This window comes from Sorex araneus, chromosome 2, assembly GCF_027595985.1.
Source record: "Sorex araneus isolate mSorAra2 chromosome 2, mSorAra2.pri, whole genome shotgun sequence".
NCBI lineage: Eukaryota > Metazoa > Chordata > Mammalia > Eulipotyphla > Soricidae > Sorex > Sorex araneus.
The window spans coordinates 51,813,855-51,882,408 of NC_073303.1; the positions used below are offsets into that span (position 1 = coordinate 51,813,855).

General features: G+C 63.0%; 2 protein-coding genes across 10 annotated transcripts in view; both read left to right on the forward strand.

Moving 5' to 3' along the window:
• Positions 1-11,592: 11,592 nt before the first annotated feature.
• ZBTB21 (zinc finger and BTB domain containing 21) lies at positions 11,593-24,594 on the forward strand. Of its 7 annotated transcripts, XM_055127172.1 has the most exons (4): positions 11,593-11,718; positions 15,986-16,049; positions 19,421-20,977; positions 21,578-24,594. In XM_055127172.1, exons 3-4 carry the CDS (start codon positions 19,429-19,431, stop codon positions 22,636-22,638), a joined length of 2,610 nt encoding a protein of 869 aa, XP_054983147.1. In that variant the 5' UTR covers positions 11,593-11,718; positions 15,986-16,049; positions 19,421-19,428; the 3' UTR covers positions 22,639-24,594. The 7 variants fall into 7 exon arrangements, with proteins under 7 accessions (XP_054983147.1, XP_054983141.1, XP_054983143.1 ...); XM_055127166.1 differs by having other exon boundaries at positions 19,421-24,594; XM_055127168.1 differs by lacking the exon at positions 11,593-11,718 and adding an exon at positions 12,141-12,451 and having other exon boundaries at positions 19,421-24,594.
• An 18,859-nt stretch (positions 24,595-43,453) lies between these two features.
• C2CD2 (C2 calcium dependent domain containing 2) overlaps positions 43,454-68,554 on the forward strand; it is a 31,186-nt gene continuing 6,085 nt past the window's right edge. For 2 of the 3 annotated variants that reach the window (XM_004602510.2, XM_055128111.1), the window contains exons 1-13: positions 43,454-43,926; positions 51,541-51,639; positions 55,799-55,915; positions 57,954-58,055; positions 61,207-61,329; positions 61,734-61,857; positions 62,921-63,029; positions 63,792-63,856; positions 65,444-65,559; positions 66,020-66,194; positions 66,446-66,559; positions 66,819-66,946; positions 68,096-68,420. In XM_004602510.2, the coding sequence (XP_004602567.2) occupies positions 43,654-43,926; positions 51,541-51,639; positions 55,799-55,915; positions 57,954-58,055; positions 61,207-61,329; positions 61,734-61,857; positions 62,921-63,029; positions 63,792-63,856; positions 65,444-65,559; positions 66,020-66,194; positions 66,446-66,559; positions 66,819-66,946; positions 68,096-68,420 (1,870 nt within the window). In that variant the 5' untranslated portion in view covers positions 43,454-43,653. The remainder of the gene's footprint in view (positions 43,927-51,540; positions 51,640-55,798; positions 55,916-57,953; positions 58,056-61,206; positions 61,330-61,733; positions 61,858-62,920; positions 63,030-63,791; positions 63,857-65,443; positions 65,560-66,019; positions 66,195-66,445; positions 66,560-66,818; positions 66,947-68,095; positions 68,421-68,554) is intronic. The other variant, XM_055128110.1, reaches the window with a different exon arrangement.

Here is a 68,554-nt window from a genome sequence, read left to right on the forward strand (position 1 = left end):
GCTGGAACGGACTGCTCACCGCTGTGGCTGCCCTGGGGGGCCCTGAGACGCTCCCAGGTGGGTTCCCTCCCCGCTAGTGATGCCGCTGCTCCGCCCACAGGCTGACGCGCGGGTCATGGGCTGCAAGAGACAATCGGAAAACCCGAGCACCGCAGGACCCCTCCAGTGCCTGAGTCCTGCCTGCCGAGGCCTCTGCCGCTTGGGGCAGCCCCCAGCCCCAGCGTCTGCGGGGGGCTCGCCTGGTGGCCTGGACCAACACAGGCCGCTCAGCGCCAGAGAGGCCTCCTTGGGGGCAGGGGGACGCTGTCTCTAGTCTGTTTCTGGTTTTTGGTTTGTTCTTGAAGACTAAGACAGTCAATGGCTGGGTAGTGCAGTGGTCAGGCGCTGGGCCGGCCGGGGCTGGAGCCGGGTCAGCAGTGACCCTGAGCGCCTCTGGGCTGGGCCCCAGAACTGAACTACAGGGATACATTTCTGGGGTTTATGGAGCAGAAACGCCTGTTCCGTGGCTCGTCTCCACCCACCCCGCGTGCGGGCTCCGGCCGTTCCGGGGAAACGTTCCCCACGTAGCCGTGACACCAGAGAACCAGCCCCAGAAAGGCCCCACACCCACAAACCCAGCCTGACGAACACTATTGGGCTGGGAGTCACATCAGGCGGTGCTGGGGCTACTCCCAGTTCTGTGCTCCTGACAGTGCTCGGGGGACCTCGTGGGGCTGGGCGCGGGGTGGGGAACCCCAGGCCTCTTGCACAGCCCACTGAGCCGCGTCTCCGTGCCCCACCCCCAGGACAACCGTCACCCCTGGGCAAGCAGCTTCAGCTGGTCATTAGACGGGCAGCAGGGACATCATAGCCCCATGTCCAGGGGGCCCGGGGAAGACGTGGCCCTTTGTCCACTCCATGGTCAGCCGGGTGCCAGCAGAGCCTAAGTCGGCCGGCGGCGGGGTCAAGGGGATGGGGGGGCCCTGGGCAGAGAGCAGGACAGTGGCCTCAGCCCTGCCCCGCGCCCACGTGCCCTGCCCGGCTCTGGGGAAGGGGGAGCGAGGAGCCAGCAGGACCCCAGCCTGGCCCGGGCAGCGCAGGAGGGTGGGGACGCCCCCTGCCCCCGACCCTGACCCACAGCCAGCCCAGCTCTGCCCATTCTCTGCCCCGGCCGGAGGGTCTGGGTCGGCTGTGGCTGTGGGGGGCTCTGAGGAGCAGCATCCTGCTCTGGGCAGGCCCGGCCCAAGAGACGCACACAGCCGGGGGGCGGGCGGGGAATTCGGGCTCGGGCACCGCCCTGGGGAGTCCTGCTTCTGAACACCGGCCCCTGCCAGCCCGCCTGCCCCTGCAGGCGCCCTGCACCGTGGCACGGCCGAGTCGGGGCTCTGTGCAAGGAAGCCTTGGGCTCGTGGTGCTGTGCAGGGGCTCGGTCACACCCCACACGCTGGCTGAGCGGCAGGGCTGGAGCAGTCGGGAGAGCCAGCTGCGGGGGTGGGGGGCGGCCGGTCATCACCCCCCGTACCGACAATGCCTGAACTCAGAGCACAGCGCCCTATTCCCTGCTGGAGGTCCCCACGGTGGCCCCCACATGTGCCCCCTCCAGGCCACAGGGAGCGTCCAGCTCTCGGAAGAGCCCCCAGGGCAGGGCAGAGAGGGGCTGGCCGCTCAGTGCAGTGTGGGGTGCAGTGTGGACGCGGGACTTACCCGATCACCTCGGGTAGGGTCTGGGTGAGCCGTGTGGCCAGTCTGAGGGTCCCAGAGCAGTGCCAAGTCCCACCCCAGCACCAAGCAGGGACCCCGGGGCAGCCCCCGGTGGGGGCACCCCACCTGGGCCGGAAGGGCGGGATCAGCCTTGGGAGACACTCAGGGGGGCCCTGGGGGTGCCTGGGCCTGTGTTCACGCCGCAGAGCAGCCCCTGTGCTGGGGAAGGGCCCTGCTCAGGGTGGCTGGAGCCTCGGGGCGGGGGGCTCCCGATTCTCAGGACAGGGCTGAGGACAGGGGTGAGGTGGCCCCGCCGGGCAGTCCCTGCCACGGCCAGGCGGCCCTGCACAGCTCCAGGCAGGCCGGGCTTGGGTAAGAGTCACCCCCGGCCAGAGTGGGGAAAGCCAGCGGCTGGCTGGGCGTGGGGGAGCCGGGGACGGCAGGCCCGGGCCCGCCTCTGTGGGCCGGCAGCCTGCCCAGGGCCAGCACCCACCATGGCTGAGGCTCACGGCCGGGCCCCCGGGGCCTCGCGTGCGTGAGACCCTCGGCCCAACCCAGGGCCAGCACAGCCCCCACAAGCCCGTCCACTGCAAGCCCCCCTCCCCCCCCGTGCCCTGGGTGGGCCCTCCTGTGGGCCCTCCCGCTTCCCCGGCCTCGTCTCCAGGACCCGCAGCAGACAAGGGAGGCAGGAAGCCCTCCCCGTCTACCGCTGAGCTGACTGTGTGCGACTCACACCCGCCCCTGACCCCGTGCCCCTCCGTCCCCGTGCGCCCTCGGCCAGCCTCTTCTGGACCAACTGTTCTTCCGGCCACAGGGCCGGTTGCACTGTCATTGGGTCACGAGCTAAGGCGAACGCTGGGGTTCCTGTCAGCCGGCCCACAGGGGCCTCAGACGGAAGAGCAGTCTGAGGGGAAACACCCCTTCACAGAGCTGAGTGCCGGCCACGCGACACCAGGCTGTGCCCAGTGGAGCAAAGTGGCTGCTGTTGTGCCGGCCATGACGAGGACATCCCCATTCCAGGAAATGGGGGGAAAGCGGCAGAGGGAGGCGAGACGAAGGTGTGCCCCTGTGAGGGTGACTTCCCAGCACTGCCACCGAGTGTCATGCCGTGAGGGTGACTTCCCAGCACTGCCACCGAGTGTCACGCCGTGAGGGGGCCCCGAGAGCAGGGAGGCGAGAGCGGCTCAGAGCAAGGTCACCCTGACCAGCCCAGTATCAGATATGAGCAGCTGACACAGGCACAGCCCGCGGGCACATCTGTGTGTGCAGACACGTGCAGGTACACATCCTTAAGATTAGTCTCCCTGGGCACGAGCAACAGCACAGCAGAAACTTGCATCGCACACAACCAGCCAGATCAGAGTCCCCAGTTTCCCCGCCAGGAGTCAGTCCTGAGCACAGAGCCGGGAGTGAGCCCTGAGCACAGAGGTAGGTGTGAGCCCTGAGCACAGAGCCAGGAGTGAGCCCTGAGCACAGAGCCGGGAGTGAGCCCTGAGCACAGAGCCAGGAGTGAGCCCTGAGCACAGAGACGGGAGTCAGCCCTGAGCACAGACAGAGACGGGAGTGAGCCCTGAGCATAGAGCTGGGAGTCAGCCCTGAGCACAGAGCTGGGAGTCAGCCCTGAGCACAGAGCCTGGAATGAGCCCTGAGCACAGAGCCGGGAATAAGCCCTGAGCACAAAGCCGGGAATAAACCCTGAGCACCACTGGGGTCTCCCGGGCTGGAAATAGGGCCCAGTGGTTGGTGCCAGCCACTCAGGTCAAGTTCCCGGGTGTGAGCCCAGGAGCCACGAGCAAGGAGGAGCTGGTGGGAGGATGGACTCTAAGTGGACGAACTCTGGGAAAGCGTGTGAATGGATGCATGCACATGTGTGTCCATGTGTGCAGATACGTGCACACAGCCAAGTGTATGCATAAATGCACGAGCGAGTCTGCATGTGGTGCAAGTATGTTCCCGCACACATATGTGCATGTGTATATGTCTGCATGCCTGTATACACACATGTGCACATACTATGTCCCAGCAGAGACTCCATCCATGAGCTGCCGGTCACTGTCACTGGTTGTCACGCTGTGGACACTGGCCTACTCTCCCCAGCCCCTAACCCAGCATGCTGCATGCCAGCATCCCAGGCCCCGTCCTGGCCCCGTGGACCCACTCCCGTCTTGGGGTCACCAACCCTCCTCAGGGTCATGGGCTGAGCTCTCTGGCCGCAGCTTCTGTCTGTGGCAACCTCTGGGCACCCCAGCGTTGAGGGCATCCCGGCCTCCCCCTGCCTCTCCCCCGACAGTAAGGTCTGACCCTGCCATGGTGTCCAGCTAGGAGCCACCACGGGATGAGAAGACCCTGAGGCCTCCCTCACCACAGGACCCCAGGCTGTTCGTGGTGCCACCCTCAGTTCCACAAGACCAGGAGGTGCCAGGGTGATACCGGTGCCCAGGCCAGGCAGCGGCTGCTCGGACAGGATCTCACACCCAAGACCCAGCCCCAGGGCCGCAGCACGGGGCCCTCCTGAGCCTCTGGAGGAGCCCCCAAGCAGGGTGGCGGGCCCCCTTCGCCTGGACAGAGCCCCCCACGTGTTTGTGGGGAGTGGCCTGGCACCCCCTCTCTGAGCAAGACTCCCCAGAGCAGCACCCTGGGAACCGGGAATTGCAGGAGGAGAACGGGGGCGGGGGGCGGCGGAGGAGGAGGGGCGAGTGAAGGGGGTCTAGAGGACCGGTCTGCAGAGCCAGCACGGCGGCCCTGGGGCGAGGGTGGTGGCCGGGTGAGGCCACCCCTGCCCCTGGCCTGGCTGCTCTGGAAACACTGTCCGGGGCCAGACACGCGGTGGCTGGGTTGGGCCTGTGGGTCCACCCTGGCGGCCCTGTGCAGAGAGTGGACAGCTCCTTGTGTCCCGCCCAGCCCGCCGGCGGCCCTGTGCAGAGTGGACAGCTCCTTGTGTCCCGCCCAGCCCGCACACAGGGGCCTCCCGCACACTCTGGGCCCCAGCGCAGGCTCAGGGTGGATGAGGCCCGGGAGTGGCACGTGTGTGGGCACGGGTGCCAGGGCTGAGCCCCGTGGGGGGTGGGTCAGGCCGGGCCCACGCGGAGAGGCCTCTGGCACCCCTGCTGGCACCCTGTGACGGCAGGCGCCCCGGATCCGCTGCCTGGCCACCTACACCCTCCCACACCAGCTCGGGGATGGGGAGAAAGGCTGAGCAGGGCCCTGGGCAGCGCCTCGCGACCTGGCCCAGGACAGCCTGCTCTGGCCCTAGGGAAGATCAGAAGGTGCGGGGACAGGGAGGACAGGTGTGTGGCAGCACAGGCCACGGCCAGGCATCTTACACTCCTGGACCTGGACCCGGTGCTCCTTGGGTCAGCTGTGCCCTCTGGTCAGCCATGGCCTCTGGTCGGTCAGGCCCTCTGGTCAGCTGTGCCCTGACCTCTCAGCTGTGCCTCTGGTCAGCCACGCCCTCTGGTCAACGGTGCCCTGACCCTCCCAGCTGTGTCCTCTGGTCAGCCATGCCCTCTGGTCAATGGTTCCCTGACCCTCCCAGCTGTGTCCTCTGGTCAGCTGTGCCCTGACCTCTTAGCCGTGCCCTCTGGTCAGCCATGGCCTCTGGTCAGCTCTGCCCTCTGGTCAGCTGTGCCCTGACCTCTCAGCTATGCCCTCTGGTCAGCCGTGCCCTCTGGTCAGCTGAGCCCTCAGGTTAGCTGTGTGCTGACCCCTTAGCTGTGCAGTTATTACCCTGGGGCAGATGGGGGAGCAGGTCCAGGTGGGCAGAAGCGAAGCCCCCGGCATGCTGCAGGTCGCCCACCAGCTGCACTCCACACCCTCTCCCTGCTGCCCGCTGCCCACAGCAGGCCCACAACACCCACTTTCCCCACTTGTGTCAGACGTGGCCCCCACAGACGGCCTTCTGAGGAACAACTCCTCTCAAGGTGTGGTGCCCGCAGTGCCCACCGGAGGTCTGACTCTTCACTCTCAACACAGTCCCACCCACGACTGCGCCGGGTTCTCCCAGGGCTGTTCCTGCCTCTGGAAAGACCCCCAGCAGAGCGAGCCCTCCCTGCGGTGCCGGCACACGGCTTTCTAAGAGCCCCTCTCGGGAAAACGGGCGTCCACACTCGGCCCTGAGTAGCTGCCTGCCTGCACGTCCCCCGTGATGCCACGGGACACCTGAGAGTCCTCCGGGAGTCCTCTGTGTGCAGGGCTGACTCCCGCTCTGTGCTCAGGGCTGACTCCCACCTCTGTGCTCAGGGCTGACTCCCACTTCTGTGCTCAGGGCTGACTCCCAGCTCTGTGCTCAGGGATGACTCCCGGCCAGCCTGAGGACCAAGCCCTGGGAGCCCAGCACGGTGACACGCCGGCACCCACATACTGCCGACCGGCTCCCACTCACCGTGTCCTCAGTGGGGGGACCTGGCTCCAGAGGCGGGGTCCTGAGACCGCCACCTCGCCGCTCCCAGGGCCACTCTCAGGACCATCTCTCGGGAATGGCCTATTTTCAAGCGAGCACAGAGTGGGAAGGAGCTCACCGGCCTGTGAGCACTGTTCTCCCTCTTACTCCCCGTCAGCCGTGCGGGCCGGGTCACACGCTGCTCTGGGGCACTGCAGGCCCGGCTGGCTGACAAGGTGCAAATGGCAGAGGCTGGTTCTCGGACCCCAGGTCATGCCATCAAGAAGCTGAAGCCCACAGCCCTGGGACTGCAGGTCCCCACTCAGCATACGGCCCCCCCAGGTGGCGAGAGACCCACCCAATCTGCCTGTGTGTTCCCGAGTCTGGGGGGCTCTGAGCCCGCCCTCCACGCCAGGTGCACTTAGGGGCAGTGATGGCAGCTCCCGGTGGCCTGTGTGTGTGGAGCCGGCGGGTGGCACCTCAGCCCAGCTCTGCCAACGGCTGCGGGACCCCGGCAGCTTTGCCCTGGGTCTCGTCAGGCGGGTCTGGCTGAGGCCTCCTCGGCTGATCAACCCAGTTCCCTGCCGGCTGTGGGGGCCACACTTCCTTACTCGGGCTTGGAGAGGTAGGCGTGGATTCCCAGGACAGAAACCTGCGTTTCAGGGGGCAGTTTGCACGCTGCCACACGGGGCACCTGGTTCTCGGAGCATGTGTGGGGCTGAGCAAGGGGCCGAGTGTGCTTCTGGCCCCTCCCACGGCGGTGGTGCTGGGCTCAGGGGGCTGCTGCGTGTCTTCACAGGCGTGTGAAAGACAGCAACCCCCTTCTCCCTGTGCGGGACCCGGCCCAGGGGGACACGGCGGGCGCAGTGTTGAGGAGCAAGGCTGCGGCGGGCAAGGCCAGAGTCGTGGCGCCCCCCCAAGGGGCCTCTGGGATGAGACGGGCGCATGGCAGGCAGCACTCAGGACCTCCCGTCTCCCGCCCCCCTTCCTGCAGCCCAGGCCAGGCACTCGGGTTCCGTCTGGTCCATCCTGTCACTCCCCTGACAGCTCCCGGGGAGACGTTCAACAGGCCCAGCTGGGGCGCTCGAGATGCACGTGCCCCCACAGGGGAGCCCTCTGGTCCCCTGGGGCCCCAGAGAGGAGTGCCAGGCGCAGGGCGCCATGCCCACCCCTCCCCCATCCCTAAGTGTGAGGCCTGGCGACACGTGCCAGGCTGGGAAGCGAGCGGAGGAATGGGGCCTCTATTTTTAGCAGCAGACACTCCGTGAATGTCACGGAACCAGACAGCGCACCGAATCGATTGAGTCACAATCTGGGGGGTGGGGGCTCCGAGTGGCAAGAACAGATGAAGTCATCTGACCCAGTTCTGGCGGGCGCAGACGCCGCGCTCCCCGAGGTGCCGCCCCTCCCGCTCTCCCGCCTTCTGCCCAGTGGGAGCCGTCCAGGGGGGTGGCTCGGTGGGGGGGGCGCGAGGGCAGAGACAGGCGGCAGAGGAGAGCGGCGAGCACACCCCCAGACGGGACGGGAATGTGCGGCTCCGACTGCTGGTTTCAGTCGGTGACTCACGTCCTGGACCCGCGTCAGCTTCTCCCTCACGAGACGGGCAAGCATGCATTCGGGGAAGGCTCCGGGGCGCAAGCGGAGGGGACGGGAAGGGTGAGGCCAACAGAGACCCCAGCTGGCCCCGGCCGAGGAGGCCTCAGCCAGACCCGCCTGACATAACCAGAGCAAAGCGGCCGGGGTCCCGCAGCCATCGGCAGGGCTGGGCTGAGGTGCCACCCGCCGGCTCCACACACAGAGGCCACCCGGGCTGTAGGGTCAGAAGGCGAGCGCGGGGTAGGGCGCGGGACTGGCACACCGCCCACCCGGCTTCACTCCCTGGCACCCCAGACAGTGCCCTGAACACCACCTGGAGTGATTCCTGAGCAGAGCAGGGCTGGGGGCCGGCCCTGAGTACCGCCGAGGGTCAGAAACAAAACACACTCTCGGGGGTCACCTCCCCACATTCTGGGGCCACGGGTGAAGCCACAGTGCCATGAGAGAGCCCCTGAACCCCAGCTGCTGAGGCCCGAGACCATTTCAGAGCCGGCGCCACCCCCTCCCCCCTCCCGCCCCCTTGTCTGGTTCGAGGAGCTGCTGAGCTCAGCCTGCGAGTCCTGACCTGCCTGGCTGTGCGCCTGGCCCAACAGGGAGCCGGTTCCCGGATGCAGGGACCCTGATTTCTCCCCACAGTGCCCCATGCTGGGCTGTGCTGCTAGCCAGTACTGTGATGCTGATGGGACGGGGGTCAGGAGAGGGGTCGGGGGGGCGTGGGAGTCAGAGGGGTGAGAGAGAGGGGTTCAGAAGGGGTGATGGGGCCGAGGGGGGTCAGAGGGCATGTGGAGGTCAGAGGGGGTGAGAGGCTGCCCTGTGGGGTAGGGATCACCCCTTCACCTCTGACCCCCTCACTCATCAGGCACAGCAGACACCCAGGCCGCTCTGCTTCTCCCCCCTTTCCATTCCCCCCAAACTGCAACCGGAAGCACTGCACACTGTACTTTTGGGGTCCAGGGCTCCCATCACCAGGGCTATACCTGATGCCAGGCCTGAACCCCGCAGGCAGAGGCGCGTGTGGCTGACCCGTGAGGCTGGTAACAGGTGTCGGATGCCCCGGGGTGTGGGCAGCTGAGTACCAGCAGGCTGAGCCTGGCACCTGGGCACTGGGCACTGGCAGCCCGTCCACGGGTGGGAGGGGCCCACAGGCCTTAGCCAGGGGGTCGTGGGGACTGGCAGGCATCAGCAGGAGTAAATGGGGGGCTTGGCCCAGAGGACCCCCAGGCAGGACCCCGCACATTTTTGGGCGGAGGGGAGCTCCGCAGATGCTGGCATGTGGGGTCTGAGCCTACAGGACCTTAGCGCTCCTGGGCCCCAGAGTCAAGGAGGGCCTGACGCCTTCTGCTGTGTGTCTGTTTTTACATCCAGGAGGGAAAGGAAACATTCCATTTACAATGCCTTGTGTGGGACCGGAGAGAGAGGACGGGGGTTAAGGTGCTTGCCTTGCATGCATCTGACCCGGATTCCATCCCTGGCACCACACAGGGTGCCCTGAGCACAAAGTCAGGAGTGGTCCCTGAACACAGCTGGGTGTGGCTAGACCTCTCTCTCTCTCTCTCTCTCTCTCTCTCTCTCTCTCTCTCTCTCTCTCTCTCTCACACACACACACACACACACACACACACAATTATCAGGCGAAAGGGATCATTAGTGGAAAAAGTTTAAGTAGCCCCACTATGGACGGAGAGTGTCATTGCTGGTTCCGCGTGAGGGAAGTCAGGGCTCCAGAGGGTGACCTGACCACCTTTTGCATCTTAAAAGCGTTACCTAGACCAGTGGTGTTCAGTCTTTCTACACCCGTGGGCCAGCACCTGTCTAGCACACGGTCCACAGCAGTAACCAAGGCGGGGGATCTGTAGTTTCAGTTTCAGTCTTTCTACAGCTGTGGGCCAGCACCTGTCCCTGGAGCAGGGGTGGTGCCACCCAGACCAAGCACAGGTGGGCAGAAGGGGCCAGTCTGGAGGCACAGGCGGAAGCAGCAGGCAAAGGCAGCCTGACTTCAGTCAGGGCAGAGGTGCCCATTTCTGGTTCAGACCGCTGGGCGGGGTGGGTCCCAAGAGGCTGAGGTGCCCAGGGTGGACCCAAGGAAGGGGGCGCTGAGAGAGGCCAGATCAAGAGAACGAGGTGGCACCAGCAAGTAGGTGTGAAGATGCTGAGGGGGCGGAACGGGGATGGAAAGTTCCTGCTGACCTGAGCAGGCAGGGCCTTGCAGATGGGAGGACCCCTGTTCCCGCACATCCCGAGGGAGCCACACCCACCAGCAGGAGCTGGAAGAAGGGGTCAGATGGGGGGGTTGCTTTCTCACTCGTGAATGGGGGGGAGCGTGAGCTGCCTTGCTTGGCCTCTTCACAGGCACCCCTCAATGGCTCGGCTTCTTCAAGGCAGGCAGCTCTGCTCCGCGCCACTCAGTTCAAAACAGAGAGATGCCTTCAAAGGCTTTCTATCGCTGCCCTTGACACCGTGTCCCCTGGGTCCACAGTTTTCTAACGGTCAGCCAACACATCTGTTTCACACCGAGTCCTCTCAAAGTTAGGGGAACGAAGAAATGGGTGACAGCGCCGGTAATTCTGGAGAGAGGCTTGCCGGGTTCCTAGACACACACCTCCAACTGTGCAGCCTGCTCTGCCTCTGAAAACTCAGCGTGGGGCCGCAGTTATGGCTCAGTAAGTCGGAAGCCTGCACTGTATGAGGCAGCCCAGGTTCGATCCCCGCGGCCCGCCGGGAACACTCTCTGCGGCAGAGCCAGGAGCAAGCCCTGCGAACCGCGGACGTGCCCCCGCGCCCACGCTCCCTCACGGGAAGAAAGTCTGGAGCCTGGGCGTCCCTGCTAAGCGCTCCCTGGCCCAGGCTTCGGTTCTCTGGTTCGGGAGGAGCCTCCCGTCGTGGTGACGGGCATTTCCCACACGCTCATCCCCTGAGGTGACGGCGCGCCAGGCGGCTTTCCCGCTTGGTGGAAACGCGACACTCGTGCGAGAAACCTGCGCGTGGGTCTCAGGGTGGGACGTGCGGGGCTGTCGAGGCTCCCACAGCCGAGGGCTGGGGGGCGCAGCGACGGGGTGGTAGGGCGTGGGGGGCAGCAGGAGCCAGCAGTGGCATGGGACCCGCGGGCGGTGCACGCGGGGCTGACGGGAAGGGACGGACGTGGGATTGACAGGGCGGCCGCGGGGCTGACCCGGTGGGCGGGCGCAGGGCCGATGGCTGACGGGATGCGGGGCTGACGGGACCCAGGGCTGACGGAACGCGATGCAGGGCTGACGAGGCGTGGGGCTGACGGGCCCCCGGGCACGAGGCTGACAGGGAACGGAGCGGGCGCGGGGCTGACCGGACGCAGGGCGGGCGCGGGGCTGACAGGGTGGGTGCGGGGCGTCGGGGCGCGAGGCAGGTGCGGAGCTGACGGGCTTAGGGGCTGACAGGGCTGACGGGTCGCAGGGTGGACGCATGGCTGACAGGGTGGGCGAGGGGTCGCGGGTGGGGAGCTGACGGGTCGCGGGGCTGTCAGGGCACGGGGAGGGCTGCGGGGCTGACGGGACGCAGGGCGGGCGCGGGACTGACGGCGGGCGCGGGAAGGGGCTGGCGGGACGAGGGCCGGGCTTGGGGCTGACGGGGCTGACAGGACGCGGGGCGGGCGCGGGGCTGACGGGACACGGGGCTGACAGGACGCGGGGCGGGCGCGGGGCTGACGGGTGGGCGGGCGCAGGGCTGACGGGACGCGGGGCGGGCGCGGGGCTGACAGGACGTGGACTGACGGGGCGCCGGGCGGGCGCGGGGCTGACTGGGCGGCAGCGGGCGGCGAGGGCCGGGCGCGGACGCGGGGCGGAAGCGCCCGCCTGGCCCCGCCCCGGCCCCGCCCCCAGCGGCGCGCGCCGCCCTCGGCCCGCCCCCCGGCGCCCGGCGGCCAATCCCCGCGCGGCGCACGTGACGAGCGCTGCCTGCGATGACCTCATCCCTGGTGTGGGATGACGTCAAATTCAAGATGGATGGAATCACAGCGGCAGCGGCGGCTGCGGCGCGCGCGAGCCGAGTGTGAGCCGAGCGGGGCCCGGCGTCCGCCTCGGGGCTGAAGGCCGGTGAGTAACTGTCACGCCCCTCGCCCTCGGGGATCCGCGGGGCACCGGGCCGGGCCGCGGCCGCCCCGCCAAAGGCGGCCTTTCCTGACGTAACTCTGAGGTGATTTCTCGCCGCTTTTTTCTCGCCACCCGCGGGGCTGCGGGCGCCGGGCGCGTCTGCGCGTGCGCGGGGCCCCGGCGCCCACCGCGCATGCCCCGCGCGCCCACGTCGCCGATTGTGCCTTCACACTGCGCATGCTCCGTGCCCGCACTGGGCCTCGCCTCGCGCACGGCGCATGCGCGATGCCCTCACTGGGCTTCCCTGGCCGCGGCCGGGTCCCCCACGGGGGGCTGCCCCGGCCGGCAGCGTCCGCTCGCGGCCCGGCCAGCGCCCCGGGAGCGGCTGCGCGGCGCCCCCGGCCCGACCCCGACGCCCGGGCCCCGAGCGCGCCGTGACCCTCTCCCCGGCCCCCGAGAGCCGGGACGGACGGCGCGGGTCCCCCCGCGGGAAGCCCCCGGCCCCAGCCTGCGGCCCGGCCGTCCGGGGACCCCCCGGGCCGGACCCCCGTTGCCACGTCGGGTCCGGACCCCGCCCCCGGGGCTCCCGCCGGGGGGTCCCGCGCCCGCCCGGCCCGCCCCCCTGCAGGCCCGGGGCTGCAGCGTCCGGTGATCGCCGGGTGACCCTGAGTCACCGCCCCCCCCGCCCCCCCGCGCGGACCCCCGCAGGGCGCCGAGGGGCCCGGGAGAGGTGCTGGTGCGTGCCGGACCCCCATAGCGAGGTGCAGGGCAGGGGCCCGGGGGTCCCAGGCGTCACCTCACGCCTAGTTCATTTCCGTGACCTCCGGCACCGTTTGTCATGTGGGGGCCGATTCCTGGGGAAATGAGAGTGGGGAAGGCTGGAACCCCGGGCCGGGGGCGGTCTGGGGGGCTGTCTGAGCTGGCCCTGGGTGGGAGCCTGGGGCGCGCAGACCCGGGAGGGCGGGAGGGGAGGTGGCACGGGGCGCGGCCGGCCTGGGGATGGAAGTGGTCGGGGGTACCACGGAGACCCGGTCCCGGCACAGGCCCGGCAGGCGGACCCGGGCAACTGTGTGGTCACCACCCTCCGGAGGGAAGATGTCGCGCCGCGTGGGGTCCCACCCGGGCTCCGGCGACTCAGCCCTGGGTGAGCGCGTGCTCACTGCCAGGAGACACGCGTGGTGGTGGGTTCCCAGCAGTGCCCGTCTGGGCCGCGGGCGAGTGACGTCTGCAGGGAAGCCTCCTCCAGCCGCCAGCCCACGGGAGGAGGGCAGAGAGCACGGTGGCAGGGCCCATCCCGGCAGAGGGTGCACCGGCCTGGAGGGGACTCGCACCCCGGAAACCTGTGGGAGCAGGCAGCGGAGGGCCGGCTTCCTGCAGGGAACCGAGTCGCAGCGCCCAGTCTCCACTCTGACAGGGTGGCAGGGTGCAGAGAAGCCAGCGTGGGCACCGCCTGGGGACCCCACACGTCCCCCCATCCCCCCTCACTGCGCAGTGGAGAACGGGGCCCTCCCTGTTTGCACATTGTCAGGCACGGAGGTGGCCGTCAGCATCGGCCACACTCAGGTACTCTCCGTGGTTCTGGGACCTGGAGTCCAGGCAGAGACCCCCCTGCTGTGTGCCAGTGGCCCTGCTCCTGGGTCCTCGTGGCCACACTGCTGGCGTCTGCCCCGCCTCCTCGCAAGGACACAGGGTCTGCCTAGGTCAGGAGCCACCTCAAAACCTTGCGTCCCTTGTGTCACTTGAATTACTTGTCATTCGGTAGCTCATGGATTTGCTCGCGTGGGTGCCAGTAATGTCTCCATTCATCCCTGTCGCGTGCTAGTGCAGCCCAATGACGTCCGCTCACTCCTTATGTCACCTTCATTATTTCTTCAGGGGCCTCATCTCTGAACCGTTTCTCTTCTCGGGTGCTGGGGACCCGGGCAGTGTGGAGTCTCGGGCAGGGGGTCCTGTCCAGCCCTTGATGGGCTCAGCAGAGGAGTTAGAACTGGAGGCCGTGATGGTTCGGCTGGGGGCGAGGGGTCTGGGTCCTTTCAGGTCAGGGCTAGGAGAGCAAGGGGTACAGTGGGGTCCCCGAGAGAAGGCGCCTGGGGCTGCTAAGGGAGGGCAGACCTGCTGAGCACAGAGGCCCTTGGGGTCGACAGCCATTGCTGTTATAGTTTTGTCTTCCCGCCACGCCGGGGTTTCATCCCGGCCCCCCACCCCATGTCCCTGCCCCCCTCGCGGCCCGAGCAACCCGCCTGTCACCATGCCCTGTGGTTCCTGTCGCACAGCCCCACTTCTCAGCACAGACATAAACAAACATGTCTTTGTTTATCACTTGCTGGACCTCTGCATCGTGAGGGCCTTGTGGGCCTGTGTCAGCCGCCCCTTGGTCTCAGTGCTTGGGAGACCTCAGTGGGAGCTGTGCATCCATGACGTGCTTCACGCATGCTTAGCGAGCTGCCCTGCATGTACCGCCCTGCGTGTGCCACCCTGTGTGTGCTGCTCTGCATGTGCTGCCTGAGTGTGCCACCCTGCATATGCTGCTCAGCGTGTTCTGCCCTGTGTGTACCCCACTGAGTGTGCTGTTTGGTACATCCTACCCTGCGGGCCGCTCTGCACGTGCTTTGGGCTGGCTCACATTGCTTTGGGCCCTTCAGCTGTAGGCACAGCCCTGTGGTCTCTGGAACTGGAAAGGGAAGGTCTTGTACAGCTTGAGTCGCGGTGAGGCGTAAGGCACTGCTGGGGCTGGGCACTGGAGGGACAGGACCACAGTGAGGCCCGAGGTCAGCAGTGGCCCCGCACGTCCAGCCACCCGGTCCTTCCTGGACTGCGGGGAGCTGACGCGAGGCCTGGGGCCCTGGGCACTGTCCCTGCCGCAGCTCTGACCTGCGCAGGTGGAGCCCTCGGTGGGGGAGCGGGCGAGCTTTGAAATCTGAGCGGCGATGGCTGCTGGATACCACATTGTCACCCAGGGCTCCAAGATAAGGCCGTGCCCAGCCGACTTCCTGTCAACCATCCCAGATCAGGAGAGACGGCCGGGTGCAGGCCTCCCCTGCCCAGTGGCATGGTTCAGGGTGGCCCGGCTGACCCTGTAAGGGCCTTGTGGCCTGCCCTAGCTCGGGACGATCCGGGCCTCTGGTGCCCGCCTGTCTTTGAGACTTGACTGGTTCCTCCTCACCTGCCTTCCTCAGCCCCTCGTGAGCTCCCGGGTGTCCCCATCAGCCGCCCTGAGCCCCACGCCCTCTGCTTCCGTCCCCCTGAATGCCGGGGTTCCGGTGCTGCTGCCCCACCTGCATGCCCTTAACAGTCTGAAGTCCCCGCAGTGATCATGTCGTCATGGGAATGCTTCGAGGCGGGGGGGCGCTCCAAGTGTCAGGGTGCAGGCTGTGCCTCCCAGGGCCCTGAGCACCACTGAGAGCAGCTCCTGGGCAGCAGGCAGGCTCTGGGTGGGGCCCACGCCAAAAAAGGAAAGGAAGACAGCATTGAATCAGTTTCTTCTGAGACATGGCTTCCCCACCCCTCTGAGCATTTATGGTCTGAGATAATTTTCTGGAGTCTGGCTGCGGAGGGCTTTGTGGTGGAGCAGTGGATGGGCTGGGGCAGGCCTCCTGCAGCGCTCGGCCCTGGGCCTGTGGCAGGCGCTCTGAAAAGCGCCCAGCAGGAGGGCAGAGTGGAGCCCGGGGGTACTGTGAGGGCCACGTGAGTGCCGATGTCCCACGTCCCACGAACCTCCCTCCCACGTGGTGGGTGCTGGTCTCCCCGGGCGTACATGCGTGTGTGTGTGTGTGTGTGTGTGTGTGTGTGTGTTTGCGCGCGCACACGTGCTCCTGGAGAAGCCGCCGCCGGGCCTGCGGGAGCCTGTGGGACAGGAAGAGAGGAAGGAAGTAGGGTCTGCCTCGCCATGTAGGAGGTGTCCTGTGCACCAGGGGCTCCTGCTCGTGGCGGCCCTTGTGCCGTGTGAGCATCCTCCGAGTGTGTGTGTGTGTGTGTGTGTGTGTGTTGGGAGGGCAGTCCTCTGTGTGTGTGTGTGTGTGTGTGTGTGTGTGTGTGTTGGGGGGGCAGTCCTCTGTGTGTGTGTCTGTGTGTGTGTGTGTCTGTGTGTGTGTGTGTGTGTGTTGTGGGGGGGAGTCCTGTTTATAACGGTGGAGAATGCGCGCAGAAGGCGAGTGCGCTTTACAGAGTTGCAGCCCAGCAGCGGCCCGGCCAGGGCTGGGGCAGAGGTGAGGGCGGAAGCCTTCCCCTGCAGCTGCGGTGTGAATCTTACACGTCTCTCTCGACCTTTCAGGAAACAAGATGAACTAGACGCGCCTCGGCAGGATCTGCAAGAGCCGTATGCGAGGACCCACGTGGTGAGCCGCCGCCCCGCTTCCGAGTCTGGGTTTCCTGGGGCTGCCTCCAGCTCCTCCTGTCGGCCCTCCCGGGCCAGGTGGGCAGGGCAAGGAGCAGTAGTGTGGGCCACAGTGCTTGTCACAGTGTGCTCCGTCCCTGCCCCGCCGCCTGTTGCCAGGGGTCCCGGGGCATCAGGGCAAACTGAGGCATGAGAAGCTGGCACGCCCCGTGGGCAGCTGTCCCCCTCCCCCGTCCTGCTGCCTGATCCCGTTCCCGACAGCCCTGGCGACATGGGCCTTTACCTGTGCTCGTGACGTGACACTTTCTCTGGTCATACTACACGCCTGGAGAGAGGGTCGTGGGCAGCTGGGAAGGGGCCGTTGTTTGCAAACACTGGTAACTGGCTGGGGGTGGGCGTGAGAGAGAGGAGTGAGACCCTCCCCCCCACACACGGGTCAGGAGCGTGGCTGTGGTCTGTCTCCGGCTGCCGGGGGGAGGGCCGCTCCCCTCGCCCACCCAGCATGGCGCCGGCTCTCTCTGCGCCGGGACACGTTCTGGCCTGGGAGTGCCCTTCGCCCCTCCTCCGCCCCCAGAAGCCTTCCCTGACCTTCCTCCCCGCTGGCTTCAGGCTCACCTGGTGCTGAGCCCACTGGAGCGTGCGGGCAGAGTGTCTGCTGACAGCCCACGCACAGGCCCGTGCTAGGCAGGGGACACTGGGCGCCTGTAGCAACACTGGGGGGAGCCCGTGTGACCCAGACAGACCCTGGCGCTGGGCAGGGCTCACCTGAGGTTACTCGGCAGCCCAGCTAGGGGCTGGCTCGAGTTGGAGTGGGCGGTCTCAGCTCTGCGCCTTCCTGTCTGCAGCCTTGAGCGAGCACGCAGCTCCTGCCTCGGTTTCCTCTGTGCATGAGGGTGCTGCAGGCCAGCCAGTGGCCACCAAAGGCTCACAGCGGACTCGGGGCTTCTGCCGTGGGGGTCAGGCTTGTGGGTGCTCAGTGGAGGGTCAGTGTGGTCACCCTCTGAAACCCCAGCAGGGTCTCAGCACAGAGAGTGCGGGGGTCGCTGGCTGCGCCTACACGCGACTCTTGCCCCGTAGTGAGAGCCAAGGTTCCCTACTCATAGCGACTGAGAGCAGCAGGAGACGCTTGGCAGCTCGGGGCCAGCGGGTGCTGCTGCGGGCTTGGGGCACAGCCTCGCGGGCTTGTCTCCGCTGGGCCCTCTGCCCGTGCCTGTGGTTTCAGGTTCCCTCGTGTCCCTCCTAGTTTGGGTTCCCAAGAGCCAGCCCTGAGACAGGGATCAGGCACAGACATGTACCTGGGAAATGTCCCAGGAAGCCCGAGAACTGGTGGGAGAAGCCGGGGGGTGCCTGTTGGCGCCCCTCACGGTGGCACTCGTGTGTGCCTGCCCGCAGGGGCCATCCAGGTGAGTCCCCGAACCACTCCCCCACTGTCCTTGTCTTCCAAGAGGACCCTGGGAGGTGGGGGCGTCCTTCTCTCCCGCCGTCTCTGCCGCCAGGGTGATGCTGCAAACCTGGCGGCGCTGGGTGACCACTGATGGCCTTACACAGGGCCAGGACCCCGGGACCCCACGGCCCCTTAGGACTGTTCACACAGGGCTGGAAGGTTCTGAGTTTCACTCTGAAATGAGCGTGTGCTTTCCGACGGTTGGCGCTGTCCGTACCCAGGTCCCGTAGGGTATTCTCCGTGGGAAGGGGCCTGCGTGAGGGAGGCCTGAGCCCCTGCTCCAGGGGGTTCTGTCCAGATCCCTGTCCTGGTCCACAGCCCCGCCCCCCCCCATCTCCAGCTCCTGTGCCCCAGCAGTGACCTGGGAGTGACCTGGCCGCGCCCAGCTTCCCCTCCCCCCACTCCTGTCCGTGGTGCCTTCTAGCTGCCAAACCAGGCAGTGAGTGACTGTGACTCCAGCCACTGCCTTGACTTGATCTCAGGACCCCCGCCCCCGTCCCTCGTGCTTGGGCCGCGACAGGGAACTCTCCCGGGCGCCCCACAGCCCAGTCCTGCACGGCCCCTTCCTGCACGGGAAGTGCCGGTTCCGTTTGTCCCTGCGGGGCGGCCTTGTGTTCGCCGGAAGGCTGAGCAGCCGGCCTCACGCTGTCCGCACTCCCCAGGGCGGGCGGCCCCACACCCTCCTCTCCCAGTCCGAGGAGACCTGGGTTCCCACAGGCTGCATAGCAGGGTCAAGGCAGGGGTGGACACCGCCCAGCAAGAATGGGAGGGCCTTGGTCAGGCTGTCCAGTGGGGACATTGGACTCGCAGCTGGACCACCGGGGGCTGCGTGAAGCTGAGAGAGCGGCAGGGCCTGGCCCGGCCCGGCCCGTGTGCAGCAGCTGAGCCGCTCGCTCCCTCTCCGGAAGGACCTGGACACTGGCTGGCCAGGAGAAGCTGGGCAGGGCACCAGCCGCCAGCTCTTGAAGGGGCCCCACTTTCCCCAGCCTTGCTATGCGGCCGTCGGTGTCAGGAACACAGAGTCCCGCCTGAAGCCAGAGGCCTTCCTGAGCTGGCTGGGGGCCCAGGGGAGACCCTTGCTGCCCCCGGCCCGGGCAGAGGTCCTGGAGACCTGTCCTCCTCAGTCACCGGGGCTCCTCTGATGCGGGCCGACGGCAGAGTGCGTGCCTGTGTGCCCATGGCCTGAGCGAGGCCAGCAGCCAGCCAGCAGAGGGCAGGGGGCACCACCCAGTCCCGCCTGCCCTTGGCCACTAGGCCTTGTCTGCCCTGTGACGGGATGAGAGTTCGGAGCAGATGCAGCTGGGCTGCCTTCACATAGACCTGGGAGCAGTGGCGTTGTGGTCCAGGCCTCTGTGGCAGCGTGCCTGGGGGAGGGAGCACCACCAGCTGGCAGGGTGTCCATGGGGTACAAGAGGCGTCCTCTGGCCCAGCAGCCACGCGAGGCTGAGCAGTTCCCACGGCCTCTCCCTTTTCCGCTTCTCCCAGTTCCTGAGGCTGCAGGAGCTGCAGGGCACCAGCCGCCGGCGCTGGCGGACGACGGGGGTGTGTTTGCGTCTCTCCCGGAGTCAGACTGTTTCCCTTCAGAATTGACAGGGGGAGGGCGGGGGGCTCCCAGTGGCATCTCAGTGAATGAGGGCTCTGTCCAAGTGACCTGGCTCATGGTCCAAGTGTGGAGTGGACAAGGGGCCCACTGCACAAGTGTGGGGTATGGCGTGGACAAGGGTTCCATGGCGCAGTGTGAGGCATGGTGTGGACAGGGGGCCCGTGGCACACCCCTTTGCATTCAGTACTCCTCCTAGCGCACCCTCTTCCTGGGGGGAGGGGGCGGTGCCAGGTCTGCGGTCTTGGTTCCGAAAGCTCCTTCTTCGTGGGTGGGGGGTGGCCTGCCGGGAGGGGCTCCCCCTCACTCGCCCGCCTCTGTCTTCCAGCGCCCGCCATGGAGGGCCTGCTGCACTACATCAACCCCGCGCACGCCATCTCGCTGCTGAGTGCGCTCAACGAAGAGCGCCTCAAGGGGCAGCTGTGCGACGTGCTGCTCATCGTGGGCGACCAGAAGTTCCGCGCACACAAGAACGTGCTGGCCGCCAGCAGCGAGTACTTCCAGAGCCTCTTCGCCAGCAAGGAGAGCGCGGCCCAGAGCGTGTTCCAGCTGGACTTCTGCGAGCCCGACACCTTCGACCACGTCCTCAACTACATGTACTCGTCGTCGCTGTTCGTGGAGCGGGGCGGGCTGGCGGCCGTGCAGGAGCTGGGCTACAGCCTGGGCATCTCCTTCCTCACCAACATCGTCTCCCGGACCCCACAGGCCCCCTTCCCGCTCTGCCCCGGCCGGAGGGCGGCGCTGGCGGACGACGAGGACAGCGGCGCCCAGAAGAGAAGTGTCATCGTGTGTCAGGGCAGGAGTGAGGCCCCCGGCCACGCGGCCAATCCTGGCGCGGCCGAGGTGGGCCCCGGCCACCGACCCTCCCCCAGCGGGGCGGCCAAGCTCGGCGGCGGGCCACCCCAGGGCCCGGCGCCCGGGGACCCGCCGTGTGCTGTGGCCTCGCCCGAGCGCCCCACCTCGGCCTACCCCAAGGTCCTGGAGCACGCGGGCCCCGCGGAGGAGCCTGGTCGGGGCAGCCCCCTGAGACGGGCCCCGGCCGGGCTCGACAGAGAGGCGGCGCCTGAGAAGCAGGGGGCCGGCGGGCCGCTCCCCAAAGGCAGAGCGCTCGAGCTGGCCCTGCGGAGGCCGCGCCCCCCCGTGCCGCCTCTGCGGAGCGCATCCGAGACGCCCTACCTGCTGACGGAGACGGGCCGGGGCAGCGGCACGGCCGAGGACAGGAACCTGCTGTACTACTCCAAGCTGGGGCTGGTGATCCCGTCCCCGGGCACCAACCCCGGCAGCCAGAGCATCGACCGGAGCGGCCCGCTGGTCAAGAGCTTGCTCCGGCGCTCCCTGTCCATGGACAGCCAGGTGCCTGTCTACTCGCCCGCCATCGAGCTGAAGCCTTCCCCGGGCGTGCCCGCCGCCCTGGGGGACACGCCGGCCACCGTGCGGTGCAGCCCAGCGCAAAAGGCCGCCTTCCCAGAGTGCGCCGAGAGCGCGGGCGTGGACGCGCGGGCCCCGGCCCCCCAGCCGCACCGCCTCCGCTCCTTCAGTGCCTCCCAGTCCACGGAGAGGGAGGCCCCGCCGGCCTCCGAGGTGCCCATCAAGACGGAGCCCCGCAGCCCGCTCTCAGACCCCTCCGACATTATCCGAGTCACCGTGGGCGACGTGGCGGCTGCCGGCACCAGAGACCTCGCTCTGAAGACGGAGGACAACCCCAAGGCCATGAGCAGGCTGCCCGCCAAGAGGAGGTTCCAGGCTGACCGCCGGCTGCCGCTGAAGAAGCTGCGGGCGGACGGCCACGGCTCCCCCGCGTCCGCAGAGCCCTCGGAGGGGGCCGCCAGCCCGCCTCTCCTCGACGCTGACTTTGCAGAGCCCCATTCGCCTCGAGATGCCTTTGGTGAGTTGGAGGGAGCGAGGCCCAGCAGAAAGTTTAAGTGCAAACACTGCCTTAAGATCTTTAGATCCACCGCCGGCCTTCACCGGCACACTAACATGTACCATAACCCGGAGAAGCCGTACGCCTGTGACATCTGTCACAAGCGCTTCCACACCAACTTCAAAGTGTGGACCCACTGTCAGACCCAACACGGCATAGTGAAGAACCCGTCTCCGGCTGCTAGCTCACATGCCGTCCTGGACGAGCGGTTCCAGAGAAAGCTGATTGACATAGTGAGAGAGCGAGAGATTAAGAAGGCCCTGCTCCTCAAGCTGAGGCGCGCCAGGCCGGGGCCCCCGGGCCCGAGCAGCTCCCCCGCGCCCGCCGTCAAGAGGCCTCTGCGGTCCCGGGCCCGAGGAGCGTACGTGTGCCCGCACTGTGGAAAAGCCCACCGCTTCCTCTCGCAGTTCAAACAGCACGTAAAAATGCACCCGGGCGAGAAGCCCCTCGGCGCCGGGCGCGGGGCCCCGGCCCGGGAGGAGGCGGCGCGGCCCGGCGCGGTCGGCGGCGAGCAGGTTTACGCGTGCCGCCTCTGTAATGCTGCGCTCTCTTCTCTCCTAGAGCAAGGCCCCCACGAGCGCCTGTGCCGGAACGCCGCCGTGTGCCCCTACTGCAGCCTTAGGTTCTTCTCGCCCGAGCTCCGGCGTGAGCACGAGGGCCAGTGCGAGCACAGGAAGCTGACGTGCCTGGAGTGCATGCGCACCTTCAAGTCGGCCTTCAGCATCTGGCGGCACCAGGTGGAGGTGCACAACCAGAACTCCATGGCGCCGCCCGACAGCCTGGATCACAACGGGGAGGCTGCCGCTCCCGTCCCCGCCACCGCCACCACCACCACCGCCACCGCTGCCACCGCGGCGGGCCCTCCGCGGCTACCTGGCCCGCCCAACCACACTGCCACCACCACCGCCGCCAAGGACGACCCAGTCTTCAGCGACTCCTCGGAGCACGTCAACTTCGACTCGGAGGACTCCTGCCTGCCTGAGGACCTCAGCCTCTCCAGGCCGCTCAGGGTCCAGGTGAAGGAGGAGCCGGCCGAGGAGGCAGAGGACGAGACGGTGCCCGCGGCGCCCACAGCGCCCCCCGAGGCCCCCAAGGATGCGGGTGCGGGCGGCAGGGAGCCAGGCCTGTGGCCCTGCGAGAAGTGTGGCAAGGCCTTCCCGGCGGCCAAGCAGCTGGAGCGGCACCAGGAGCTGCTGTGCTCGGTGAAGCCCTTCATCTGCCACGTGTGCAGCAAGGCCTTCCGCACCAACTTCCGCCTCTGGAGCCACTTCCAGTCGCACATGGCCCAGGCCGCCGACGACCCCACCGCGCCCAAGGACCCTGACGCCTGCCCCGGGCCCACCAGCTCGCCCTCGCCCCCACCGCTGCCCCCGCCCCCGCCGCTGCCCAAGATCCAGCCCCTGGAGCCCGACAGCCCCACGGGCTTGCCCGACACCCCGGCCCCCGCCCCTGGCGCCCCCACCGCCGAGAAACTGTTTGTGCCCCAGGAGTCAGACACGCTCTTCTACCACGCCCCGCCACTGTCAGCCATCACCTTCAAGAGACAGTTCATGTGCAAGCTGTGCCACCGCACCTTCAAGACGGCCTTCAGCCTCTGGAGCCACGAGCAGACCCACAACTGAGGCCGGCCCCGGGGGGCCGGGCGGTGGCGGGGGGCCGGGCGCGTGGGACGCTTGCATCTGTGACGCGGGGAATGCTGGGCAAGTATTTCTTCCTTGGGTTCTCTCAGATACTGACCGGTAAGATCTTAGCCATGTTCTCGAGTCCAGACTGCATCAGGAATAAGTGGGGTAGTTGCAGGACTGAGTTAGATCTTAGAATACTCTAGCAATAAGAAAAAAAGAGAAACCTCAACTTGAAAACGTTATCCTGACACTTGATAAAAAAAAAAAAAGATCAAATATTGGGTATTTTGTGGTCACGTAGAAATTTTTTTGTTATATGAGGATTGTGAGGAATTTAAATCAGCAATAGGTTTTTATAAAATAACAGACTTGCTCTTGGGTCATTTACTGTAATTACCGGAGAGAATCTGGGAAATGTAAATCCCCTGATTCCCAGAGCTCGGCCTCTGGGGGAGAAGCGCTGGGCCCCCGCCTTGTCCAGTGGGTGCTGCCGGCCTCTGCCCACCTGGGGGTCCTCCCCGCAGTGTCTGCACTTACAGTTCTCGCACAGCCACTCCACAGCCCAACTCCAGCCTCCCGAGCCTCGCGCTCCGTGGCACCCTCTGCCTTTCCAGAAGGACAGGCCAGCCGCAGGCGTCCCACCGGCTGGGACCTGTGTTCTGTCCCGTCTCGTGGAGGGTTTGCCCGGGAGAAACCCTCCAGTCCTGCCCTGTTCCTGTTTGCACCTGGGGGTCTGAGCGCTGGCACTCGGTGGTGACCAAAAGTCTCTGGGTAGGAGCCATCCTAAGCCCACGGGGGTCTCAGAGGGAAACTCACCAGGGCGGGAACGTCCTTTCCAGAGCCCGTGCCATAGGACAGTGGGGAGGGGGCTTGCTCTGCACGGCTGACCCGGGTTTCAGCGGCAGCACCCCACGTGGTCACCCTGAGCCCCACCAGGAGCTACCCCTGAGAGCATGGCCAGGTGTGGGAGTCCCCACCCCCTAGTGCCCCTCCCTAGGTCCTGATGGGAAGGAGGGCTCCGAGGTGAGGATCCACAGGGCCCGGCCCCCGCCCTCACCTGGTCACTGACGGTGACTGAGGCATCGGCCATCTAGAAAGGAGCCATGGAAACTGGCCTTGGCGTCCTCTAGCACCGGGCGACTTCCAGGGGGCAGGGTGAATTTGACAGAGGAAGGGGAAACAACACAGGTGCCAGTCACTGCTGCTGTCCAGTTCCCGAAAGAAATCCATTTGTCCGAGAGAGAGACAGGCCCGAGCAGGGCTCTGTGTGCGGCTGGCGCTGGGTCCACTCCACTCACTCCCCGAGGCCCACCCCTGCCCCCCGGAGGGCCTTGGCGCTCCGGCAAAGTCAGCTTCCCAAGACTTGAACCTTTAGGCTACATTTCTGAGGATTTTTTCTAATAATGTACATCCGTAAAGACTATTTTTGATCTAAATAGAAGCTCTGCTTACCTGTTAGATTTTTTAAAACTTCCAGTGTTTTTTGTCCTTCGTTCACTCTTTCGTGTAGGCAAGGAACAGAAGATTTCAAGTAAAACTTTCGAACCAAAAACATTTATAACACAGTTGGTTTTCTATTACTTTTTTATACTGTACCTTAAAAGCATTAGACTGAAAGTTTATTTTGGTGGTCAAAAAATTAAATATGCTCCCACTCATGTAACTATTTTAAATGTAAGAGGTAAAATAATAGAAGACGTCAATGGCTTTACTCAGTAAACTTTTTTAAGGAGAGTCGATCTCGGCCAGCAGATGCCTGGTGTAAATCGGAGCTGGCCTTTCATTGTTGCAGCCCCAGTTACTAAAGATATTCTTGTAAATGTTTTTTCTGATTGTAATTAATTTTTGAAGATGTAGAAAGCTTATCCCCGTGTAAGTATTCAGGATGCCTGCCTTTTTTATGCATTTGTGGAAAGAATGTAAGATGTTTTAATATATTCTTTGTTCATCTGAGCTTGTTACTGAATCGTGTCCTTTCTGGGGTGTCCGTGGGAGTGTCAGCCTCATAAATCCCTGGGCTTTTAATCAAAAGAAGCAATCTATGGAGATACAAATATTGTTTGAGAATAAAATCGGGTTCTTACACATCGGCATTTTATCAGCATGTACAACTAGCAGTTCCGGCCCACTGGGTTGGGAGGTAGAGGAGGGGCCCAAGGAAGCTCGAGCTTTCCCGGCAGGCCTGCTTTGGTGGGGGCCTTTGCACTGTCCACATCTGCTGGGCAAGGGGACGGGAGGGAGGGAGGCTGGAGTATCCACCCGCCCAGGCGGCCTTTGTCCCTCCACCTGTGTGTGCGTGCGCGTATGTCTGCGCTCATGTTCACACGTGTGCATGTGTGTGCACACCCGGCCACCGTCTGAGCTTCAGGCAGGAAAGCTCCTGACATCCCCCTCTCATGATGACCCTGCCGTCCACCCCTGCCAGCTTCCTTCCAGGCCGCAGATAGAGCCGGGGAAGCCCCGTCCGCTCTGCCCTCAGCTCCTCTCGGATTCCGCACTCGAAGGTGGTGCCGGGCCTGTCTCAGTCCCTCTGTCTCCCGGCTCCCAGGGGCGGGGCAGTCGGGCAGAGGGGTCCCAGCCCAGCGCTGCCCCCCTCCCCTTAGGCTCATCGGGCACCAAAGCGTTTCACTGTCTTCAGATGGCCCCACTCCAGGCGCTGGGGTCACCTTTGGTTCCGCGCAGACTGTCCGCGGGTCACGTGTGGTCACTGCTGGCCTTCAGAAGGCCGTCATTCCAGACTAATCCGAGACTGCTTCAAAGGGGGCACGGGATAATGCTCGCTTGTGAGGCGGGGCTGTGCGGTTTCCGAACAGAGTGTATTCTGTCACAGGCCCCGGCGGCAGAATCGGGCCATTGTTGGATCTCATTTAGGATTAAAGTCCTCAGAAGTCCCGGCAGAGCAGACTCCGTCTCACAGCAAGCCTGGCCCCTCGGAGGCAGGTCTGTCGCCCGGCCCTTGGCTTAGCTCTTGACTGGAGTGCCTGGCCCCAAGGAATCCGTCCCATCTTCTGAGCCCGTGTCGCATGGGGAGAGTAGAGATGAATAGTGCTTAGAGGACAGCTGTGACACGGAGGGGGCTGCCCAGAAGCCTCTCTCCGCCCCAGCTCTGTCACTCAGCGCCCCTCACGCGCACACGGGCCAGAGTCAAACACGGGACGTCTCTGTCCCGGCAGACTTCCGGGAGGGGTTGCGTGGGACCCCTAACTCCCCCTAAGTCTGGGAGTGTCTGAATTCTAGAGTAACATTTCAGATACTAAATATTTTGACACCCTATATCGCTTTTGGTATCAAATGATATTAAGCCTCCAACATATCTTTCTTTCATTTTTTTTTTTTTTTGGCTTTTGGGTTACACCCGGCGATGCACAGAGATTACTCCTGGCTCCACTCAGGAATCACTCCTGGTGGTGCTTGGGGGACCACATGGGATGCTGGGAATCGAACCCAGGTCGGCCGCGTGCAAGGCAAACGCCCTCCCCGCTGTGCTGTCGCGCAGGCCCTAAGCCTCTCGCCAACCCGAATATGGGGCTCTCCGGATGACGGGGAGCACACCTTCCATTGCTCATTGCTCGAAGACTGAGCTCGCCCTGGGAAGTCTCGGGGTCCTTATCCAGCCCCTCCCCCGCCCCCCCCCCCCCCGCCCTGCCTGGCCCCAGGTTCTGGGCGCCCTCTTCAAAGGGCAGCGTTGCTTCAGGGATGTTGGCAGCTGCTTCTGAAAAACTTAAAAGGAGAAAAAGAAAATAACGAGTGGGAGCAGGAATGGGCGGGCTGGGGGCCAGCTTGGGTAGGAGGTTCTGGGGGGGTGTCCCCGTCTCGGAGGCCCGGGGACGGCCCCTCATTGCTGAGCTCCAGGCTCACAGCTCTGGCTGCAGACAGCCAGATGTCAAGCCGCCCTCCGCAAAGCCAGGAGCTGGGGGGTGGGGGGGAGCCCAGACGGCAGCTCCCATGGGCGCTGCGGGCGGACAGGACACAGCTTCCTGGGCTCAGCACCTCCGGCCGGGGTGCGCCCGACCAGGGCAGGAGGACTGTGGACGCGGGGCTGGGCGTGGGCTGGCCGTGTCCTGGGAAGGCGGCCTCCCCTCGGCACCACACCCATGCTCCTGACCTCCGGCCGCTCAGCCCAGGACACAGGACAGGACTGAGGGCGCAGGGAGGGGCATCCCACCCCCCCTCGCAGCACCTCCTTGCCTTACCCCCCAGCTCCTCAGCTGAGGGCAGGTGCTGTGTGGCCAGCCCCTGTGCCCCCCACCCTGCTCCAGGGGCATCCCTGTTTCTCCGGCTGGAAGGTGGAGTTCACATGGCTGAGAGGGGAGCAGAGAGACGGCCCCCGCAAGCCCTGCTGTCCCCCCCCCTCCGTGTCCCTCCACCCAGAAACGGCACCTCCTCTGCCACATCTCCGAGCCTGGCAAGGCCCGGTGCTCCCCCCAGGACCCCCGCTGCCCGGGCACGATCTCTGGGTCCAGCCAGAAGCTCGAGGATTGGCAGCTTTGCCCATCCCAGTGCCCTGATAACACGCATGAACAAACAATGAAATCACTTATGTATATGTAGATAACCCAAAGAGGAATCCAAAGTGCTATGCTTGGAGTATCACATTCCACTCAAGGGAGAGAAGGAATCTGGAGTTCCGACCTCCATCGATGGTCAAGAATCAGGGACGCTGTCTCGTTTGCCAAGGCATCAAAACTCAGATGGGCTGGACACGTAATGTGATTCAGAGACGACCGCTGGACTAGAGCTGTTACTGACTGGATTCCACGGGACGTCAAAAGACCGCATGGCTGCCCACCAACGAGATGGTCAGACTTCTTCATCAAAACCCTGAATGAATGGTTTGAGGCTCCTCCTTTTCATGGAGCGAGCAGGTACCATTGGGCTACACTAGCACACGACAGGGACAAATGGAGACATTACTGGCACCCGCTCGAGCAAATCCAAGATCAACGGATGACAAGTGATACAAGTGATGTGTGTGTGTGTGTGTGTGTGTGTGTGTGTGTGTGTGTGTGTGTGTAATGCAGACTGGATGCCCCAGAGCGAAGGGCAGAGCTCGGAGACCTCCAGCCTCGCTGTGGCCCCGCCTGCAGCTGCCCCTGAGGTGAGCCGAGTCCCTCCCAGGTCAGGCACCTCGGAGGGGCCCAGCCTGCTTTCTGAGGGGCCAACAGCAGGGCCAGGTTTGGGGAGCCCAGCCCCCCACCCTGTCTGCCCACCCCATCTCCTGGCCCCTGCGTGGGGCTCCCTGCTCTGGGGGCCAGGCCTGCAAACACCCGCTCACCCCCTTCCTCCTTGCGGGCTGACTCCTTCCGCCCAGAGGCGGGGGACGCTCTGGCCTCTCACTCCTGCTAGCCAAGCTGAGGGTCCCGATCCCCTGTGGCCCCAGAACCTTGGCGTCCCCCCTCGAACACCTCCCATGGCCTTGCAGAAGGGAACGGCTTGCGGGGATGTTCCCCTCGGAGGGGACCCCGGGCAGGTTCCGGCCAGGAGCGCCCCCGCAGAGCCCGCCGACCCCTCGCCCGCCTACCAGTGGGTGCCAGGCCCTCTGCGGGCAGTGTGCGCTGCCCTAGCCAGGACACTCAGGAAAGTTGGCCCTGTCGGAGCTTCCCCACTGCCCAGGCACGGGCCTCAGTTCCCCCGGGAGGCGTCCATGGGGGCAAAATGCTGCCCCCCCCCGCAACATCTGGCACCAGAGCCGCCAGGCGGGTGCCAGGCGGGTGTCTCGGGTGTAGCCCAGGACGGGGTGGCAGCGGGGCCGGGACAGGGCCCGAGAGCCTGAGAGGGAGGCATGAGGGGACGGCAGCATGAGTGAATACGTGAATGAATTAGTGAATGAATGAAGGAGCAAATCAGTGAGCCCGTGAACGAGTGTGTGAACGACTGAGATACTGGGAGTGCGTGTGGATGGGGGAGGGAGGGAGTGAGGGAGGGAGGGCTGAGCACGGGTTAGTGAGCGGGAATGCCGCAGACCGTCCTCCTGCCAGGGTCTGGCTGTGCCTCATTCAGCTGCCCCCCCCCCCCCGCCCCGGCAGCCCAGCACCCTTGCGTCCAGTCCCTACAGGCTGTCCCTTCTCTCCTGTGCCCTGTGCTGACCTTGGGCCTCCGTGGGTGTGGGGACTCGGGGTCATGCCGTCAGGGCCAGGCGTGAGCAGGGAGAGCTGGGGTGACCAGCGCCGGCCCTAAACGGGATGACCAGTGGCGCATTCGGGCCTCGGGCCCCACCGCGCTGTATGCTGCCGGCCTCTTCCTGCTGCTGGCCCCTGCCCTGGGCCTCGTGCGGGTCAGGCCCTGTGCGCTTCCATGGCCCGGAGCCGCGGCACTGGACAGCGCCTGCTCTGCCCCGCGGGCTCCTGAGGGCATTTGAGTCCCCCCCCCCCCCCCGCCGACTCCTCACTGTCCACGGGCCCCCGCGTGCCGTGGGAGCAGGGCTCCGTCCGACCCACTCTCCCCTGCCCCTCTCTGGGTGTGGACACGGCCTCGGCCTCGGGGCTGGGAGCCTCCCGTGAGTCTCCGCTGGCCTCTTCCGGCCCTGGCGTGGAAGCCCCGGGTGGGACGCCCTGGGGCCCTCGAGGTCGGGGCCACACACCCTGGGTGGAAGACACGGCGTGGCCGGCCTTCCCCGCCAGCTGGACTCGAGTCTAGCCAGACTCCCGGCGTCCGGCCTCCGGGCTTTCCTGAGGGTGACCGCAGGGAGTCGGCTGGACACCCAGCCCTGTCCTCAAGGTGACTGGCAGGAAGAGCCGAGGGGGGCCGAGAAACCTCGAGTCAACGGCCTGAGAGAAGCGGCCACCGGCCTCCGCCGAGGGTGGGCCCCTGGCCCGGCCAGCCTGCACTCAAGCTGGACTCTCCCTGCCGAGACCGCGGGACCCGGGCTCCGAAGACCGCGCCGTCACCGTGGAGTCAGCAGCTGCCCGTGCTCGGACCTCGGCCTCTTCTGATGGCCGAGAGCCCCTCCCGCCTCATGGACCCATCTCTGAATCTCGCGGGTCCGGTGGGAAACGCCCCCGTGGTGTCTGTGGCGGGGTGGAGCCCGCGAAGGTTTCCTGTGTGATGGTTCGGGGACGCTGGCATCGTGGAAAGCCACCGAGGGCACTTTGCTTTGGATACTTAGGGGACTGGAGTGGGGGGTGCATCTTGTGTCCATGCTGTCCTCCGCCCCGGGACCCTCGCTGCAGCTGCCCACACATGGGCACTGGTGGTGGAAGAGGGGACTGGGAGGTGTGTCCGGGTAGAAGCCACACACACACACACACACACACATACACACACACACATATACACACACGGGCATGCACACACACACACATGCACACGGGTGCACATACACATGAACACACATGCACACACACATGCATGCACACACACGCACAAACACGCCTGCACACACATGCATAAACATGCCTGCATGCACATGCACACACACGCATGCACGCACACGCAGTGGACACCCTGCTGGCAGCTGGACCCTCGGGCACCGCTCCATGGTCTCTCTTTGACTCGCACAACTTCCTCCCCCCACGCTGGTGTCCCCCGGTGGGCGGGGCCACGGCAGCCAGCCCGAGCAATGCTGAAAGGGCCATGCAGTGTCGGGACCCGACTCCGCGTCTTGCACAGGCTCCGAGGCCTTTGAGGTCTGTTTGGTCAGACCCTCTGGTGGGGAGTCGGTCCCTCCCAGTGAGCGGGGCGCTGCTCCTGGCTGCTCAGGAGCGCCCCCTGGCGGTGCTCAGGGCTCAGGCACGGGTTGGGGTGAACCCTGGCTTGGCCACATGCAGGCGGTGCCCCTGCTGCCCTGGCTCCCCAGACCCACACCACAGGGCCCGGCCTGGGGAGGCCGGGAGGGCGCCTGCCTTGCGCGTGCCCGGCGTGGGTTCGATCCCAGTCCTCCACCTGGCCCTCCGGCCCCGTTAGCAGTGACCCCAGAGCAGCCCCAGGGGTGGCCCCAAAACCAAACCAAATAGGACTGAAGCTCGACCTGCTCTGAGACCTTGGCCGCGTGCCCAGCCGGGCAGGGGTGGCGCCACCTCAGAGCACCCTCCCCCCTCCAGTCCTCACCCCAGAACATTCCATATGTGGGTGATGAGGAACACACTCACCCACACACTCGCACAGACTCACACTGACTCACAGTCAGTCACACACTCACACTCACATACACTCGCACACATACACACACTGTCACACACATACACGCACACACACCAACCACACACACTCATGCACATACACTCACACATACACCCACACGCTCTCATGTACATTAGGCACACATTCTCACACTCCCACACACATACATTCACACATACCAGTTACATATACTCACACATACAAAGCACACTGACACACATGTACTCACACACTCAAATTCCCTCATACACATACACTCACACACTCTCACCCTTACACATAAACACACACATATACTCATACTACACATGCACTCTCTGACTCACACCCCACACACGCACCACTCACACTCTCACACATACACACATATACATACACTCATTCACACACACTTTCATAGTACACTCATATATATACTCACACACACATTCATACTCATACACACTCACACACACATACACACATTCATACAGCCACACACTCACATGCAGACACTTGCTTACACTCACACACCCACACACACCTCGGGCCCTTCTCCCCGGGGCCCGTCAGCCCTTTATTCCCTGAGAAGTGTCAGGTGAGCGGCTGCTTCAACTCTGTGACCCTTGAACTCGGCCTCCGGAAGGGTGGGGCAGGGCTGGAGTGGCCCCACGCCCGAGGGGTAGCTGCAGAATGAGGCTGAGCAGGGAGGGGGTACGGGAGCACTGGCCATGGCGACGGAGGAGCACCACCACAGTCTGAGGGAGGCGCCCTCCGGGCCGAGTGGTGGCCCCTGGCCCCTCTGGCTCCTGGGTCGGTGCTCACGCTCTGTGACTCCCCCCAGAGTCCAGGCTGGCCCTGCACGGCCTCGTCCCTCTGTCTCAGGCACTGGGCTCCGGGCGCTCCCCGCCTCTCCCTGCAGACAGCTCCCGGCTGGCCTTTCCGTGTGTCCGGCTCTGGACAAGGCAGCCAGCGGGAAGGAGGCCGGACCCGAGGGCAGCCGAGAGCTCAGGCGGGGCCCTGGGACCCCCGGGTCTGACACTCGTGTCCTGCGTCCCGGCTGAGCCAACCCCGGTCGCTGCACTGACCCTGGGCCCCGCCAGACCACCCCACCTGCAGGCCCTGCTGAGCGGGGGCAGCGTCCCTGCCAGTGGACGGGCTCCCCCAGCAAGCACTGCTCTGTGTGTGTGTGTGGTGTCAGGTGACCGGGTGGTAGGTGAGTGTGTGGTATGTGTCTGTAGGTGTGAGGTGTGTGAATGTGTGTGGGGGCTGTGGTGTGTGAGTGTGTGGTGTATGTATTGTGTGAGTGTGTGATATGTGTGGTGTGTTGTGTGTGTAGTATGTGTGTGTGGTGTGTGAGTTTGTGTGTTGTGTGGGGTGTATGATGTGTGGTATGTGGCATGGGCGGCTGTGAGTGTGCTGTGTGTATGCTCAGTGTATGGTGTGTGTGTATGGTGTGTGTGAGTGTGTGGTCTGTGGGGTGTGTGACCTGGGGGATGTGAGTATGCCTGTGCTTGTGTGTGTAAGTGTGTATGTTATGTGTGTAGTGTGTGTGAGGTGTGTTAGTGTGTGTGTTACATGTGGTGTGTGTATGAGGTGTATGAGTATGTGTGTGTGAGTGTGTGGTGTGTGAGGTGTGTTAGTGTGTTTGTGTTATGTGTGTGGTATGTGAGGTGTGTTAGTGTGTGTTAGTGTGTGGTGTGTGAGGTATGTCAGTGTGTGTGAGATGTGTGTGGTGTGTGTGAGGTGTGTCAGTGTGTGTGTGAGATGTGTGTGGTGTGTGTGAGGTGTGTCAGTGTGTGTGTGTGAGATGTGTGTGGTGTGTGTGAGGTGTGTCAGTGTGTGTGTGTGGTATGTGTGAGGCTTGTCAGTGTGTGTGTGAGATGTGCGTGAGGTGTGTTAGTGTGTGTGATGTGTGTGAGGTGTGTCAGTGTGTGTGTATGAGATGTGTGTGGTGTGTGTGAGGTGTCAGTGTGTGTGTGTGAGATGTGTGTTGTGTGTGTGAGGTGTGTCAGTGTGTGTGTGTGAGATGTGTGTGGTGTGTGTGAGGTGTGTTAGCGTGTGTGCTGTGGGAGCGTGTCTGTCTTCTCTGGCCCCTGTGCGGCTCCCAGCAGCCCGGGGTGCCAGTGCCAGCCGAGTGGGGACAGCGGACGCCTTCGGAGAGACCAGGCTGAGTGTTTTCATTCACAGGCTTGTCCCGCCTTGGGCGCACGTTGCCAAAACACCAGAGCTTGGGCAATGCTTCACGTGGCGGCTTCCCCGGCACCTGGCGGCCCAAGGAGGGGCCCATCTGGGTCACATTCCTCAGGCCGCCTGGCACCACGTCACCAGCTGGCCCTGCCCGCCGGCTCATGGCCGCGTCACCGGGAGTCCAGGGCACAGCCCGGCAGGAGGGCGGCTCCCGGCGCCCGTCTCCGGGCCAGACGTGTGCCCGCTGGTCTGTGTCTTCCCCAGGACACGTGTGTCAGGCCCGGGGGTCCCAGGGGAAGGGCTGTGAGCTCGGCCCGGGACCCTGGACGCGGGACGGCTCCCGTCAGCTCCCGGAGCTGCGTCTGTGGGGCCAGAGCTCGGCCCCTGCGGGCTGCCTCCCCCTCGGTCCCCCGGCACCGGGGCTGGCCTGAGCACGGAGCCCCAAGCAGGCTGCAGTACCGCCGGGTGTGGCCCAGGACAAGCAGGAAGGAGAACGTGGGGCCCTCGGTCCCCAGCCTGGGACACCGCCCGGCCTTCCCCGGGGTTTGCTGGTCTCCTGAAAGTGGACTGGGGCCCCGAGAGTCCAGCAGGCAGTACCTGCCTCGCCCACAGCCAGTGGGCTCAGTCCCCGGCATGACCCCTGAGCCCTGCCAGGGGTGATCCCCGAGCACAGAGCCGGAGTCAGCCCTGAGCACTCCAGAAATCAGTTAAATGAAATGAATGTGAAGAACATAGATGTGGGGCTGGAGCGACAGCACAGCGGGGAGGGCGTTGGCCTTGCACACGGCCGGTCCCGGGTTCCATTCCCAGCATCCCGTAGGGTCCCCCGAGCACCGCCAGGAGTGATTCCTGAGTGCAGAGCCAGGAGGAACCCCTGAGCATCGCCGGGTGTGACCCAAAACGCCAAAACTCAATCAATCAATAAACCACAGATGCTCTGACACTTGCTCACTGTGGACTTGGGAATGACGGGAGGGACACGGGGCGGGGCGTGTCCCTGCAGAGCCTCCTGCTTCAGCCCCGCACCCACAGAGGCCCAGAAGCCCCCATTTTGGCTGTGAGGGCGGGCATGAGCCCCCCGGACTGCTGCGCTGACCTCTGACGGGGCTCCGGGCTCCCCGTGCCGCCCCAGCAGGCAGGACAGGAAACGTCGCATCACGTGGACACCCCAGATGGTGGAAGTGACTCAGCCTCAGTGAATGGGGCCAGAGACTGGGTCAGACACCCCACAGCCCCCTGCCGGGCCCCGAGCCAGATTGCAGAGCACTTCGCTGAGAGGGGTTTCTCCAGCCTCGTCCTCAGGAACACCCTCACCCCCAGGCCCGGGGCCTGGGCACAACAGGGTCATCCCTGCCCCCGCCTCCTCTTCCTCTCCACCCTCTTCACCTGTCACCCAGCACCCAGCACCTCACCTCCACCGCCTCTCACCCGCCTCCACTCTCCTCCCCATCACCGTCCTGACTCGGTGCAACTACCACCACCGTCTCCTCCGCCCTTCCATCCCTCCCCGTCGTCACTGTCTCTCTCTCCCATCCGCACTGAGGGGCCACGATTCACAGTTACCTTAATGGAAGCTTCGTGCTGCCTCCTGCTCGCACCCGGGAGACGGGCCCCTTCTCCCCGCCGTGTCCGGGCGCTCCCGCCCACAGGCGCCCGGGCTCAGCTCTGCCTCTCCTGTCGCCCTTGGACGTTTGCTACCCTCTTACTATATAGCTTTTTTTTTTTAAAAGAGATTCTGGTTTTTTTTTTTTTATTATTCTTTTATTAATTCACCATGTGGAAAGTTACAAAGCGTTCAGGTTAAAGTCTCAGTTATACAATGCTCAAACACCCATCCCTTCACCAGTGGAGATTCTGTTTTAAATGGTCTTTAATATTTTTAATTCAGAAAAACATTATTTTTGTTTCATTTCCCTGTGTTTGAGTTTTTTCCCCTTTATTTGTGCTTGTGATTCATTTCTGTTTCAAAGAGTTGTGGTCTGTGAGGATCGTGAACACAGTTTTTATCTTCTTCTTTTTGTTTTTTTCGTTTTGGAGCGATAGCACAGCGGGAAGGGCGTTTGCCTTGCACACATCCGACCTGGGTTGGAGTCCTCCGTCCTTCTCGGAGAGCCCGGCAAGCTACTGAGAGTATCTCGCCCGCACGGCAGAGCCTGGCAAGCTACCTGTGTCACAATGGAGCTGTTACTGGTGCCCTCTCGAGCAAATCAACGGGACGACAGTACTACAGCGCTTGCTTTTTGGTCACACCCGGCGATGCTTAGGGGTTACTCCTGGCTCATGCACTCAGGAATTATTATGGCAGTGCTCGGGGGACCACATGGGATGCTGGGAATTGAACCCGGGTTGGCCGCGTGCAAGGCAAACACCCTCCCCACTGTGCTATGGCTCTGGCCCACAGTTTCTATCTTGATTTTATGGGGATAAGTTTTGTAACCCAGCCTGTGTCTTAGAGAACGTTCTGGGCACTCTTGAGAATGTACCCAGCCCCTGGGTAACAAAGGGCCTGCCATATGCCTGCTCACCGTCTCTTGGTTCCTCCCCTGAGGCCAGTGCTTCTGGTTGAGTTTTGCCTGGTTGCTCTGTCTAGCATGGACCCGAGTGTCAGCGTCTCTGGCTACTGTGTGGCTGTCTGTCTGTCCTTCCTGTCTGTGAGCCGTGGTCGGGAATGTTTGGCCAGAGCCTCCTGGGTGCAGATATGCTTAGGAATGTGACTTCCCCCTCAGGAGGGACCCCTTGATCACCGAGAAAGACCCATCCCTATTCCTTACAGCCTTTTTTATACTTTTGGTTTTGATTAGATTTGACTTTTCAAATTTTATTTATTTCTTTATGTTTTGGCTTTGGGGCCACACCCAGGGGTGCTAGAGGTTACTCCTGGTTCTGTACTCAGGAATCATTCCTGGCAGGCTCGAGGGACCGTGTGGGACTCTGGGGTTCAGACCTGAGTTGGCTGGGTGCAAGGCCTCATCCCCTGTGCTGTCACTCCCGCCCCTACCCTTTTGTTTCAAACTTTATTTAAACACCAAGACTTGCTCCGTTCCTGAACGCCCGTGATCCCGGAGGCCAGCTAACTACTTTCGGCACCCAGCATCTTCTTGCAGAAATGCCTCTAGACTGTGAACTAAGCCATGGCCCCAGGCGGCCCCGGGAGGGGAAAGGTTTTTCTCTCTTGGCCTTTGCTTTCCCCGACGGCAGCATGGTGACCGCCATCTTCTAAGTCCCACTAAACAGAGGTACAAGCTTGCAGTGACTCGACTTCTGGCAGAAATCTCTCTGGACTTAATTAGTAAAATACCAGAAATCCAAAACCGTGCGGCCGCTGTTGTGGCTGCGAACCTCACATGCTCTCCATTCCCAGCAGTGTAAAACGAATTATCAAATGCTGCCTTTTCGGCAGGTCTGATTGTTGGGGGCAAATTCCAAATAATAATAGTGAGTTTCCTGTTGAAATATTGATGTCATCAAAGTAAAGAGAAAGTAAAGTGAAAATCATCAGCCACACAGGCGGGGGCGTGGGTGGGGGTGGGAGGGGGTACACTGGGGTTCTTGGTGGTGGAACATGTGCACTGGTGAAGGGATGGGTGTTCGATCACTGTACGACTGAGACTTAGGCCTGAAAGCTTTGTAACTTTTCGCATGGTGATTTAATAAAACAACAACAACAACAACAACAAAACAACACGAAGATTTACCAAGTTGTTCAAAATAGTCATTTTAGCTTTTTAACGTTCCACCCCAACCACCGTCAGCGTGACCCTGGTCCACCAGTGTCCTCATTTTCCCAGGTGCCCCCCCTTCTGACCCTTAGCAGCACAAAGTGATTTTCTTTCTTTTTTTTTTTTTTTGCTTTTTGGGTCACACCTGGTGATGCACAGGGGTTCCTCCTGGCTCTACACTCAGGAATTACTCCTGGTGGTGCTCAGGGGACAATATGGGATGCTGGGAATCGAACCCGGGTCGGCCGCGTGCAAGGCAAACGCCCTACCCACTGTGCTATCGCTCCAGCCCCCAAGGTGATTTTCTTGCCGTTGCCTGTTCCAGCCTCGGTCTCACAGCCGTGCCGCTGCGGGCGCCGTCTGAGCCGAGGGGTACTGTGCACATGGTGCTGGCCATTGTCTGCCGGTTGCAAGGGATCTCCTGCCTGGCTCCCATCCCGTTGCCTATGTCCCTCCCGGCTGGCGGCCCTGTGAGACCAGCCCCTGCCGCCTCGGCATGGCCAGCGGCGTCTTGAAGGTGACTGTCTGCGGGCAAGACTGGCCCTGTCTCTGAGCCCGGGGGCCTGTTGCTCAGGGCATCCCAGAGGCAGCAGCTGGCTCCCACTGTCCGTCCACTGGCTGCTCTCGTCCATCCTTCCACTGTCCGTCCATCCTGCCACTCTCTGTCCACTTTCCACTGTTCGTCCATCCTGCCACTCTCTGTCCACTTTCCACTCTCTGTCCATCCTGCCATCCTCTGTCCACTTTCCACTCTCCGTCCATCCTGCCACTCTCTGTCCACTTTCCACTCCGTCCATCCTGCCAATCTCTGTCCACCCTTCAGCTCTCTGTCCATCCTTCTGCTGTCTGTCCATCCTGCCACTCTCTGTCCACTTTCCACTCCGTCCATCCTGCCAATCTCTGTCCACCCTTCAGCTCTCTGTCCATCCTTCTGCTGTCTGTCCATCCTGCCACTCTCTGTCCACTTTCCACTCCGTCCATCCTGCCAATCTCTGTCCACCCTTCAGCTCTCTGTCCATCCTTCTGCTGTCTGTCCATCCTGCCACTCTCCGTCCTTCCCGCCGCTCTGGGTCTCCTCACTGGTGGGTCCCGGCCGCTGGCCTTCAGTGAGCTGACTGAGATGAGGGAGTTTCTGGCCGCCACTTCATGGGTTTGTGTGTTTGCTGGTTGGCCCTGTCCTTTAAAGAAGCTCTTTCAATGCTTCTTGTGAACTCGGTGACAAGGCTATGGGATCCCAAATACTGTCCCTCTCCATGACGATGACAACAGCACCTTCATCTCCTTCTTCTTCTTCATTCCTCCAACAGTGTCTTCCTCAGCATCTGCATCTGCATCACCCCCACCCTCATCATCATCATCGAGAGGCTGCACGGGAGGGAAAGCCTCTACCCTGAGAAAACCATCTGGAAATTTCTGACCCCTCTCCCTTCTCCTGAATTTAAAATAATACATGGGACATTTTGGGGCTGGAGCGATAGCACAGCGGGGAGGGCGTTTGCCTAGCACGCGGCCGACCCGGCTTCAATTCCCAGCATCCCACATGGTCCCCAGGAGCATCGCCAGGAGTAATTCCTAAATGCAGAGCCAAGAGTGACCCCTGTGCATAGCCGGGTGTGACCCAAAAAGCAAAAATAAATAAACAACTAAATAAATGGGACATTTAGCTCAATTTGACATAACTTTAAAAACCATATCCCAAGTTTAGGTGGGAGTGATAGTACGGTGGGGAGTCCAACCTGAGTTTCATCCCTGGTATCACGTGTGCTCCCCAATCCCTGCCAGGAGTGAAGCAGAGATTGGGGTGATCTCTGAGCACAAAGCCAGGAGTCAGCCTCGAACACAGAGCCAGGAGTGAGCCCTGAGCACAGAGCCAGGAGTGATCCCTGAGCACAGAGCCAGGAGTCAGCCCTGAGCACAGATATGGGAGTCAGCCCTGAGCACAGAACTGGGAGTGAGCCCTGAGCACAGAACTGGGAGTGAGCCCTGAGCACAGCCAGGAGTGAGCCCAGAGTAGAGAGCCGGGAGTCAGCCCCGAGCACAGAGCCTGAAGTCAGCCCTGAGCACAGAACTGGGAGTGAGCCCTGAGCACAGAACTGGGAGTGAGCCCTGAGCACAGCCAGGAGTGAGCCCAGAGTAGAGAGCCGGGAGTCAGCCCCGAGCACAGAGCCTGAAGTCAGCCCTGAGCACAGAGCCAGGAGTGAGGCCTGAGCACAGAGCCAGGAGTGAGCCCTGAGCACAGAGCCTGAAGTCAGCCCTGAGCACAGAGCCAGGAGTGAGCCCTGAGCACAGAGCCAGGAGTGAACCCTGAGCACAGAGCCTGAAGTCAGCCCTGAGCACAGAGCCAGGAGCAAGACTTGAGCTTCCTGGGTGTGGGCCCCAATTTTTTTTTTTTTTTTTTTTTTGCTTTTTGGGTCACACCTGGCGATACACAGGGGTTAGTCCTGGCTCTGCACTCAGGAATTACCCTGTGTATTAGTACGGTGGGGAGTCCAACCTGAGTTTCATCCCTGGTATCACGTGTGCTCCCCAATCCCTGCCAGGAGTGAAGCAGAGATTGGGGTGATCTCTGAGCACAAAGCCAGGAGTCAGCCTCGAACACAGAGCCAGGAGTGAGCCCTGAGCACAGAGCCAGGAGTGATCCCTGAGCACAGAGCCAGGAGTCAGCCCTGAGCACAGATATGGGAGTCAGCCCTGAGCACAGAACTGGGAGTGAGCCCTGAGCACAGAACTGGGAGTGAGCCCTGAGCACAGCCAGGAGTGAGCCCAGAGTAGAGAGCCGGGAGTCAGCCCCGAGCACAGAGCCTGAAGTCAGCCCTGAGCACAGAACTGGGAGTGAGCCCTGAGCACAGAACTGGGAGTGAGCCCTGAGCACAGCCAGGAGTGAGCCCAGAGTAGAGAGCCGGGAGTCAGCCCCGAGCACAGAGCCTGAAGTCAGCCCTGAGCACAGAGCCAGGAGTGAGGCCTGAGCACAGAGCCAGGAGTGAGCCCTGAGCACAGAGCCTGAAGTCAGCCCTGAGCACAGAGCCAGGAGTGAGCCCTGAGCACAGAGCCAGGAGTGAACCCTGAGCACAGAGCCTGAAGTCAGCCCTGAGCACAGAGCCAGGAGCAAGACTTGAGCTTCCTGGGTGTGGGCCCCAATTTTTTTTTTTTTTTTTTTTTTGCTTTTTGGGTCACACCTGGCGATACACAGGGGTTAGTCCTGGCTCTGCACTCAGGAATTACCCCTGGCGGTGCTCAGGGGACCATGTGGGATGCTGGGATTTGAACCCGGGTCGGCCGCGTGCAAGGCAAACGCCCTACCCACTGTGCTATCTCTCCAGCCCCTAGGTGAAGTATTTTACACCCACACCACTTGACCCAGCGGCTCTGAATCTTTCTGCCTTGGGTATTTATGGCCCCGTGTGTTTGGGGCCCTGGAGCACAGTGACTCGGGGTGTATTGATTAGGCCCTAAATGTAGAACGTCGTGACGGAGCTTCCAGGGCGGGACTGGGGAAGCCGGCAGCTGACTTCCTGTCTGGAAGCAGGGTGGGCACAGACATCGTGGAGCAGGTGGAGGGGACCCAGCAGGAAACTCTCGTCCCCATGGGGGTGAGGAGGGCGAGGAAACCTTTTCTAAACAGAAGAGGGAACAAAGGCACCTTTGTGCTTGACCCCTCTCACCCCCAGCTCCTGGAGAACTGTGAGACCCACCTGGTCCAAGGTTCACAGCCAGGCCTTCTGGAATATTCCATGCAGGTGGCTGCCTCTGGTGGGCCCTTGGGTGCTCTGGCTGCCCCCTGGGGAAATTTGGTGGACACCGTGCACGGGCAAAATGCTGGTCTTGGGGCTGGAGCGATAGCACAGTGGGGAGGGTGTTTGCCTTGTACACAGCTGACCCGGGTTTGATTCCCGGCATCCCATAGGGTCCCCCAGCACCGCCAGGAGTAATTCCTGAGTGCAGAGCCAGGAGTAACCCCTGAGCATCACCGAGTTTGACCCCCCCCCAAAAAAAAAAAATAACAATGCTGGTCTTCCCGTTGTGCTGGGCGTCCTGTGCCTGCCATGTGTTGGGTGAACGGGACCCCGTGAGGGTCACAAAAGCAAGGGGACTGCAGCTTTTTCTTCACTGTACCCCTAGGGCACCGCTCAGCCCGTGCCTTGCTCGACCTGCAAGCCGGGGCTGTAGCTTTTTGCCCCTCCACGGCTTCTTTCTCGGGCGTAATTCAATACCCCTGTGTTTACATGTCTGTGTTCAGCTTGTGACACGTCTCCAAGGGACCCTGTGGGGACAGCAGGCCTGGGGGCCCCGCCCCATCCCACAGGAGGGAGACTGGTTCGACCAGTCCCACGGGACTAGAGAGGGGTGTCCCGGGTCCCCAGCAGGCCGAGCCTGGCACATGCTCACACGCGCCTCCTGTGTGCCCGGGTATGTGGTTTGCCCAGTCCGTCTGGCATCGATCTGGCTCTGGGTCAGAGGATAATGACCTGTTTCCTCCAGAGAGCAGATGCCGGAGACAAGGGGCGACAGCCCGACTTTACAGGGCGCAAGCTGGAGGGGAGTAGAAGCCCACCCCAGGGCCTGGGCACCGGGTCCACTTTGGAAAGTGTCCCTCGGGGCTTGTCTTCCTGCCCCAGGCCTCGCCTCCCTGCCAGCTTCCTGCTCCCCGGGGCTGGGCTCCAGAGCTTTCCTCCTCCTCAGAACAAACCCGCGCCCTGGAGTGTGACCCCCTTACGCTGCCTGCTGCCCCTGGCCCCGCCTGCTGGGCCCCAGCAGGAAGAACTGTCTTGGTGAGGCCCGTTTCCTGGCCCCACGCCAGCCCCTCCCTCTGGACGACCCTCAAGAACCCCGACCCGCCACCTTCCCGCTGGACACCACTGTCCTCTCTCCCGGCTCCAGGACTGGGAAATTCCACCGTTCCCGTGGCCTGGAAGCTGCCCCTGGTTCCTCGGTTTCCGAGGCTCAGGCAGGTGCTCTTGGGGCGGCTCCAGCCTTTCACCCTCTCACACCCGCGCAGGCTGCCTGGGGACTGCCTCTGCCGCCCTCCCGCCCACCCCACTCGTCTTAGGAGTGGCTGGGGCATTGTGTAGCAGGTGTCCACATGGGGCCAGGGTGTCTACACGGGGACAGCGGAGACGGTGCTCACCTTGCATGCGGCCAACCCAGGTTTGACCCGAAGCCTCCCTTATGGTCCCCTGAGCACTGTCAGGAGTGATTCCTGAGCAGAGCCAGGCGGAAGCCCTGAGCATCCGGGAGTGGCTCAAAAACAAACAAACAAACAAACAAACAGTGAGCTGTTGGCAGAGAAACACCCCTGGCCTGTGGGCCAGGGCTGGACTCTAATCTCCTGTCTCCCCACCCGCCCATCCTCAGAGTCCGCAGGTTCCGAGGCTCCTCTCCCCCAGCCGCCAGCAGGGAGGGGCGGGAGGAAGCGGGGTGGACCCCCGGCACCCCTGCAGACCCGCAGAACACGCGAGGGAGTGGAGCTGGAGCACTGAGCCTTAGCCCCTCCAGCCGCCACACACACAGGGGGCTCGGGGCTCGGGTGTGCCCAGGCGGAGGGCCGGGCAGCACACAGACAGACTGCACACACCTCAACACATACACACCACACATGTAAACACACACCTCACCCTCATCCACACAGATACATATATATTCACACCACACAGACACCCCCACACATACACACACCACCACACAACCCATCCCCATATATACATACCACACATACAGACACGTACATATACACGCAGACACATACATATACACAACAAACAACCCCCATGTACACACACTACCACACAACAACAAACAACCCCCATGTACACACACTACCACACAATCCATCCACATGTATACACCACACGTATAGACAGACAGTACATACACACACCCACACATAGACACATTCCACACACACAGACACAGACCACAACCCAGCCACACATATACATATCATACTTGTATACACATTACACATCCCATGGATACATGCAGATACACACTGCAAATATATATGCACACTCTTACACACACACCACACATGTGCACACGCGCGCACACACAGGTATGCATGCACATACACATATACATGGATATGCACATATATACATGGATATATACATGGGTATGCACTACACATGTATGTACACACACAACCACGCAGGCACAGATGTGTATACATTCACACATACACATGCATACACATACACACACACCACGGCTCACATCCAGCAGCGTTGGTAAGAGCTGTCTAGTGGCCACTCCCACACACACAGCGGGTGAGCTGGGCACTGGGGTAGGCTCGGGGGACTCCGGGGCTTCTCGGGACTTTCCAGGGCCGTGAAATCCAGACAGGACGGCTGCCGGCAGGCGGCAAACTGAGACACCCTCAGGGACACAGCTCGGGTGCACCTCGCACCCGTGCACTACACACACGGAGCTCGCGCAGACCCCTGCACACGCCCTGCACGCGCGAGCGCACACACCCACACAGGTGTGCACACAAGCAGGCGGCGCCCCCCGCACCCAAGCACGCAGCCGAGTCCGCCAGCCCCACACAAGCCCTGAAGCCCTGGGGTCGGGGTGACTAACTGGAAAGTCCCGCGAGCGCGCGTCGCGGCGCCACGCCTTAGGGCCTGTCCGCGAAGCCCGAGCCGCCCGGCGGCGCGCGCACGTGGCGGGGCCGGAGGGGCGCGGGGCGGCGGGGCCTTTAAGGGGCGTGGCCTGTGGGCGCGGCCCCGCCCCGCGAGCCCAGGCCCCGCCCCGGGCCCCGCCCCGCCCCGCGCGGCGCCGGCCTCCTCTGGCCACTGCGGGGCCGCGGGCGGGACGCCCCGGGGCGGCGCGCGGAGGAGGAAACGCGGCCGGGCCGCGGCCCCCGGCTCTGCCCAGACGCCCGAGTCGGCCCGCCGCGCGCCGCGTCCGCAGTCGCCAGGTGCGCGGGTGGCGGGGTGCCGGGCAGCCCGCGCCCCCGCCCCCCATGTCCTGAGCGCGCCCCGCGGGCCGCGGGCTATGCGCCGGCACCATGTCCCTGCTGGGCGCGTGGCTCGTGGAGGCGCAGTGGCCGCTCCTGGTGTCGCTCTTCGTGGTGGCGCTGGGCACCGTGGGCCTGTACCTGGCGCAGTGGGCGCTGGCCAGGGAGCCGCGGCCGGACCCGCGGCGCACGGCCGAGCGCGCAGAGGGGCCGCGCCCCGAGCCCGACGCGCTGCTCGCCTGGATCCTGACGCTGGACAGCTGGCGGGGTCAGTGGCAGGCGGCCTGGGTGAGCGCCCTGAACCAGGAGGCCCGCAGGAAAGGGGTGAGTGCGGGGTGCTGCGGGCCGCGCGGGGTGCGGGCTGGACCTTCCCTGCACGTGAAACGCCCTTGGCAGTTAGTCGCAGGAAGGTCCGGCTCCTGGGCGGGACCCGAATCTGGTAGTTTAGTTCCCCAGGCGCGGGGCTGGCCAGGCCTCCATCCCAGGGATTTGTCAGAAGCGCTCGGACCCGCCCTCCCTGGAGCCCCAGTGGACCCAGGTCCCCAGTGGGCAGAGCGGTGTGCGCTTGCCGTGGGAGGCAACCCCAGCCCCTCTGGGTGCCGCCTGGGCCCCCAGTGCGCGTCCCTCCGCATCCCCAGAGTCCCTGTGCCCTCGGCTCGCTCATCCCCACGCGGCACCGTGGGATGTCAACATTCCTGCAGATGAGAAGACTGAGGCTGGTAGAGTTGAGTCACCCATCCTGGGTTGCAGGGCTTGTGGGTGGCGGACAGTCGCTGAACTCGGCTGCACCCACTTGCCTGGACCTCCAAGCCCCCGGCGGGCTCTGCCCTCGTGCCAGTGACCCGGGCGCTGTCATTTCTCTCTCTGAAGACATCTCAGTGGGACCACGAGCTCCAGCAGCGACTGGCCCCACTGACCAGCTTCTGCCTGGACCTCACGCATTCATGGTCCTGTGTGTGTTGCCCAGTGTGCCCTAGCTTTGGACCCATCAACTTCCAGACAAACACAGTGGCCTCTTTGCCCATCCCAAGCCTCGTGAGACCGCACCGGGGGATAGGCAGACGCCCACCTACCCCCACGGCCCGGGCCAGGCCCTTCGCTCACAGCCTCCTTTGTGGATGGACAGTACAAGGGTCAGGTGCTTGCCTCACACGTAGCTGGTCCTGCTTCTATCCCTGGCACCAAATATGGGTCACAGAGCCAGGAGTGACCCCTGAGCACAGAACCTTGAGTAAGCCCTGAGCACTGCCGTGTTATGGCCCAATCACTTGCCTTGGTGCCTCAACCCTGGGCTCCGGCACCGGAGAGGAAGCACTGGGGTTCGGCCGCTTGCCTGGCCCGAGGCTGACCCTCACTCGATACCCTCCACTGCATGGCCCTCTTAAACATTGTCTGGAGTGTTCCTCCCCCGCCAAGGAAAGGCTCTGTCCCCCGGGTATTCCGGGCTAAACTGTGGAGAGGGCCCCACGCCAGCTCTGTGGGAGCCCCGAGTGTGTGGGAAGCAGCCCAGCTGTGTTTTCTCATAGAGCTGCTGTATTCACCACCACTGTCCAGTACTGGCTACTGGCCTTGAGTCCAGGGCAGGCTGCTGGTGTGGCGGCAGTCCCGCTTTAAGTGAGGGGAGCCAGTGGTGGGCGTGTTTCTGTAGAGTCTTCCCCCTCGAACCCTGACTCACACCTCCAGCACTGCCCTGCACACATTGGGACAGCTGACCTGGACTCTGAGGTTAACTGGGCCACTGGGGCTGGCCACGGTGTCCCTGTCCCTGCTGGTCAGTGGTACCAGCTGCAATATTGGATGCCCGGTGTGCTGGGGAGGGAGGGGGGGTGTCCCGCCCTCAAATGGGCTCCGGCTGCTCAGGTGAAGCTGAGAAGGTCACCAGAAGGTCCAGGGGCTTCAGATAAGTCCCTGGACACCCACGGGGGGCTTGGAGGGTTTTGCTCCGGGGCAGGAGGGACCCGGGGATTGTTGGCATGCGTGGTTGGCCCTGTGCTGTGGGGGACACAGGCATTTGCCCCGACCTCTGCTGGGATGCGTCTTCCCCGCCCCTGCCAAGGCACGCCTGCTGCGTCCAGCTCGGAGGTCTCAGCTGGGCTCAGTGCAGCGTGGCGGCCAGTTCTGTGGACGCCACCAGTTGGGCCTGACCGCTGGGGCATTCGGAGCCTGGCTCGCCCTGTGCACACGAGCTGGCCTGGGTCTGCTCCCCACGGGAGGGTTTGCAGACAGATCGCATCTGGGGTGCTCGTTCTGCCCCTTGCTTGCCCTGCCCGTGTCCCGGGCTCTGTGTGGCACTGACGACCTTCCGGTGGTGGCCCCACAGCCGCCTCTGCCTCTCCCAGCTCGAGACCCGCTAATCTCTGATTAGGGTTGATCCGAGCCCGGGGACCAGCGGCTTAACAGCGCCCCCCCCCTCCACCTGGCCTAGGGGTGAGCAGGGGTGACCACTTCTCCCTGGTCACAGGTTGGGGGCCGGGGGCTGCTTGAGCTCATCCATCCAGGCACCCGTGGCGCAGGGAGGGTGCTGCGCCCAGCCTCGTGCTTCAGGGCAGGAGGTCCCTGATCTCTTGCTGTGTGACCCCAGCCCTGGGGGGTGGTGGAAGCTCTGGCCTGGCTTAACCTAGACCTTGACCCTGGGTCGTCCCACACGGGAAGCGGATTTCACTTGGAGACCCAAATATCTCCCCCGGAGAGTGTGTGCTGTGGACAGGTCCCCTGTCACGGGTTCTGAGGATGGGCGTGCAGTCCCCCCACACCCTGGGCAGAGTGAGCATGTGGACACTGGCCCTCGTGTCCTGGGTCCTTTAGGGTGAGGCAGGATGGGGCCTGGAGCGGTCGGGCTGTGTTACACTCCCCCAAGCCCTGGAGGTGCGTGCACATTTGAGAGTCACAAGGCACACGCTGAGCCCTAAGCCCCCCACCACAGTCCCCTCCCCCTCTCGTCCTAGTCCCTGAGAGCCCGGAACTGGCCTGGTCACTGGTCCAGCTGCTTAAGCTGGGGAACGGTCGCCTGTTCTGGCCAGCCGGGCTCAGGTTCCGGCTTTGTTCCCCAGCACTCACACAACATCGGCAGCCTGGTGACGGTCCCCGCCCCAGGGAGCCGCCCAGGAGGTTCTGGGGTCACCGGCCCACTGTCTCCAGCCCTGGGAGCCGGCCGGCTTGTCCACCGGCCACCCCACTCCCGGGCTGGACAGTGCCTCTCTGGCAGGCTGGCACTGTCTGGATTCCGTGTGGCTTGGGGCTGAGCTTGTCAGGAAACTGGGCCCCCGGGCTGGCAGTGCCCACCCCAGGGGCGGCCAGGGCTGTTGGTGTCTGTTGTCTGGGGTCGGGGTTTCTTGCAGGCCAGTGTACTCAGCCTCATGGCCAAGACGGGACTCACGTGTGGTCTGGGTAGAAAAAGCGGAGATACTGTTTTCGGGGGCGCGGAGAAGCTGTTATTAATAGTGCCGCGACGCGCAGGACAAACCGCGGCACGCTCTGGGCTGCCGGTGGACTCGCCAGCCCCAGCTCTGGGCCCAGGCGGCGGCCACATTCGCAGCCAGCTGGCAGGAACGTGAGGGCAGCCCTGGGCAGGCCCTGGGTCCATCCCTCCCTGAGACCCGGCCTCCTCTCTCGCTCCAACCCCAGGCTCTTTCCCGGGCTGGACCTCCTCTGCGGTCTCCGCTCTGACCCAACCTTTCTCTGGATTCCACATCTGGAAACTTCGCAGGCTTAGCTCATGGTTCCCTGACCACCCCCCTGCAAAGACGCTGTCCTCCCCCGCCTCCCCCCCCTCCCCGCCAGCCCCACCCCAGCCTGCTCTCGGTCCTATATCTACTCCGGGTTTCATTCCTGCACCCCTCTGTCCCCCACGATCGTGAGCTGGCTTGAGCCCTGGCATCCGCAGAAGGCCAGCCCCCGGGCCAGGACAGCTCTGTCGCCAGAGGGGAAGACACAGCGGTGATGTCCATTGTGCTGCCCAGACCCAGGCCTTCCCCACTTGGGAACCTGCCAAGCCCGAGCAGAACAAGCTGTGGAACGTGCCTTGTTTTGGCCTCGTCACGAAGCAGCGTTAAAGAGAATGCTGATGGCTGCACATTGTCACTCTGCCGCCCAGAACAAACGCTGTAGTGTCTCGGCCGCCTCCCTCAAGACAGGAACGGGGGAAGGAAGAGTGGGTGTAGTGTTAAGGTCAACTCGATGCAGCCAAAGCTAACTTCCACTCCCGCCTCGGGAAAGGGGCTGGGAAGAGCCGCAGGGGCTGTGGACGGCCAGCAGTGTGGCTGGCTGGAGGTCACATTCCAGCTGTGCGCTTACTAGCTGTGTGACCTGGGGCCAGGTCTGACCTCTCTGTGCTTTATCTGTAGAAGGGAATAAATAACTCAGAGTTCAACCGGGAGAACAGAATCCACCGGGAATGAGATAAGCTTTTAGCAAACCCTCTGTCAAAGCCAGGCTTTCGCCCTCGGGAAGTACCCTTCACAGTTTTTATTTATTGCCAGTTTTAGAATTACAAAAACAAAAAAAAAGTTGTAAAAATAATTGCAAGTTTCCCCCTTATATTCTGTACCTAGCCTTACTTAACCAAAGTACTGGGATCATAACCATGGAATTAGTATCATTATAATGTTACTAAGGTTTTTTATGAGAGCATTATTAACATTGTCACAATATAATACATTAGCATAGATAAAAAAATTTCTGTAATTTATGTTCCCCGATGGTAACTATTATAATAACATAGAAAATTAGCAGTTTGCTATGATTCCTAATACAGCTATATTAACATTGTCACAGTAGAGGAAGTTAATAGATACATTGTTATTATAATACAGAATAGGAAATAATAGTAACACTGACAATACAGGAAATTAACCTAGTGTTAGTATAATTCATAGCTGAATGGTATTAACACTAGCAACAGGGAAGCTGGAATAGACAGTGTCACTCATTCACTGAGAGTGACATCGCACAAGCTCTAGGAGATTTCAGAGATGCCGTTCTGTAGTACACACTAGAGTCAGAAGGACAGTATAAAAGCATCAGAAGTTCGCGCAGATACAATTTTACTATAATTCAAGCACTATTATTAACACTTAGCAGCATAGGAAATTATAGCCTGTATGGCTGTGAATCAGGATGGAGCGGTGTAAACATTGTAACAATGCGGAATGCCATATGGATACAGTGTTAGTGCCGCCTGTGGTGAGTAATGCTAACATTGTGACAATGTAGCAGGTCAGGTCCGGCGCTGTTACTGTGTTACTGTGATTCACCAAATGCCGCTGCTCTGGGCAACAGGCAGGAAATTGACATTGGCTGGAGTCTGAGTTAGACCCGCAACTTCACAGGTTCCCACCCGCATCCTTTCATTGTTCCCAAGGCTAGCCAGTGGCTCACGAGGCACTGTGTAGCCTCTCCCGCCATCAAGAAGTTTTCCTGTCTTGCCTAGTTCCTTATCACCTTGATAACACTGGAGTGCTGGCGGTTAGTTTGCCAAATGTTCCTCAGTTTGGTGTCATTGCACAGCTGGCCGGCGTCACTGTCATAGAGCCTGTGGGTTGCTGTGGCTCAGAGTCCACCTGCAGTGCTCCTGGATGCCCGGCTTGGCTGGCAGCCCTTAGTCGCGTGTTTTCAGGGTCCCGCCTTGGCCAGTGTCTGTCCCCACTTACCTCGAGGTGCTTACACAGAGCCAAGGGAGATGCTTTGAAGCTGCTCAGTCTAACATTTGATTCACTGATTTTTACACCTCACTTGCTGAGGTTTTTTTTTTTTTAACATTTGTTTATCCAGTCTGCAACAGTTATTTCTGGGGTGTTTGCTTAAAAATGGCTTGTTTCCGAATGTCTATGTTTACTTGGAATTCTGCAAGAACTATCGTTTCTCCCCCATCTGTTTATTTATAGCAATATGTAAATCACACACACAGGCGCGCACATGTGTGCATGCGTGAGTGCGTGTTCTAGAGACCTGATGTGCTTTATATAACTAACGCTGCTTACAGTTAGCAGCTGGGGTCTCATGGCTTCTGAACCTCTTCAGTACATGGCAGTAGGTCGGTGCTTGTGCATGCTCTGACATGGGCAGAGGGGCACCCGGATTTCTGTTTCTTCTCACCTTCCCGAGCCTGAGGGGAGACGTTTGCTCCTCGGTCTGTCCTAGCACATGCTCCAGCCTCTGTCCAGGCCCCTGGGCCCTGTGGGGAAGCACATCCTTGACCCCGTGTAGCTGATGCTCCGTTGGGATTGGCCAGGAGTGTCCGGTTGGATCCATTTCCCCTTCGGGACGGTTGTCATTCACGCCCCTTGCTGCTGGGCACCCTGGTTTGCATCTTGTGTGTTGTGGTTTGCGCCTTGGTGCCTCCTGCGTCGTGACCGGAAGACCTCGCCCCTCTGTGCAGTGATGCAGCACCCTCTTGGGCCGTGGGCTCGGTCGCCACAGCGGCTGGGAGTCCATCCTGGGGCGCTTGTGTGGGCAGTGGCCTCTGAGGGCCCTCGCACCAGTGCTCCGGGCTGCCCCTGCATGCCGCTGTGCTCCCGGCAGTGCTGCCTTGCTCACTCCAGGCCCACCGTGCCGCTTCCCAGTTCCGGGGGTCGGACTCCGGCTGTGTGGCCAGCTCACGAGGCCTCCTGAAGCCCAGACAGCGCGTCAGAAAGGGCGTCTCAAGCGTGACCCGCTGATGGCTTTCCTTTGAGACTCCTCGGGCTGTGACAGTGCATAGCAGAATCTTGTCAGGGTTCCACTCCGCAGGGTGCCGCTGTGTGAGGGCGTGAGGCCAGGGCTGGTGCTGGACACAACCTTGTGTCTTTCGGCCCGCACAGAGGGGGCATTGTGCTGGGCGCCGGCCCAGCAGCTGGTCCCTTCCTGCTCGTGGGCTGGTGCCCTGCCTGGCACCAGGCTCTGTGCTGTCTTGTCCCCTCTGCTGGGCTGCCAAGACACCAAGCAAAGTCCTTGTGAAGCCAGCCTCACGTGCGAGCGCTGGGTCTGATGGACACCCTCATCTCTCCAGAGCGGGGCCCATGCGCTCACACCCCTGATGACGCTGGGGAGGGGTGAGGTCCATGATGCTGAAACGGGGTGAGGTCAGAAATGAACCTGCCAAAGCTGGCCTTGTGCCCTGGAGACCGGCCCTTCATCCTCGGGAATTCCTAAGAACTGGCCTCTCGCTGACCTCACGGCTCGCTCCCTGGGGTAGAGAGCCCTGAGCCCTGGCTCCTTCCCGCCCGGGGCCCTCGGGGCCCGCCTACCTGGGGGGACTCTGAAGTCCCAGCACCGTGCGGGGAGGAAGAGGGGCTGCAGATCCCGTACCACCCTGACCGTGACGGGCTGCACCTGAGATTTGATTGCGTGTCTTGCACATGGACCAGCGGGACATGAGTTGGCTGCAGGGAGATTGTGGTGGTTGATTGTTGGGGAGGTTTGCGCAGAGCTGGAGTGGAGGAGACCCCAGAGGCTTGGTGGGGGGGGGGAGCCAGTAGCTCCAGAGACCCGAAGCAGGAGTCCTGATTGGGTCCTTGGCGCAGCCACCAAGCTGCCCTCCGTCCCCCGCTCCCACTGCACACACGTGTGTGTGTGTGTGTGTGTGTGTGTGTGTGTGCGCGCGTGCGCATACAGAGCCCCAGATTCCTGGAAGAGGAAGGTGGGTCCCAGACCATGTCGCAGTGGGGGCTGAGGCGACACTGGGACGCCCAGTGCCTGCTGTTGTGTGGGGACAGGGGGGCCACGGCCCAGCCGGCCCTGCAGCTCTCCAGCGACTGGCCCCCCGCACACCAGGACCCCACTCTGTGCCTGGTTGGATTCCCGGCCCCCCACTCCCCTGCTCCTCCCGCACCTCCGCCCCCTGAGCTGGGCCGTGGCCCCGTGTGTGCTCAGGGGATGCTGGGATGGAAGGACAGGAAGTGGCGAGCCAGCATCCGTGTTGCATGACCTTGCCCCTGACGTCTCCTCACGGTTCCTTTCCAGGGCCCCCTGGACCTCACCTTCCAGGAGGACCCCCGGCAGCAGCCGCTGGAGCTGGCGGTGCAGCGAGTGACCAGCTCGGCCAGGTCGGCGCAGGAGAAGGTGAGCTGGGCCGGGTGGGGACTCCTGCGAGATGTACCGGCACAGACACACATGTGCCCGGGCTTGGGGGAGGGACCTGGAGCCGCACAGCTGGCGTGCCTCGGGGACGAGGGCACAGGGCTGAGGGGAGGAGCACTCCCGGAGCACTCCCCAGAGGACTCCCCAGAACACTCTTGGAGCACCCCTAGAGCACTCCCCAGAGCACTCCCCGGAGCACTCCCAGCCCTCAGTGCTTGATCCCTTGTGCCTGTCCACCTGATCCAATCCTGTCTGAGCTGATGGGGAGGCTGGGGACTTAAGGGCCGGGTGCGAGGACTGGGGGCTGGAGAGTGACAGTGGGCTCAGGGTTTCCCCACGGAGGGAGAGAGGTCCTGAGCCAGAGGTGTGGCCCAAGGGACATGGCCCTGTGGTCAAGCATGTGCACACGTGTGTGCATGTGAGTTGTGTACATGAGTGTGAATACCTGTGCATGTACGTATCTGAGCTGGAGCGATAGCACAGCTGTTGGGCATTTGCCTTTCACGTGGCCGACCCGATTCCTCCGCCCCTCTTGGAGAGCCCGGCAAGCTGCCAAGAGTATCGCGCCCGCACGGCAGAGCCTGGCAAGCTACCTGTGGCGTATTGGATATGCCAAAAACAGTAACAATAAGTCTCTCAATGAGAGACGTTACTGGTGCCCGCTCGAACAAATCGATGAGCAACGGGATGACAGTGACAGTACGTATGTACACGAGTGTATGTAAATATATAAATATGTACATGTGCATACATGGATGTATATGTCTGTGCACATGTGTAAGTGTGCATGTATGTAAACAAGTATATTTGTGTTTGTAAATGTAGGTGTGTACATATGTGTACATGTGTGCCGTGTAATGAGTGTGCTTGCGTGTCCATGTTTGTGTGCACAAGTAGATGTGTGCCTGCCTTCTCGCCCACTCCAAGGCTGCAGGTCCCCTCAGGAGGTCCCATGTTCCCCAAACCAGTGTCTTCCGTTGCCTGCACCCCTCCTCCGTGCTCCCGCTCCTTCCTCCCGCCCGGGGAGTTTGCTCCAGCGCGTGTGCCCGTGAAGGGGCTGGCCAGGGTCTCGGCCCTGCGGCAGGGAGCCCATGGGGGGCCTCAGGGTCTCGCTGGCCCTCCCTGGGCCAAGGAAGGTCTTTCACTCCGATCCCTCGGAGCTGGGGCGCAGCGTTGGTCCGGAGCATCCGTGGCCTCGGCACAGCTGGGGTCTGGGAATATGGCGCTGCTGCTCTGGGAAACAGGAGAGAGGGGAGGGGAGTAGCGCCGTCAGGAGGGGACTCGGGCCTCCCAGAGGGCAGTGCCCGAGCCCACGTCTCGGGTGGACAGGGGCCAGCCCGGGGGGGAAGCGCCCGATTGCCTCTGCCGAGTGACTCAGCTTTCCTCCCAGACGGCCCCAGACCGAGTGTAGCTGAGCGACTGGAGAGGGAGCCGTCAGGGTCCCGCCTGCGTGGCCCCTAGCCCTCCCCCTCTGTCCCGTGGGAGCTTCCCGGGAGGGCCCCGCCCCGCCTCTCTGGGCTGTGCCCGTGAAGGGGCCCCGCGTGCTGCTTTCTGGCCACTTCTGGCTGCCGGCACGAGCGTCTTTCGTCCCGCCTTGGCTCCATCCCTCCTGAGCACTCTGCCAGCCGCCCACCACACACACCGTCCCCACCACAGCAGCGGCCGGGGGGGCCGGGAGGTGGCCAGGGCCCGGGGGTCTGTGATGACCTGCCGGGGGACACTCTGGCGGCATTGGACTGGAGCTGCTCCTGGCCACCAGCTGAGGCCAGTTCCCAGGGAGCTCCTCACTCCTCTCCTGCCCAGTGTGCAGAGGGGGAAACTGAGGCAGAGTGGCCAGCCACTCAGCCAAGACCTCCGGCGAGAGCTCCCAGCTGCAGAGGCCGTGACAGAACCTGCTTTGGCTCCTAGTGACCGGCCCCCATTGCTCGGGGTAGCCGGGCTTCACGTGCAGGGCTCCGAGTCTTGACCCGGGTTCCAGGTCAGACCTGTGTCTGCGGGTCCCCAGCCGAGCCTGAGGCGGGAGCTGGAGAGGATGCAAGAGCAGAGAGAGGGGGGCCCATCTCCCCTGAGTGCACGAAAGACACAGATGGATCAAGGACCAAATCCAGGCCTGGAGAGATAGGACGGGGTCCAGGCGCAGCCTGCCGGGAAGTGATTGACCCCAGCCCGCTCGCTCCTCAGGCACCGCCGGGACTCAGCAAGCACAGAGCCAGGAGCAACCCCTGAGCACTGCCCACTGTGGCCCCCAAGCCAAAGGACTATGGTCGGTGGGACTGGAGAGATTCTGCAGCAGCTAGGACACTTGCTTACATGCAGCCAGCCTGTGTTTCTTTCCCAGAATCCCATGTGGTCCCGAGCACTGTCTCTGGGGCCCCACTGTCCCCAGGCTTGACAGACCTATGCGTCCTGCTTGCTTCTTCGTCGACTGGGCCCTGACCCCGAGCCAGGATCACTGCTGCCGGGAACGGGGTCGTGAGTACCCAGCTGGAAGCAAAGGGCCCAGCGGTGTCTTGTGTGGACTCGGGCGCGAGGAGCCCATCCGTATCGTTGTAAAATTCCAGTTCACTTCCTGTAGAAGGTTCCAGGGAACCAAGAACAGCAGAGTCAGACCCAGAGCTGTTTGCTTTTGTTTTGTTACGTCTGGGGGCCATACCCGGCGGTGCTCAGGGCTCACTCCCGGCTCTGTGCTCAGGGGTCCCTCCGGGCGGGGCTCAGGGGACCATGTGGGTGCCAGGATCGAACCCAGGGGAGCTCCCCGCCCTCTGTCTGGCCTCACGTTGCAGAGCTGGGCCTGGGACGGCCTCTCGCCTTGCCCTGCTGCCTCGGAGCCCGGCTCCTCCTCCGGCACCCAAAAACGCTCCTCCAAAAGGCACTGTTTACAGAGCATTTATTTTTAAATAAGTCGACGGCATTTCTCAGGCAAACATTTTCATGTTCCGACCTTTGGTGACCCCTGGCGCCGCCGTGGCCGGGGCGGGCCGAGCGAGGCCACGCCTCCGCCTGCTCCAGCCACAGGCCACGCTCCAGCCTCCGCCAAACTCAGTGCTCAGGGCTGACTCCTGCCTCTGTGCTCAGGGTCCCTCCTGGCAATGCCAGGGACGTGATGGGCTCAGGTGTACGCCGGCCAGCGCCCGGGCACTCTGCCCCTGCCCCGCACTGTGCCGGGTCCTGCTTGTCTTGGCCCCCATGGGGCCTCTGTGGAACGTGTTCCAGGGTTTGCTGATTTTTGTGATTTTGTTTGTCTTTCCTGGGTGTTGTTTATGTGATCAAGCTGGCCCGGCACTTGGCACTCGCCCACTCCGAGGCATGGTGCGTGCTGGGGGCTCACACACCAGGCGTGTGCTCACAACAGCTGCACTTGGCCATGGGCTTGGACCCGTGCCTGCTGGGGCCGCTCCTGCCCGCACAGCCGCATCTCTTCCAGGGGTGATGCTCACAAGGGACCTCAGCCCCCAGGTGGACTCACACACCCTTGCTTTGGTGCCGTGTGTGTTCATGTGTGCATGTGTGTGCATGTGTGTGTCTGTGGGTATGCCTATGTGCGTGTGTGCATGTGCGTGCATGTATGTGTGCATACGTGTGCATGTATGTATGCATGTGTGTGCGTGTGCATGTGTGTATATGTACACCTGTGTGTGCGTGTGTGCATATGTGCGCATGTGTGTGCACTCATATAAATCCTGTTCACCAGACCACCAACAGTTGGACTTCCAGGATCACTTGGGGCGCCCATGGGACACTGGGGATCCAGATGTGCTCTTGGGCCCTGGGCTGTCTCCAAGGCCCACGTGGGTGTCACCTTGTGACCCTTTAATATTTCATATGCTCAGAAAACCATGAGGTGTGCAGCATGCTCTGGAAAGAAATACGTTCCCGTGTTCTGGCACGAGAACAGGGTGGGTGCCGTCGCCGGGTGGGTCTGCAGCTCGTCTCCTTCTGAGGGCTCTTTAGGGGGCAGCAGGTGTCTCGCCCAGGCCTGAGCCCTGGGGCTGTCTGTGGGGCAGCGCCAGGAAGCGGGCTGAACTGCAGAGCTTCAGGAGAGCAGCCTGGCCCCGGGTGCCCCGTGCGGGGAGGTGCGGCCTCGCCCCCAGCAGGGCCTGTGCCCGCACGTCCCACAGCAGCCCCCTCCCGCCCCCTCCAGGTGCTGTCTTGCCTTGTGGTCGGGAAGACCCTTCAGTTTTCGGTCAGCGTGGCGCCAGCCCCGCCGGACTCTGGACCGCGGCTGTATAATGCACAGCTCTGCCCGCTCCATCTGAAGGTACAGGGCCCCGGGGCGCCCGGGCACGGCCCGCAGAGGCACTGGGTGGGCCGAGGGCCGCTCCTGAGGGTGGATGGTCTCACCAAGGGTCTCCCACCTCACTGCTATGTATCTCAGGACGTGGAAAGAGTGAGCTACTGTGGCAGATGCCCCCTGTACATGCACACACACACACGTGCACACACACACACACACACACATGCAAATGTGTCTCCACAGTCAGGGGAGACTAACAGCAGCCGGGGCTCAGGGTCAGGCGTGGGAGAGGCTCCCGGTCAGGCAGGGGGGAACCAGCATTAAACCTGGCTGACCTGGACCTGATCCCGGTACCCTGTATGATGCCCCGAGCCCTGCCAACACTAGTCCTGAGCACAGAGCCAGGAGTAGCCTGAGCACTGCTGGGTGTGGCTGGCTGGGTGTGGGGGGAGAATCCCACTTAGAGGTTCAGAAGCTCGGCTCCACTCCGTCCATGTATTCGGGAAGATGCCTCAGTCATGCGTTTAGGTCACAGCTGGGCCATGAGGCTGTTTCTGTACCAGGCAGAGTCGCATGGGCTCCACGTGCTGTACACACGTGTGCAGACCATGTCTGTACCAGGCTGCTCCACGTGTTGTACACGTGTGTGCAGACCGTGTCTGTACCAGGCAGAGTCACATGTGCTCTGCGTGTCGTACACGTATGCAGACCATGACTGTACCAGGCAGTCGCATGTGCTCTGCATGCTATACACATGTGTGCAGACCACGTCTGTGTGAGGCCGAGTTGCACATGCTCTGTGCGCTGTACACACAATGTGCAGACCACGTTCCCAGGGACGGCCGCCTCAGACATGTTCCTGAGACTCCTACATGCCCTAATCTCAGCCCCCTGGAGGTAGTGTTGACAAACTGAGCTTCTGGGTCCCCTTTCCGGGGGCGGGGGGCCCTCACGGTGCAGCCGGTCTGGAAGCAGCTCCTCTCTGTGTGACGTGTAACTCCCTGCGGCTGCCAGAGGGGATGACACGGGGGTCTCAGCCCTGGGCTGGCAGTGCCTTGCTACTTCATAAACTCCTGGTGGACAAACCACAAGTCTAACGACTCTTCTAAGAGCTGCCGGCCCCGGCCATGTACCGTGGGGGACAGGGGTTCTCCCAGGTTGTGATTCTCTCCCTGGTGCCAGGTGGGCCTGGGGGAGCCCTGGGGGGGCCAGTCCCGGCCTCACGTGCCAGGCGTGCTCCAGCCCTGGGCACCCCCCACCCCAGGCCCAGAACTCTCCCTGGAACACTGTCCAGCAGCCAGGAGTGGCCCCCAGCGGGTGCTCCATGCTGGCCGAGGGCTGCACTGCAGAGACCACCCCCCCGCCCTGGTTTTGGGCAGGTTGCCCCATGCAGTTCCGGGACTGTGCCCACAGCAGACGCAGCACCCAGGGCCGTCCTGAGCTGTGTCCTGGCCTGGCCTGCCCAGCCCGAGAGGGCACAAGGGGTCTTCAATGCCCGCTCAGTTCTGGCGTCCGTGCATGGCCAGGGCTGACTGACCCCCAGGCCTGATCAGTCCGCAGAGGCCTCCGGCACCCGGTCACACAGAGGGAGGGGCTTGGGGGCGGCACCTTTGAGGGTGAAGGGGGAGGGCACAGGACGAGGGGGCGAGGGGGCCTCCTTTCCTCTCAGAAAGAGCACTGGGTGCTTGAGTGGCTAAGAAAATAAGTGAGCCCATACATACTAGCCACACATGTGTGCACATATATGCACACATGCATGCACATGAACATATACATGGACACATGCACACAGCTATGTGCCCATGTACACATTACATGTGCACACATGTATAGTCATGCACCTACATGTGTATATATACATGCATATTCATGGGCATATTCATATGTACACACCCCACATGCACATATTAGTGCATATATGCACACAATTGTACACATACACCTGTGTACCCACGCACCTACTGACCCACAGACACGCATGTGCATGCACACCCCCTTTGCACACGTGCATGCATGCCCGTCGGGGGCGGGACTTCCTGCAGAAATTTCTTTCTTTGACCAGCTGGAGCTGCACTTGAAGGAGAAGCAGGAGGATATCGGGGTTCGCTGGTCCTTCGTCTGCGCCCCAGAGCTGGCCGTCAGCGTGCAGCCCGTGACCCTGGAGGTCAGTCGTGAGTCTGGTGATTCCTCCCCTTCCTGGAGGAGGCGTGTGGGGGCAGCCCGAGGCTGGCCCCTCTGTGCAGGTGTCTCCTGAGGTGACCCTCCCTCCCCGCGGCCCGACCCGGCCCAGAACAGCCCCCGCTGCACCACCTCTGCCCTGGGGACGGGCAGGCTCTGTGGCACCGTGGGTCTGTGTCCCTGGAACATTCCAGATCCCTGGCACAGACTAGCCCAGAGCAGCTGCCCTGCTCTGCCTACTGTGCCCACACGCCCGCCCAGGATGGCCGTTTTACTCACTGCCTCGGGTGGCCTCAGGGCCAGAAAGACGGGCCAGCACAGTCGGTTGGGAACTGGCCTTGCACGTGACCAACCTGGGGTCAGTCCCCTGAGCCCCACCAGGACAGCGCAGAGAGCCAGGGGTCAGCACGATGGGGAGGGCGCCCGCCTGGTTCTGTCCCGGCACCCCGCATTGTCACGAAAGCACTGCCCGGAGGGATGCCTGAATGCAGAGCCTGGAGTGGCCCCGGAGCACTGCCGGGTGTGGCCCCAAAATAAACAAACAAAACTTAAAAAAAAAAGAAGCAAGCCCTGAGCACTGCTGGGTGTGGCCCCAAGTCATCTCACTTTTCAAGGTCTCTAACTGTGCACAGGGGATTTCACAGTGACTAAGTCTTAGTGAGGAGCCATTCCTCTAGCTTGGACACACATACACACACACACACACACACATACACACACATGCATGCACACACATGCATACACACAAGCACACATTCACACACATGTATACACATGAATACACACATACACAAGCACACATGCACACACATGCATGTATGCAGCATGCACAAACACATACACACACATGCACACGCTGTGGGTTTTTTCCCACCTCTGACATGCCCAACTGACCACACGTAGCTGCGTGTCCAGCTGGCCCCACTCGCAGCTGTATGAGCGGCTCCCCACCCCCACTGACAGGCACTGGTCAGGCAAAGTTCACGAGCCATCGATTAGGCAGACCTGGGGCACGAGCAGCCAGTCCTGGTTCTGGGTTCAGATGACCGGATCCACCATCTGTTGGGCACGGGCTGGGGCCTGTGTCGCGTGACCGCCCGGCTCCGGGGTCCAGCCCGTCCATGCAGTGTCAGGGCTGCTTCCAGTGCGCTTCCAGCGTCTGTGTCAGCTGTTCCCGGCTGCCCGCCCGCCCGTCCCTCACAGCCCCACTGCCCCTGCTGTTTCCATCCCTCCCAGCGTCCTCCGCAGAAGCCCCCTCGCGCCCCTCCCCCTACGCCCCTCGCTGTCCCCCTAAGAAACGGTTCCAGGGATGCCATGGGCCCATGACGGAGCTGGGGCCGTCCCCCTCCTGGGCCTGGTGTCAGAGATCGGAGGGGCCTGGCAGGGACAGCGCAGACCCGGCCTGCAGCGGCAAGGGACACTCGGGCAGATGCACAGAAGAGGGCGGCCCCCCAGCACCCCGACACCTGTGGGTGGCATGGGGGGCCGGGCCTGGGCCCTGCTTGCCAGCAGGCGGTTGGTTTAAATTACTTTTTCTTAGGGAGTTTTTATCTGGGGGCCATCCTGGGTGGGCTCAGGAGCTGCCAGCCCGGCTGAGCCTCTGGTGCCAGGGACTAAACTGTGGTTGCTGTGGGCATGGCCAGTGCCTTAGCCCTGTGCCATCGCAGTGCCAAGACAGGTGACCCGATTTTATTGATGATTGATTATTACTTTTTTTTTTTTTTAAGCTTTTTGGGTCACACCCAGTGATGCTCAGGGATTTCTCCTGGCTCTGCACTCGGGAATTACTGCTGGCGGTGCTCAGGGGACCAAAAGGGGTGCCAGGAATCAAACCTGGGTCAGCCGTGTGCAAGGCAGATGCCCTCCCCGCTGTGCTATCGCTCCAGCCCTATTACTGGTTTTTATTCTGAGCCCATACCCAGCCGTGCTCAGGCGCTGCTCCTGGCTCTGTGCTCAGCAGGGACCCGTGGTAGTGCTTGGTCACCGTGTCCGGGCTGCCACGTGCCGCATAAGTGCCATGAGCCCCTGGCTGGCTGCAGCTCCTCTGCTTGGTTTTGGGGAGACGGCTTGGGGCTACCCTCGGCGGTGCCTGAGGACTGTTCCTGGTTCTATACTCAGAAGTGACCCCTGGAGTCCAGTGGGGAGAGCACTTATCTCCCACGCGGCTGACCAGGTTGATGCCCAGCATCACATAGGGTCCCCCGATCCCTACTGGGACAAACCCCTGAGCACCACTGCTTGTGGCCCAGAAACCAAAAGAAAATAAAAAAAAAAGAAGAAGAGGAAGTGACCCCTGGCTGTGCTCAGAGACCATATGCAGTGCTGGGGTCAGACTGGGGGGTAGCCTGACCCCCGGACTGTCTCTCTGAGCAGCGGCAGGGGTCTTTGCCCCGAACTAGCCCCGGGTCTGGTCTCCATGTCTTCATTCTCTCTTTTTTCTTATTGTGCTTTCATGAACTTGAGTGTTTTAAATTTTTTAAAAAATGTCTAGTGTTGGGGCTGGAGCGATAGCACAGTGGGGAGGACGTTTGCCCTGCATGCGGCTGACCCGGGTTCAATTCCCAGCATCCCATATGGTCCCCTGAGCACCTCGAGGAGTAACTCCTGAGTGCAGAGCCAGGAGTAACCCCTGTGCATCGCTGGGTGTGACCCCCCCAAAAAAAAAAAAGCAAAATAAAATGTCTAGCGTTGGAGCCAGAGATAGTACAACGGGGAGGGCGTTTGCCTTGCATGTGGCTGACCCGGCTTTGATCCCCGGCATCCCTTGTGGTTCCCTGAGCACCGCCAGGAGTAACTCCTGAGTGCAGAGCCAGGAGTCAGCCCTGAGAACTTCGAGATCTGAGAACTTCGAGATGTAGCCTCCCCCACCCCGCTCTGCTCCAACACCAATATGTGTGTGTGTGTGTGTGTGTGTGTGTGTATCTCCAGTGTCACATGATAAAGAAAAGCGTGTGTCTGCATGTGTGTGTGTGGGGGGGGGGCTGTCCTGCTGGCGATCTCCGTGGCTCAGGGCTGATGTTCTGCCACTTTAAATAACAGGACCACGTGATGGCTCCACTGCCCGCTCCTGCCTGGCCCTGGGGTCCATGGCGGGTTCTGGGCACCTGCGACCTTCTGCCCCTTCTGTTCTCCTGCAGGCCGACGCCGGCCACAGCGAGGCCGTGTCCACACAGCTCAGGGGCCTTCTGAGGCAGCTGGTCAGCGCCGCCTCCCCGTCTCTGGTTCTGAGCGCCAAGCCCGTGGGTGCCCGGGAAGTCCAGGTGCGCCTGCCCGCAGGGCTCGCCCCGTCCCCCTGCCCCAGGCCCCGGGCCCCCTCCCTGCCCTGCGCCCCCACCTGCCTGCACAGCCCCGAGAGGGCCGGGAGCCAGACTCTGGTGGGTGGAGGCGGCGGTGCCCCGCAGCCACCCTGAGCTCCCCCGGGGCGAGGGGGCCGGGAACCGGGTCAGCAGGAGGGTGTCCCCGGGCCCCTCTCCCCGCACATGCTCCTGCCTTTCGGAGGGTCCCGTCTGGGGCTCCACACTCGGCCCCTGAGCACAGAGACAGGAGCGAGCCCCGAGCACCGCCTGGGGAGGCCCCCGCAGCGGAAAGACAGGGACTCCCAGGCGGGGCGAGGCGGGGCGGGTGGGTCCCGCCCTGAGCCACTGCCGGCCCGCCCGCCCTGCAGAGTCTGCGGCCAGCCCTGCCGCCCGCGTCGCAGGAGCCCTGCCCGCCCAAGCCGCCCCGTGCCCACGAGCTCAAGCTGCAGGTGAAGAACATCTGCGTCTCGCTGCTGCCTGCGCCTGCACCAGGTGGGGCCCGGCCTCTCGCGGCCCCGACACGGCTGCGGGAGTGGGGCGGGGGGGCCCGCACCTGCCTGCTCTCGGCCACCCTGCCTGGGATGGGAGCACGGCGGCAGTGCCCAGGTGTCGGGTCTGCGGGAAGCACTCAGGCGCCCCCTGCCCGTGTCTGCCGGCCTGAGTGTCCCACTCAGCACCCCCGAGCACGGATGGCGGAGCCCGGGGAAGGGCCTCCAGCCCGAGACGCGGATGTGGGCAGCGGCCTGTGGCCTGCCTGAGAGGGGGGCCTGGGTTCAGCGCCCTCCAAAGCTCAGCAGCCCGGAGACATGGCGGGGCGTGTGCACGTGTGTGTGCGTGCATGTGTTTGTGTGCTTGTGTGTGTGCATGTGTGTGTAGGGGCATGGTCTTGTGTGTGTGTGCGTCTGTGTATGTGTGTGCATGTGTGCATGTGTGTTTGTGTGCGTATGCTTTTGTGTGTAGGGGCATGGTCTTGTGTGTGTGTGCGTGTGTGTGCACGCGTGTGTGTGTAGGGGCATGGTCTTGTGTGTGTGTAGGGGCATGGTCTTGTGTGTGTGTAGGAGCATGGTCTTGTGTGTGTGCGTGTGTGTGTGTGTGGAGGGGCATGGTCTTTGTGTGTGTGTGTGTGTGTGGAGAGGCATGGTCTTGTGCGTGTGTGCGTGTAGGAGCATGGTCTTGTGCGTGTGTGTGTGTGTAGGGGCATGGTCTTGTGTGTGTGTGTGCATGTGTGTGTAGGGGCATGGTCTTGTGTGTACGTGTGTGTGTGCATGTGTGTGTAGGGGCATGGTCTTGTGTGTACGTGTGTGTGCATGCATGTGTGTGTGTGTGTGTGTGTGTGTAGGGGCATGGTCTTGCTGTGGCGAAGCCCCTGGCCGGTGCCCGTGCCCGTGTCGCAGGTGCAGGGGCAGCTGGAGACGCATGTGCCCGGGCAAAGTGGGGGCACACCTCAGCCCAGGAGGAGGAGGGCGGGACGCCTGTGAGCCCGGAGAGGGGGAGACCCAGGAGGGTGAGGGGCTGCACCCAGGCGCCCCGGCCCACCTCATCCCTTTGCTTGCAGGCAGCCCCAGTCCCCGCTGCGCCCTGCGGCTCGACGACCCCTCCCAGAAGGTGTCCAGCACCCTGGCGGCCAGCAGCAGAGGCCTCACCTGGGACGAAGAACTCACCTTGTGGGTACAGGGGCCCGCCCGCCCGGGCAGGGGTGCGCTGTAGCCCCTACCAAAGCTCAGCGGGAAGCCCTGCCTGGTGTGTGGCGCGGGGCCTTTGTCTCTGCCGCCTCTCATCCCCGCGCCCGTGTGCGGAGAAGCCACGGCTGCGGGCAGGACAGCAGGCATGGAGCAGTGCCCGTGTTTGCCCGAGGTGGCCCCGGGGAAGTCTAGGGGGCCCTACCCGCACTACCCGCTGTGCTATTGCAGACACAGACCCACTTAAATCAAGATAAAGATGCCCACTGTTTTGTCGTACAAGAGGTGGCCAGGGGGCTGGAGTGATAGTTCAGCAAGGAGGGCGTTTGCCTTGCACGCGGCCGACCCTGGTTCAATCCCCAGCATCCCATAGAGTCCCCCAAGCACCACCAGGAGTAATTCCTGAGTGCAGAGCCAGGAGTGACTCCTGAGCATCGCTGGGTGTGACCCAAAAAGCAAAACAAACAAACAAATAAGTGGCGACCAGTGCAACTGCATAAGGAAGCAGCGAAATCCAGTGCTTCTGTCTGCACAGCCCCATGGCAAGCTCTCAGTGACCTCACGTGGCTTGAGGCCACAGGAGTCGATGCACGAACACAAAATCTTTCCAGCATCTCCCAGAAAGTTCTGTCGGGGAGTTCTGGGAGACTCGGCTGAAGAGGTGCTCAGGGCAGGTGTCGGCAGGTGTGGGGCGTGGGGTTGTAGATCCGCTTTCTTAGCCCTGGTGATTTGTGTTTATTTTCGTAGTGAGTTGAACGCCAAGTCGAAGGAGCTGTACCTCCAGATCTCAGAGGATGGGAGGTCCTCAGAAGGTGGGTATCCGGTGGGGGCAGGCACTGGGCCAGCCTGGGCGGTGGGTGGGCAGGGCCGGGCCCCCTACTGGTGCCCTCACCCTCATCCTTCCTGGATCTTTGCTGCCCAGCATTGAGGTGAAAGTCCATCCCCTTATTTACAAAGCCGGACATTCTGGGAAAGTTTATTTAACTGGTGCTCTGTTAATTTGCTTTAAAAACAAATAACCTAAATCTCTTATCCAACAATTCTGGGCTTGAAGAAGCTGTCCTCAACCCTCTCCACAGTCAGCCATGCATTTATTTATTTATTTATTTATTTATTTTGCTTTTTGGGTCACACCTGGTGATGCTCAGGGGTTACTCCTGGCTCTGCACTCAGGAATTACTCCTGGCGGTGCTCGGGGGACCATATAGGATACTGGGGATTGAACCAGGGTCGGCCGTATGCAAGGCAAATGCCCTCCCCGCGGTGCTATCGCTCCAGCCCTAGTCAGCGTATTCTTAAAGGAAAATCAGGCATGGTAAATCTATCAACAAAATTTACCATCATCACTGTTGTGTCACACTCAGGGCATGAGACTCATTCCCGTGTTAATGCCCCCCGCCCCCCCCAGCCCCATCACCTGGCCCTGCTGCCCCTCCCCCTCAGCCTCATCCCCTGGTCAGTCCTGCGCCCCTGGCATCCAGCCGGCTTTTCCTTGTCAGTGGCCAAGGGTCTAGGTCCAAGGAAGCGGCAGTTTGGCCGGAAACCATGTGGGGGCCATGGGGGGTCTTCACGTGTGTGACGGCAGCTGAGGGCTTTGGATTTTAACACCCCCCCAGTCAGGATGGGCCCTTGAGCGTCTCTCCAGCACTGAGGCCAGCGGGCTCACGGAGAAGACTGGTGTCTGACTGGGCAGAAGGGGGAGTCTGAGTCTGGGTTCTAGAGGTTGTGGGCTGGGCCAGGAGAAGCAGGACCTCCAGGAGAGAGGGTGCTGGCCCAGAGAGGGGCTCCGGTTCCCAGCCCCCAGCACAGCGGGGCCGCGTGTGCCGGCCTCTCTTTATTCCTATGTTCTCACCCGTGCTCACTTTCACCCGGTCACTGTCCCCCAGGCTGGCGCTAGCCACACCCAACGCACAGATGCACCACACATGAATATGCACATGTACCACACAGGCACACACAGCACACGGTAAGCATGCACAGAACAGTGCGAGTAAAGCACACAACACACAGATGCATGCATACAAAACTGCAGGTTGCACGTGTGTGTGTGCACATAACCCCCCAGTACATGCACATACAGCAGACTGCAGCACGCACGCAGGCACTGAGCACATGTGCACTTGACACACACCTGTTCCATGCATGCAGCAGTATACAGTACGCACCAGGACACCCCACGGCTCTGGCACACACTGGGCTGCCTGGTGCGTCCTGGGGGTGGGCGAGCGTTCTGGGATGAGGCTTCTCCCTTCAGGCACAGCTTCCAAGCCTGCTGTTCCCCGGGCCACCCACCCCACCTGCCCCGCACCTCCCAGCCCCACCCTCTGTCATTGCTGGGGAACGGGGCAGGTCCGGTTTGCCACGCGTGGGCCGGCACAGTCCCTGTGTCTGTCTTGCAGCGCTGCTGGCGGCCACCACCGTCCCCCTGGACTTATTCAAGAAACAGCCTTCGGGGCCCCAGAGCTTCCCGATGACTTCCCTGGGTGGCGCCGTGCTGGGCTCTATCTCCGCGGAGGTAGGCCCGTGTCCACCAGCAGGGACAGGAGGGATGTGCCCTCCCTCGCGTCCCTCCAGCTGACCCTGGGGGCCGTGGAGGGCTCCCTGCAGAACGCGGCTGCGGGCCTGGTTCCGGGCAGCCCGAGCGGGCCCTTCTCATGGGATAGGCCCTGCCCCGGGGTGCCCTCATGCACTCCCGCATGAGCTGGGACAGGGACCTGGGCAGTGGGTGTCCACTCGCACCTGATGACAGAGATGGACAGACAGGGGTAGTGCAAAGGATTGGGGGTCTTGGGGAGTGGTGGGAGGGGGCAGGGTTTGGTACAGTGGGCGGGGCAGGGGTGGGTGGGGCTGTGAGTGGGCAGTGCAGGGTGAGGGCGGGGCCTGGACTGGCGGCAGGCTGGGGGCGGGCGGGCAGGGCCTGATGCGGCCTGGGCGGACCTGTCCAGGGAACTCAGCCCCTGGTGTCTCCTCTGCAGTTTTCTTATGTGGAGCCCGGCGAGGCCAAGACCTGGACCTTCCCTGTGCCCGTCCCGGCCACCACGGTGGAGAAGGACCGCGTGGTGATGCCCTGCGGCACGGTGGTCACCACGGTCACTGCCGTGAAGACCAAGCCTCGCTTTGACGTCGGCCGGGCGTCCCCGCCCAGCTCGGGTGAGCTGCGAGCCCCCGGCCCGGACAACCGAGCCCCCGGCCCGGGCAGCCGAGCCCCCGGCCCTGCCTCCGCCTGCCGGCCCCAAGTCCAGAGGAGCCTGGGGCGCAGGGAGACCTGGGCGGGTCCATCGGCGCCGCCAGGGCCCCGGGGCCGCCTGAAAGGAAACCCCTTAAGATCAGCCGGAGCCAGTCCCCAGCCGGGGGTGCCGTGGGACCGACTGGGGGGGCTCACACTCTCCCTCTGCCCCCAGCCTCACCGCTGAGGACGCCCGTCAGGGTCAAGGTGATCGAGAAGGACATCTCCGTGCAGGCCGTGGCGAGCCCCCGCGCGCCCGTCAGCAAGACGCTGTCCTCCTCGGACACAGGTGCGAGGCTTGCCCGCCCCGCCCTGCGCCGGCTGGGGGTCCGAGGGCTCTACGTGTGCCCCCTGCGCTGTGGCCCGCCCTCAGCGTCACCCCAGCGGCAGTGACGGCCGTGGGGCTCGGGGGCAGGGGGCAGGGGGCAGGGGGGCTGGGATGTGCATCGGCCCCTCGCCGCCCTGTCCCCCGGTTCTGCCCCTTGCCGAGGCCGTAGGGGGTCCCTGGGGTCCGGAAGTCGCTGACTCTTCCCCCCTCCAACCCGCAGAGTTGCTGGCGCTGAGCGGCTCGGACCCCGTGGCAGAGGCGGCCATCCGGCAGCTCAGCGAGGCCTCGCGGCTGAAGCTCAGGTCCCCCCACAAGAAAAGCACCATCATCATCTCAGGGGTCTCCAAGGTACGGGCGTGCCCCTCCAGGCAGCAGCCCGCCCCTCCCGGCGGCAGCCCCGCCCACCAATGAAGCCCTGCCCCTCCTGTCAGCCCCACCCTCCCGGGAGCAGCCCCGTCCATCCAGGAAGCCCCGCCTCTCCCGGCGACAGCCCCGCCCATCCAGGAAGCCCCGCCCCGGGGGGCTGGCCTGAGCATCCAGAGGGTTCCCTGGCAGCTGGGGCTCTGGCTCTGCCTGTGCGGGGCTGCCTCTGCGCAGCAGCGGGCTGGTCCCTCCCAAGTGGGGTAGAACCTGTGCCTCTCGCTCCGTCTGGGGCACTCCCTTTCCTTGTAGCTCCTGGAGGTGCACCCAGGCAGGAGACATGTGGGGTGGGGCCGGGTGAGGAGGAGACGGGGGTGGGCAGGGGTAGGGGGAAGGTGGGTCCGTGCTCGTCGTGTCCCCTGGAAGGTGGGCTGGGGGTGTCAGGGGCTCAAGCAGAGAACCCGCCCCTCGCTTCTGGGATTCGCCCTGAATGATCATGAGGAGCCCCAGGCCCCAGCTGGGCAGGAAGTGGCGGGTTCCCTGGGTGCACTTCCTGTGTCCACCAGCCGGGGGCAGTGACGGGATAGGGCAGACAGGGCAGGAACCAGTTTCCTTGGATCTTGGGGATAGGCAGAAGCCACAGGGGGCCTCCCTGAACACCCTCCCCACCCCCTGCCACTCTCCCGGAGTTGTATGTATCCTAGCACTCCACCGTCCAGCCATGCCAGCACACACACACACACACACACACACACACACACACACACACACACACACACACACACCCCATACTCGCTCTCTCAGAGCCCCCCGCCGGGAAAGCACCCATGTCCCTTGCCAGCAGCCTCCGTCCCTCGGAGGGGGGGCGAGTGGGCCTCAGGAACAGGAAACCTCTACTGCCCTCAGCAGGCGGGAAAGGCACACGGAGGCCCCGGCTGCCGCGCCCCCTCTCCCGTGCCCGCATGCCGTCCCTGCACCTGGGGCAGGCCCCACTGCCCTGCCCGGCTCCCCTGCAGCCAGACCAGGCGGGGCGGGGGGCGCTAAGTGCCGCTCCCGCTCCCTCCAGCAGCCTGCCCGTGGGGAGGGCCGGTGGCTCTCGGCCCCAGCAGGCCCTCCCTCACTGTCCACGCCCCCCAGACCTCTCTATCTCAGGACAGCGAGGCCACCCTCATGCTGGAGTACGCCGCTTCCATGGACAGCGCCCGCCAGGAGCCCGGCCCAGCCCTCCCGGGGACCACCGCGGCCCAGGAACCGCCCCAGGGAGCCGCCCCGGCTCCAGCCCCACCATCACCATCACCCGAACCCTCCGAGGCCACTGGTGCCGAGCTCGACTCCTGGCCCCTCGAGAAGGAGCCTCCGGCAGCAGCGTGGGACGGCCGGGCCCTCCGGGAGCCCGAGAGGGACCGGCTCTCTGAGAGCTCCCTGAGCGTCTCCGAGTCAGACGCCCCCAAAAAGCATAAAGGTACCACCCCGGCCCCCGCAGCACCGGGTTCTGGGCCTTCAGCCATGGGTGCCTGACTGGCAGAACCTTCCAGAGCACAGTGGGCACCCCCCAGCAGCCCCTGCAGAGTCTCTCGGGGAGGCATCACGGTTTGA

Excerpts from the sequence above, each read along its gene's own strand:
- ZBTB21 (XM_055127166.1), top strand. The coding sequence starts at position 19,429 with ATGGAGGGCCTGCTGCACTACATCAACCCCGCGCACGCCATCTCGCTG.